This window comes from Aotus nancymaae, unplaced genomic scaffold (assembly GCF_030222135.1).
Source record: "Aotus nancymaae isolate 86718 unplaced genomic scaffold, 86718_ANA_hifiasm-v0.15.2.pri h1tg000007l, whole genome shotgun sequence".
Taxonomy (NCBI): Eukaryota; Metazoa; Chordata; class Mammalia; order Primates; family Aotidae; genus Aotus; species Aotus nancymaae.
The window spans coordinates 46,209,561-46,281,649 of NW_026988418.1; the positions used below are offsets into that span (position 1 = coordinate 46,209,561).

The 72,089-nt window shown below is 36.3% G+C and overlaps 1 long non-coding RNA gene across 1 annotated transcript; it reads left to right on the forward strand.

The window, feature by feature from the left end:
- Positions 1–33,092: 33,092 nt before the first annotated feature.
- Positions 33,093–41,463, forward strand: LOC105710262 (uncharacterized). Its single transcript, XR_001105719.2, has 2 exons — positions 33,093–33,714; positions 41,356–41,463. It is a non-coding gene; the product is annotated as an uncharacterized LOC105710262 (long non-coding RNA).
- Positions 41,464–72,089: the final 30,626 nt, after the last annotated feature.

A 72,089-nucleotide genomic window follows, 5' to 3' on the forward strand; every position in this document is an offset into this window, starting at 1 on the left:
CTGAGTTTCAATATTCCTTTTGAAATATTTGTCTGATGATACACCGTATGGACAGAGCCTCCTATAGTTCAGTTTCTGAGCAATTATCACTCCATGGCAATTTAACTTCATGTAGCAGTGGAGAACTAAAACACTTAAGGCTGCTGCCAGCCTGCCTAACAAAGCTTTTACATAAGTTAAGAATTCAGAAAGGGGTGAGAAACAGTAGTCAAACCTTTGCTTTATTTTTTAAGTTTGTAAAACACATAAAATCTGAGTTTGAAATCTTAGAGGTTGTGAGAGACTTTTCCATTAGCAGGTAAAATTAGCCCCCAAATTACTATCTTGATTGATTCAATAATGAGTTTTTGTTGTTGTTGTTGTTGTTGTTTTTGTTTTGTTTTGTTTTGAGATGGAGTTTCGGTCTGGTTGCTCGGGCTGGAGTGCAATGGTGTGATCTGGGCTCACTGCAACCTCTGCCTCTCTAATTCAAGCTATTCTCCTGCCTTAGCCTCCCGAGTAGCTGGGATTACAGGCATGTGCTACAATGCCTGGCTAATTTTTTGTATTTTTAGTAGAGATGGGTTTCTCCATGTTACTCAGGCTGGTCTCGAACTCCCGACCTCAGGTGATCCGCCTACCTCAGCCTCCAAAAGTGCTGAGATTACAGGTGTTAGCCACCACACTCAGCCGAGTTTTATTTTCAATAATTTCCTCACTGCTGTTTCTCTGCATCCTATTTCAGTTTGCAGTCTGTCCTTTAAATGGCATTTCCTTTTAGCCAAAGCACCAAGCTGTGAATTTGTTGAGAAATGGGTGTGTTCACAATAAGATGATGCCATTACTAATAAGTCCCATTCGTATCAGAAAAAAATGAAACATTATATTTCTAAATTGTAAACAAACAGTCCTAAATTCCAGAGATTATTATTCCCAGAAAGGCAAAGTGCAGGACCACGAGAATTTGTAAATATGTAAAACTTTACAAGATTGATATGGACACCGATGCACACTGTCTTCATCTCTACTTATTTCTTATTCATACACATCATTCTTATGTTTGACAATGAATATGGTATTGTGGCACTTGAAATCCTTTTTTTATTAAAAAAACAGAAAGAATGTCAGCCAGTTAAACATGATATTAGGATTTCGTCTTATTTTTTTGTTTTGTTTTGTTTTGCAGCAAGAGAATTTAAAAGAACCATCAATCCTCTCTAAAAGATACTTTTAATAAATTGTCATACCTAATTTTGCATGGATGCCAGGATGTCTGGCCTGCTTCTATTTGGAGTCTCTTGGGATCTATACAGATTTTTAATAGTCATGAGAACTTGTACTGTGGATTAGAGAATTGTCTTCTGTTGTCAGCTATACACTCTAAGACAGAAGTTACTTTTGCTGCTTTCTTGGAGTTGTTTGATAGTTTATTAGCACATCAAAATCTGTTGATAATCATACGTTAACACAATTAGCAAACATTTAAAACAAATAATATTTTTCTAGGAATAATTTTTGTCACTTTTTCATGATTGTTTAAATATTTCACCTTTAAACTCTGTAACAACTTTAAGCAGAAGCCTTGATCTTTAAATCATTTGATGAACCTTAACAGTCCATGATTTGTTTCAAAGCTAAGTCCACACGGAGACCTCACTATGCTGCCTGCCTCATCTAGTTATTAAATGTGTAATACATGTGCTTCTTAAGGTGCACATGTGTGCATATTAGTTATTTTTAAATTATAATTTCACCATGAAGAAATGAATAAAACTTCCAAAAATGTTTGTCTGGAATGTACATTACAGTAGGGAGATAGATATCTGTATAGCATATTGGTTGATGACAAGTGTTATGGAGAAAAATCAGGCAGAAAAGAGAATATTTAGGGAGAGCCTCTCTGAAAAGATGACATTTGCACAAAAGGCCCCAAAGGAAGAAAGGAAGCAAGTCATGCAGCTAGGGGCTGGAGAGAATGTTCTAGGCAGAGGGAAAAGCAATTGTAAAAGCATTCAGACAAGTGCCTCCCTGGAATGTGTGAAGAATATCAGGGAAGCCAATGTAGCTGAGGCAGTGGGAGTGAAAAAGGAAGTACAGTTGATAAGATCAGAAAAAATGGTGATGGTGGGGAGAATGTGTGTGTGTTGGAAGGGGCGTTCATTGAGTAGCCTCTACTCTGAGTCAGACGAGCAGCTGTCAAAGGATCCTTAGCAGATGAATGATGTGATTTGTCTTATGACGGAAAAAGAACACTGAGTTACCTTGAGAATAGACTCTTGAGAGAAAAAGGGAAGGAAATAGACTAGTTAAGAAGCTGCTGAAATAATGCAGATGAGAGATGAGGAAGGTTTGTATTATTGGTGAGATGGAATGGAGAAGTTAGATTCTGGATACACTTAGAAGTTGAGGTAGATAGGATTTGCCAATAAATTGGATAAAAAATGTGAAAGAATAAAAGTCAAGGATAATTCCAAGTATTTAACCTGAGCAAATGGAAGGTCAGAATTGCCATTTATTCAATGGAAAGAAGTTTGGGAAGAGCAGATTTGGTGGAGGCAAGTGGATCAGAGTTTGAACATTTAAGGAGGGGTTGAGTAAGCAATTGCATGTAAAAGTTTCCATATTAGGGAGACATCTTTGCTTTAAGATTTTGAGATCATGAGAAGAAGTCCAAAGGCTGAGTTCTTGGACACTCATTGCTTAGAGTTCAGGGAGATAAGAAGAACCAACAAGAAAGACTAAGAAGAAATGATCAGTGAGGAAGGACAGGATCTAGGAGAGTGCTAATTCCCAGAAGCCAAGTGAAGAATAAAAGAAATGAAGCATGACAGTAAAACTTACACATTTATTTGTAAATAGCAATAATTTTTCATCCCAAAATAGCACAGCATTTAATGTGTCAGTAAATATATTTAAACAAACAAATTCTACTTTGAAATCTAAACTGAGTAGTATAATTAATGATTAAAATGCTCAAGAGATTATAGTCAAATCCCAACTTTATTTTATAGTGATATGAACATTCAAAAGTTTGACCCAATTTTGTTGAGATTCCAAAAATTATTTTCAAATTCTTTCAGTCTTTTTAGTGTAATATGTATGAAATATCATGCTTGTTTGGGGTACAGTATTGTTGTTAACGCTTGAAACTGTAAAAATTCTCAAATTTTAGAAATCCTAAGTATCTGCTTTTTGTTTGTTCTTAGTTTACATTTTCTGATGCCAAAGGTCTTATATTTGGATGCCTATTCTAGGCATGGTTTGTGGGAGTCTGAGCTTTAAAATAGTCCACAAGAATCATTTTGTGATTTGGGCTTTAGCTACTGCCTGCAATTTTAGGCATCAATTTTGAAGTTGTATCAGTAGCCTTACCACTTGAAGTACCACCAATAAGAGGTCAATTTTATCTAAGAAAAGTGTTTCTACTTCATTTGGTTTTGGCTTTGGTAAAGACATAGAGGGGATAGGAGGATAAAGTAGAAGGAAGGGATTTGGCAACTATTTTATTAGTTTAAATCCTAGTTAGACCTAATTGCATAATTCAGAACCCAAGTTGAGTCTCTGAACGGCTCCTCTTTAAGGGGCTCTGGGTCTTGCATTACGGAACCCCTCTACTGAACTTCCACCCCAATTGCTCCCATGGGCATGTTGCCTTGTGAAAGTAATCAGAGTATGTCTTCTTCCAGCTTGAGTTTCTAGCTTCTAAATATTTATAGCAGACTTTAAGTGGCAGGATAAGTGAATGAATGAGAGACTCACAAAACTGCTCAGGCCCAGCTAGTGCCTATGTTATCGGCTCCTCCAATCTCTGTACTTTTCCTTTGCTAGAGACATTACACCATGGGGACCCACATCTTGTACATTATTATTTTCCTGGTATCTGGCACCATATCGGGCATAATCAGATTCTTGTAAAATAAAGAATGAGAGACCCAAACTACCTTGTTAAAAAGGGCAGAAAAAAATTGTAAAGATGGGTTAACAGGCATGGATATTTTTCAAGTCACACTCATTTTTATAACCCTATAAGATTAAATATAATCTGGCAAACAAATTAATGAATGGGTCTCATATAGTCTATTACAAGTAGAAATCATAGTACTGAGGAAAAGCAAAATCACCAGATACAAAATTAACAGATGTTCAAGTAGCCAAAATGTGGAATAGAAAGTATGTATTAGTCTGTTCTTGCACTGCTTTAAAGATATTACCTGATACTGGGTAACTTATGAAGGAAAAAGGTTTAATTGCTTCATAGTTCCACATGGTTGGGGAGGCCTCAGTTAACTTACAATCATGATGGAAGGTGAAGGGGAAACACACTTCAACCTTTTCATATGGCAGCAGGAGAGAGTGCTAGCAAGAGCAGAGAAAACTGCCTTATAACACCATCAGATCTTGTGGGAACTCACTATCATGAGAACAGCATGGGGGAAATCTCCCTCTTAATCCAACCACTTCCCACCAAGGCTTTCCCTAAACACCTGGGGATTACAATTCAAGATGAGATTTGGATGGGGACACAAAGTCTAACCATTTAAGACATCTTAGAATTCTGCCTACATCAGTAATCTTGTGGGTGGATCACCTGAGGTCAGGAGTTCAAGACCAGCCTGGCCATCATGGTGAAACCCCATCTTTCAAAAAAAAAAAAAAGAGAGATAAATACCTGTTATTTTCACCTTTGAGGAAACTAAGATTTCAAAGGTTTAGTTGACTTGCCCAAGGACATCTACCTGAGAAAGGTTTCTTACTAGGAATGTCCCCAGGAGATATTTGGCAATGTTTGGAGACATTTTTGGTTGTCACAAATGGGAAGAAGCTGGAAAACTTTTAGCTGGCCCAGGTTAAAATTTTATTAGTATGTAAGAAGAAAAGAACATATCAAAAGAGAAGGGAACATATCAAAGTTGCTTCATAATTAATATAAAATCAGATGCTCCAGGAGGTGTCAAATAATTTGCCCATGTTCTGATGATAGTCAACTTACTTACCATTACCTTGTTCTTTCCAATAATGATGACTCACACTTTTCTTTAGTCTAAATGAAAAAGAATAACATAAAGCAAGACTCAACAAACTAAGAGCCTTCTTGCTACCAATAATAGAATAGAAGGTCAAGATCCCTATGAGTTTTACAGGCTCCTTTAGAGAAAGTACATTATTAAACACATGCCCTTCTAAGTGATAGGAATGTAAGTTTTCTTGCAGCACAGTGCTTTTAGGCAAAGAGGTAACAGAGTCCGGAGACACAGGATGAGAAAGGGAAGCAAATGACGTGATGTGCCATACACAAAGATGTGAGAGTCTTAGCCCCTGAAGGCTGTCAGACCTCCAGTTTTTTTCGATTACTGCCCGTGTGGCCAAAGTCCATAGTAGACTTTGTATCAATGAGTGCTGTGCTACAGAAGGAGATGGAAGAGGATGAGAAAATTAAGAAGTACAATGTAGATAGCTTGGCTAGGAAGATGATGATGACATAGATGATAGATAAATCAGTAGATCACTAGATATAAAAATGGAAAACAGTCTCATACCTCTTAGGCACTACATTCTCTGGGACCTTTTTCAAGACCATGGAAGGTCAGCATTACTAGCCCAATTAACAAATGAGAGACCGGGAATTCTAAATATCCTGATGTAGACGTCAATACCCCTAATTCCATCTGGCCCAGTTGCCACTATAGACTTACTTTGTATCACTCTCTTTCTCATTCATTCAGTTCCAGCCACACTGGTCACCCTGATGCTCCTCAAATGTGGCAGGCACATTTCCATGGGGCCTTTACACTAATAGCTTCATCTGCCTGTGGTGCTCCTCCCCTGAAGATCTACAGGGTTCATTGTCTCTTTGAATGTCACCAGTTCCTCTCTTCCTCTTGATATTCCTCTACTCCATTCCCTGCTTTACTTCCCTTTAAAACATCTCTCACCACCATATTCTACATCACCCCTCTATTCCAATCCTGCCCCCAACAACAAAATAACCTGATGGAAGAGCTTGCATGCAGGCAATTTATTTTGCAAGTAATGCCAAGGAACAAAAATGGAAAAATGGGAAGAGTGAAAAGAGAAAAAAAGCAAAGCTAATCTAGCAGTGCATTATCATGTTGGTGACAAATGTGGGTAACTAGGGCTCACTAGTTATGATTAGGGATCCTCTGGAAGGCCTGCATAATACATGTCAGAATTGTCTACCTGAGTGCAGGTAGACACTAAAGGTAATCCCACGGCTGTGTTAGGAAAAATTCAGAATGGCTGAGCAGGTTCCCATGAGTGTTCCACACAGAGGAACACTAGGGCAAAAGTTGTAGTGAGGTGCTAGCTGGTCACACCTGCAATCAGCTAGTTGTAGTATCAATGTCTGGAATAAAATGGCCAACCAAGATGTTGTGAGGTAGGATATAAGAGGTTTACGATAGAGTCCACCTCTTGCATCATTGAGACTGCACTCAGAGCTTTCAAGGTAGTGTGGTTAGTAGTGATTTCTACAATATACTCAATAAAGAAAAGCTATTTGAAAAAGGGAGTCTCTGCTACTACCAGGCCGTCACTGATATTAACCAACTTTTTTCCTCCACCAATGCCATCTAAGTTTCCCCTATTCTTAGTTACCACTCCAGTTGGTCTCCACTGCCTTGTCTGGAGAGATGGCTCAAACCATCATCTCCATGGGGTTAGAAACCTTTATTACTATACTCCAGTCAGGTCATTGTCTTTACAATAGTCCATTTTCTGTTATCACCTGGACAACCCCAAGGAAATTCCTGGGTTCTACACCGGCTCTTCCATGGTAACACCAAGCAGCAGCACCATCAGTAGCAACCACAGCTCCTCAATAAAATCAGGTTCAGTTATCCCCACCAACACGGTGACTTTCTTCTCTGCCTTTGCGGACACTTGTATGAGAAGCCCAAAATGGCCAAAAAATTGTTCATAGTTCCAAGGCCATAAAACACTTATTCTGTCCTCCAGTGATGTATCCTCCTACTATGGTAGAAATCAGAACTCTTAATTCATCAGAGCCTAGATTGTAGGAATGAGGAGCACAGGCATCACTAGGAAGTATGAGTGACAACAGTGGGGCCAGTCTTTACATCATGGTTCCTAACCCATGTATTCCAGCTTTTTTTATTCTAGCAGCACTATATGTTGCCATTAATTTGGGGCATATACACGTTCCAAGGAAAGCATTTCAAGCGTACATAGTGTAGTCCCTAAACTGGCATCTCAGCCAAGCCTCCAATATCCCCTCCCATCATTCTTGTGGGTGCCAGGTACCCACACCACCGTAGGCAAGAACCAGCCCTTTTCACCATTGTATCCCAGCATGTAGATTAGTACCTGGCACATATTAGGCATAATGCATCACTCTGAATACATGAATGAATTAATCAATTAATCTCTAGATTATCCGAGACATTCAAAATCAAAAAACAAAGAGATTGAAATTCATTATAAACTCGTACCTCACATTATTAAAGCTTGAGGAATGATCTCTTAGATACAAATGTAATTAGTTTCTATGATGTTGAGAAATAAAATTAGGAAAATTGAACAATTCACACTTTCATAATGTATGTGGAATTAATCTATTAATATAAAAACCATACTTATTTAGTAAACCAACAAAACATACACTTGGCAACATACGGGTACAAATTCACTTATTTTTCTTTGTCCTGAACACTAATGAATTTTGTGCATGAAAAACCTCATTAAGAAACATTATGTTTAAAAATAAATTGCCAAAGCCCGACTCTACCCGATTAAATGTATGATAAAACATTTAAAATGACATTAATTGCCTCAATTTTTAAAACAATGCTAGAGAAAGCTGTTAATAAAACTTCAATAGCCCAAAAGCTTCTTCTCTTTCCTTTTGTACCATATATCTCTGATAAAATATTTTGCCTACTACTACCAAATACTAGAAAATAATGCCTATAAGAGCAAAATTAAGTTTTTCAGAATTAAAGAGAAAGTTGTGAATTTATAATGTTGTATACACATTTCAGTTTAGCTCTTGACAGATCATGTTGGGTTGGCTGCCAGAGGGATTTCGAGGGCTAGGAAAAATAAAGTCAGTATATGTGTAGTTTCATTTTTGAGAGGAGTCACTTTATTACTGATCATGGGACAGTTATTGAGCTCTGACAGGTCTAAGTGCTGAAAAAATTAGAGAAGGTTCATTTCTTTTTGCCCAATTATGAACTATAACTTGGTGAGAGAAGCAATAGAATCTATTTACTTAGCCTAATGGTAATGTTTCATTTTAACTAAATGTCAACACATAGTGGTCTCGGCACATATTTCACCAGCATCTAAATTCCACCATGGGGTTGAAATCTTTTTAATGAAATCTTAGATCCTTGGTAGAAAAAGAGCCAAGGATTTATACATAAATGTAAAAATGGCCTATCTTAAATATACTTATCACAAATATAAGAAATTCCTAAAATGTGGTTGTGTTATTTACGGCTTTCTCAAAGGTCAGAATGCAATGTTCCTATTCAAATGAACAATTCAACTAGATAAGTAATGTGAAGCCCCTTTTCTTGTCTTCTGATAACCTCTCACCTTTGAAATTAGTTATCTAACTTCATGTGTTACCCTCCCAATTAATGGAGTTATCAACCCAATTTTCAAAATGTGACTCCAGTTGGTTGTTAATATTACTGGAAAGACAATATAATGTGAAACAATAGCAACAAGCAAACATTTGAGGCACTAGCACCTTCTTCGTGAGACAGGAAAACTAACAAAACTTGGTGCTTTATATTAACTCAGGACCACAATAATCTCATAAAATGGCAAGATCTTTCTCGGATTTTGCAAGATGCTTTTATTATTTAGTGCACCAATCAAAAAGATAGCCAAGTTTTTAATCCAGGCCAACTGAAAACAAACAATAAATGCAAATAAGAAACTAGAGAAAGAGGAGAAATTCTGATGTCCAGCACGTACATTAAACTCAATTACATTGTTTCATAATAAAGTAAATTTGCTCAGTAGAGTCTCAAAATATGTTATTGTTATAAATTATTTTAAAGTTTCAAAGATAACTTTGATAAATAAAGTTATGAAAGATAACTCTTATTTTCTCATTTTTCCCCTTGATTTTTAATGAGCATAAATTTCTAACTTCATTCATTAAGAAATGGCTGTGGTTTAAAAAGTTCATATTGACTGCAAAAATGATGATAGAAGAAACTCTGAGGATATTACTATAAAGTTTATAACTCATCTTCACTCATCAGCTGTCTTCAACTCACACAAATTATAAAGGATTATTTTGTTAGCACCATAGGGTACACAATTTAAATTTGGAGAATCAGCCCTAGGAGAATAAGTTTGAATTCTGGAAGTTCCTAGGTCCCCTTGTCTTCAAGCATTATACGCTTCAGAGTTCTTACACTTTCAATTGACAGAGAAACAGAAAATCATTCTAACGTTTACCGTAGCTTTTCCCTCTAAGGGCTTCTTGCAAAGAATTTGCATGTTGCAATTATACCTCAAATTAGAGATTTGAGTTTCCCTGCCTGGTCAATTATAAGACCCTTGGCCTTACCAAAGAATGAATACATGCTCTCAACTTTGCAAAGGTCTGAGTCAACAGCTTGTTGGGCTTTGAAGAACCTCAGCCGTTTTTGCAGCTGGAGCTTTTTCTCCTTTTGCGTGTTTCAGGACCACTGCTGGTTTTCATTCATCTCCATTCAGTGGGTTTCATGTGACATTTTGGGGCTGGAAACATAATGTGTCAGAAGATAGCTGCAGCTCCCTACTGCGTTAGTTATTGTTTCCTTTGTCAGAAGGTGAGTGAGCACAAACATTTTCCAATTGCTCTGATTTTCAGACAGGTTTAGATCTACTGAGCCATCACTGATGCACACGCCTATACCATTTAGAAACACTTGATATAGATTTCAGAAGAGATTTCTAAGTTCAGTCCTATACAAATAAAGGTACTATCATTTATCGTTTTTCCAGAAGAGGCATAGATTTCATATCCTCTCCTTGGTTTACCCCTGATCAATGTAAAAGAATAGATATGATGCCTCGAAAATGCTTCTCATTTGGGTTCAAAAACAGCAGCTCTCCTTTCTGGTAGAAGCAAAACATTATCATGATCAACAGAATCTGTCTCTTGGGATTCAGTTCTGCAATCCTTTCGTGGGTCAAAGTCCCCTTAGAATCAGAATTAAGTCCTTAGTGAAAACTTAAATTACATTATAATATTCAGCTTCATAAGTTCCACCGAGGCTTTGCCAAAGGCATTGAATGATTTATGATAAACTTCAGAACCTCAGTACCCTCTTCCCAGGGTGTCTTCAATTAATTCTTTGAAGAACTCTACTCTTGATTCCTTGTTGAACTAAAGTAATAAGGGGTTTAAAGCCTTTATATTTTTTCTCAAACTTTTTCTTCTTAACTTAGAGTATCTGCAAGTGAAATATAATTGATTGGATCTTGCTAAATGTGTCTTTTATAAAATTATAGTTAAATATTATCTTATTCCTGCAGAATTTATATGACTTGTAAGTATAACTCTCTATATAATCTTAGTTATAAAAATTATATTATTAGAAATTGCTAAAATGCATTATACTTTAGCCTGAAGAGTAAGGCTCTTTCAGTTAAAAAATAGCTCCCAAGGAAATTCCATATTGGTCTCTATTTGATTCCCTGGCCACTTAGGACACAAATGCGTGCCATTGACTGTAATAAGAATTGGATGTATGGGTATAGGCAGACTGTACAATTTAAAAGTTTGATTTGTCCCCTCATATGGAGAAACTGAATCTTAGGAAAATTTAGAGACTTATCCTAGGTCACACATTTCATTCAGGTCGGTGTGAGTTTTCTTTCTATTATGGGGTGTGGCATCAGAAAAATGTGGTTTTAAACACTGGGTCAACTAGTAACATGCCTTATATAAGTTATAGCATATGCTATTTAGCTATGCTGTGAATAAGTCACTGAATTCATATTCTTAACTAGCAAAATGGAGAGATCTGTATTCTAAGATAGCTGAGAAGATGAAAAAAAAGAAATATATATATATATATAGCTAAATGTGTCTTTTATAAAATTATAGTTAAATATTATCTTATTTATATATATATACATATATAAATTCTGGCCCCAAATAGGCATTCAATTATAAAGATTATAATTATTGATCTTTTTATGTAACTAACCTCCTAAAATTATCTTTCTGCCCTTTTCTCCCTGATTCATTCTTTACATGGCATATGGATTATCTCTCTAAAGCACAGGTCTTAGTATGATTCTCTTTACTTTAAATATTTGCAATGGCTTCCTATCAATGAAATTATCTTAAAATTCCTTGCCCTAACTTGCAAAGCCCTGCATATCAGGCTTCAGCCCACCTTTCCAAAAATCATTTAAACTGTTTGCCACTATAATTAGGCTACTTTCAAGTCTAGCTAAATTGCTTCACATTCCACAGACATTTCCCCAAATTTTCCTAACCAAAATATCATCTTGCCTATAAGCGTTTTATTTTATTCTTCCAACAAGATGCAACATTTCACACAGAAGTGGGGAAGAGAAAGGAATCAGAATCTACTGAATATATTTTCTGTGCCTAGTTCTTTCTTCTGTGCTGGACACTTTAAATACATTGTTTCATTAGCACTTCTCTTATGACATGTTATCTTTTATCATAACAAAAGACACGTTTGTTGTTGTCTATTAAAATTGTCCATCAAGGGCAGAAACGATGTCTTAATCTCTAGCATAGAATATTTACAAGTGGAAGGACTTAGGGGATAAACGCAAATTGAACACCTTGAAATATTACCAATAAGAACATTAGCCAGAATGAGGAGTTGAGGGGCATTTGAAGCAACTTGGACACCCACGGCAGCTTATTTGGTGTAGAAAAGCCCTCTTGTATCCATCTTAAATCATCAGATGTATACTTTTTTAGCAAAAGGGGCCTGAAGTATAGCATGGCATGTGGCACGTTGCAATTGTAACAGGGCCTCACTCTCCTTTGTTCTTCCCAAGGCCTAACCAGTTACATAAAAAAAGAAAGAAGAGAGGAGAGAAGAGAAAGGAAAATAAAAGAAAACAAGAAAAACAAAACGACCATGAAACGAGTCCTGGAAAACATATAATGTTACTTGCATTATCACATGAAAAAGTTCAAAAGATGGAAAAATATTTTCTAAGTACATTTATTTGGATGTAACATAAGTGTCTTCCAAAGTATTTTATAGAATGGGAGGTGAAGTGAGTTGAAAAGATGAGTTTACTGTAGGAATTTAACTGGGTATCAGCTCTATTTGTGCTTTTATGGTCACAAGTTGCCACTTATAAAACATACATCTATTTATATACGATTATGCATATTATATAACTGAACATGAGTGTTAGAATATAAGTGTATTTATCTGATGAAAAAGTCAGAGTTATTAAATATTTTTCATGGTTTTTTAAAATCATGAGAATATCAAAATGCACCTTGATTTTAGGGAATAATTTTCCATCACTGGTCCTGAGAACCTCTAAAATTACTGAACAATCATTCTATCCTTTCAATACCATTAGAGTCGTTGGACTATAAACTCCAGAATACAAAAACTCCAAAGAATACAGCTTTTTTGATCAACAATGTATACTTATGTCCAAGCTTAATGACTGAAGAAAGTAAACTTCCCAGAACATAGGTTTTTGAATGAAGCAAAAGAAAAGGAAAAAGATACTTAGAAGGTACCCACAGTTTATCATGTGAATGCAGAAGTAGATGTTTAAAATGAACCCTATCTTTTCAAGAATATGAAATCTACTGACTCCTTTGAAGGGGTTCCCCCACCTTTCATTACCCTCCTCAGCAGTGGGGTTGCTGAATGTCATTACTCAAGGAAACAGTGAGTTTTGATTCCTTCCTGATCGCCTATTATCTCTCTTGTTTTATTGAACCAGGGTCTCCCTGCACCCTGGTAGAAGCTGGCAGTTCATCAGGATACCATTTAGGGAATCACTGTGGTGCTTAGTTCACAGTCCACAAGGCAGCTACTGGGAGAATCTGGATCAATGTGTTTTATGCTTCTGAAATTTGGGGAGCAAAGGAAGACTGCTTCAGTTATAAACATGTAATGTCCATAGTTATCATCTTTCTGAACAAACAGAAGGTCCCCTTTTCTGAACCCCAATGGAGCAATTCAATTACAAAGTCATTAGACCCCATTGTAAGGTGGTTCATAGGAGTTCCTGTTTTCATAAAAAGTCTTTTCTGTGTTCATCCAACATACATTCTGGCTTCTTGCACTCAGTTTACAAGGCTTCTAATTAAGCTCCAGAGAGGATGATATAGTTCATTGAACTGAGTCACTATGCTACAACTGGGAAAGAAGAGGCATTCCTATTTTATCAGAAAAATAAACACTTTAGTTTCATCTCCTCTGCCACACATGTTATCTCTTTGTCCTGTCACAACATTTTTTATAGGTTTTTATTTCAAAGGATTACCTAGAGATTACTGTCAACACAAGCCAGAGAGACGTCTCCATACAGAATATAGGGGTAATTTTTTTTCATCTAAAACATCTCACTACAGACAATATAATATCATATAATATCACTGAAATCATCTCCCCTATTAAGAGTAAAGAGACAGTTTTCAATAGTACTTTGGTCCAAAATTTGAGGAAAATAAATTGTTTATCAGGGGCAAAAATACAATTTACCAGTTCGATTTTTAAGTCAAAAATATAACCTTTTAAATGATTTCAGAAGCTCACGAATTTCTACTGTCCTTTGTAACATCTGTAGCCAAAATACAACATGCTGGGTCATAATTCATAGCTTGGCAAGAAAATGTTGCTTAAAAATATAAAGGTCCTTTTCTTTTTTATGCAAGGGGAAAACATTTTAGTTATTATTCAACTCAAGTAAATGCTCATAACCATGGAATTAAATATTTCTGAAGGGTTCATTCCTGAGCTTTCTGGGTTGAATTAGGCTTTTCTCAGAACTATACTTCATGTCACCCACATGTCTGAAGAACTGGTGCCTTCTGCTCAGCTGTGCATTTTATTGCAGACATGCCGGATATCTACACAATAAGCACTCTGAAACTTCAAAGAAACACAGGGCATTCTGTGCTTTCTCTTCCCACCATTCCGTGTAAACACCATTAATAACCAGACTGCTCTTATGCCAAAAGGCCCTGATGGCTTGACTTTGGTCTGTTAATTGTTCACACTCACTCCTTGCCTTTATTGTGCTTGGTGGGACCATCTTTCTGCAACCAAAATCCAGCCATTTACCGCATATACTTCCAACAGTAGAATATATACTGACCAAAGCCTGGTAGAAACCTGCCTGTCACCTTGTCTCTTAATACTTAATGTTACCATGCCCTCAGAGTATTCTTAATCAGAATCTAAACAAGCATGTATTCAGAGGCTACAGTGTATCAGGAATTCGTGTTGTTAGCAGGCATGGTTCAGTGAAGGAGAAGAAAGATAAAACTCCATGCCTCCCAGGGACTTAAATTCTGGTAGAAGATAAGTAAATAAACAAGATAATTTTAGATAGCAATAGGCTATGTAGGTGATAAACCTCAGGATACTGTGATAGAGAATGACTTGGGGATTGGTAATACCCAGATGGGGAGCTCAAACACCTTTCCGGGCAGATGGCATTTGAGCTGAAACCTGGAGGAAAAAAGAATCTGGACGGCCTCAACACCAGATGAAAAAGTTTTTGAAACAGAGAAAACAAGAACAAAGCCCCCAACGGGTGAGAAGAACTGAAGAAGTCTAGTCGGATTAAGTACAATAATACTCACAAACTGGAGAATATTGTCTAAGCTTGTGCAAGTTCCTTGTGATTATTCTGTATTTCTTTGAATCATAAGGATGAAAAAATTTTTGTAATAATTCCCCTCCAAATGTGACTTCTTGGGTGCAAACATAATGTTCACAACTTATTTAAAAGCTTATTTAACTTCACCTATAACATGCTTCACAGAAATAACAACATCCAACTTATAGGACTTTCATGAAGGCTACTATGTATGGCAGACCTCACTTTTTTCCTGCTCAGAACTCCTGTCTCCCTTTCTTTTTAAAGGAATACAGACTTTGTTTGTGACCATAACGCATTCTTCTTAAAACTACATGCATGCGTGCGTTTCTACACATACATACCCAATCTCCCCGTTGCCTGCAGCTAGTGAGTTGGCAAATATGGCACATGCAGCACAGTGAAACTAATGAGACGTGAACAGAAGATTAGATCTTTGAAAGAAAGATTTAAAAAATATCTTCAGAAGGGGACAGAACTAACTCACACATTGTATTTTCCTCTACTGTTCCCTTTACTGTTCCTTGCCTGGAAAATGAATGTGATGCTAAAAGAAGGGCAGCTGTCTGACTTGAGGTAGCTATGAGAATAAAGTCACATATTTAGAACAGTTGAGTGACAGCTTACAGGAGCTGTGTTCTACATAGCTACATAGTTGCATGTAGCCAAATGCAGAATTATATGTAAAGTGCCACAAAACAAATGTAAGGTAAATAGTAGCATAAGACTTTCATCATCATTTATATTACTAGTATGTTTTAATGAAGTATTGAATTGATTTACAGAAGAGGATGCTAAGTTGAGATATTTTAAAGTCAAACTATACAAGAATTTGAAGAGATATTTAACTTTCCAGCAGCCATCATTCTCAGCAAACTCACACAGTAACAGAAAACCAAACACTATGGTCTTACTCATAAGTGGGAATTTAACAATGAGAACACATGGACACAGGGAAGGGAACATCACACACTGGGGCCTATTGGGGGATTGGGGGCAAGGGGAAGGAAAGCACTAGGACAAATACCTAATGCATACGGGACTTAAAACCTAGATGACGGGTTGACAGGTGCAGCAAACCACCATGGCGCATGTGTACCTATGTAACAAACCTGCACAATCTGCATGTGTATCCCAGAACTTAAAGAAAAATTTTAAAATAATAAAAGTAAAATAAATTTTTAAAAACTCTTTTTAAAAAATAACACATCTAGTAGCTATTTACTTCCATAACTGTTGCATTTTCTTGCCATGCCAAAATATCTGGCATTGTAAGAATGCACAATTAAATATCATTTATTTGCTGACCTAGTGTATTGCCAGCCAAGAGCAGGAAGACAGATTCTGCTTTTGTTTTTCTTTCTACCAATGATGGTGGCACTAGGCATTTCTCCTGTATTCCAAATGAATAATAGAAAACACCTTTGCAACCATATAAGCATTGGAAATTATCCTAGCAATCTGTCAAGAGCAAGCAGGTTGACCTGGCCTGCAATGATAAGAAATTAGGAATTCCTTGTGGCCTAAACTTGGAACAGGACAATTCTGAGATCAAGGTTACTGCTGTCAATGAGACAGACGTCTTCTATACAAACAAATGTCTGCTGATCAAAGGCCTATGTCAATATACACTATCTCCCATAGATAACTTCTCACAGGAATCTTTAGTAAGCAACTAAACACCACTATCAATAATAAACAGTTGTTATTTATCAATGACCTGTTATTCACCAAACTTATAGTATTAAAATAATAATTAGTAGTTGCTATCCATTAAGTACCCATAGGCCTAGCACCATACAATACAGTATACATTGTCTTTAATCTTCATATTGCTTATTTAAATATGATTAATAATCCCCAATGTATGTAAAATTAATTAAATTAGCATACTTAGGAAAAATTCAAATGTATTTTAAAATTTCTTCATTACAATAAGCTAGATAACTATGTGGTCAAAATGCTCTCATTTATTACCTACATTGACTTATTGATGAATGTGTGCAGATGCTTTGTCACTGGGTCACTTGTGTCTTCAGGCTGCGTATCCATGTCTGCAGAATTTTGCAAAGTTCTTCCAGGAACTGCCAGGCTTCCTCAGGTAAGATATATCAGATTCAGGCCGGGTGCGGTGGCTCAAGCCTGTAATCCCAGCACTTTGGGAGGCCGAGGCGGGTGGATCACGAGGTCAAGAGATCGAGACCATCCTGGTCAACATGGTGAAACCCCGTCTCTACTAAAAATACAAAAAATTAGCTGGGCTTGGTGGCGCCTGCCTGTAATCCCAGCTACTCAGGAGGCTGAGGCAGGAGAATTGCCTGAACCCAGGAGGCGGAGGTTGCGGTGAGCCGAGATCGCGCCATTGCACTCCAGTCTGAGTAACAAGAGCAAAACTCCGTCTCAAAAAAAAAAAAAAAAAAAAAAAAAGATATATCAGATTCATTCAATATGATCAGACACATTAGAATACATTTCACCCAGAGGTATACCTGCTGTTTGTAATGCTGCTCTGGGTTTGTGCCTACACAGATGGGAATTCTGATCAATTCTACCTTACACAATTCCCATAAAAATATATATGGTGGGATTATGGTTACACTTATACACTTCCGGTATATTCTTAATAGGTGAGACCCACCATTTTGACTAGGCATCTACAAAAACTTATCTCCACCCTTGCCCTTTACAATTTTTCATGTTAATATTTAGAAGAGTTTTTCACAGACCAGCTTCTAGCTCCAGATATTTCACCCCTTCTCTGCCACTACCCAAGTATTTTTATATTTCTTTAAATATTTAAATTAAACTTTTTATTTTAAGAAGATCATAGATCTACATGCAATTGTAAGAAATAATACAGAGAGACCCATTTCTTCCATATGGCAACGTCTCACAAAAATATACTATCACATCACAACTAGGATATTGATGTTTATACAGTCAAGATTCAAGGTACTGCGCCATCACCACAAAGACCCCTTATGGTGTCCTTCTACATCCAGACCCACTTCCATTCTGCCCCCACCTCCTCTTTAAGCTGGCAACCACCAATATGTCCTCTATTTCTATGTTTTTATTTTTTCAAAGATTTTATATAAATGAAATCATATAATGTGCAACTTTTGGTGATTGCCTTTTTTCAGTCACCTTAGTTCTCTGGAGCTTCATCCAGGCTGTTGTATATATGAGTAATTTGTTCCTTTTTATTACTGAGTAGTATTCCATGGTATGAATATACCACCCAACTATGTTTATTGCCAAACTCTATAGTTCACATTCATATCACAACATGACCTCAACCCCAGCACTTTCATGACATAATGCCAAGAAAATCAACCTAGTGGGCAAAAGGAATATTTTTACAGGTATTTCAATTCAGTTTAGCAATGACTGAATTATATTTGCAAGTTTCTAAACATTCCAAACGTTGTCTCCACTCAACTTTCTCTTAACAAAATGCAAAAAGTTAAGTAATTGATTTTTAAAAGAAAGCAAAGCTTTCTTTTCTTTCTTTTCTTAAGCTGTTCTTGCACGAGCTCTTAAGCAACATGGAAATAAGGTTGATGGAAAATAAACATCAGTTCCTAAAAAATAGAAAGAAAACAAAAAGAAAAAAAATTCTGTTGCCACTCCAATCCTGCCTGATATGAAGGGAAGTATGGCAGAGGGGAATGCAGTGTGGAAGGAGACAGTGGTATCACGTAATTATGGTTAAAATATTTTACATTTATAAATTTTATAGCAGTCTGTGCTCAGATGGACAGATGCTAAGGCCTCTTTTAGGAATCTTGAAAGAGTTGAGAGGAAGCATGGGACCTAGAGCTTAGAGTTCTTTAGAGTAAATCAGCTTCCAACTTTCAAATTGCCTATGTGTTAACAATCTCTCTCTTGTTAACTGGAAAAGCTGTCATACTTATGATATCAGGGACAACAATGCTTCCAGTCAAGGATTCACAATTGCACTCACCAGGTAAAATGAAAGATTTTCACATTTGAGGTTGATGCCCCAGAATACAAATTATTAACAGGTACAAGACCTATTAATGACTTGAGTCTATAGAGAACACCCAGAAAAAGAAAGAGCTCACATGAAAAGACATTTTAATTCTTAAACATTTAGTGGCAGGAGTGAGGGAAAGGGAGTGTGGGAGGGCCCAAGTGGAAAGTAGAAATTTTCCTCTATAACTCTCTAACAATAACAACTGCCGATGACAATAGCAGCTATCCTTGCTCCATGCTCGTACCGTCCACTTCATTTAATTCATAAAGCAATTCTTTGAGGTAAGTACTTTATTATGTCCATGTTTAAAAGTCAGACTTCTTAAGATATAATTTATTCATCCTTTTTACTGTGAGCCTCGAAATCAGGTAATGTGATTTTACTAGGTTTGTACTTGTTTCTCAACATTATTGGCCAGTCTTGGCTTTTTGCTTTTCCATATAAAATGTTCTATCACCTTACGAGTTTTACTAAAGAGCCTTCTGAGATTTTGACTACGGTTGCATTGAATCTTAGATAAATTTGGGAATAACTGACATCCTAAAAATATTGAATCTTCTTAACCATGAATATAGTATATGTCTCCATTTATTTGGGTCTTTAATTTGTCTCAGCAACATTTTAACGTTTTTACCATAAAAATCTTACAAATATATTGTTAGATGCATACCTGAACCTCTCATGATTTTGGTAATATTTAAATGATATTTTTATAAATTCCAATTTTCAATTGCTTACTGCTAACAATTGATTTTTATATTGATTTATTGACTGTGACCTTGCTAAGCTTATTTTATTAGTCCTAGTAGATATTTTTGTAAATTCCTTGAGATTTTCTTTATAGTGAATTATCCTGTTTGTAAATGAGACACATCTATTTATTTTTGATCTTATGTCATTTATTTCTTTCTCTTGTTATAATGTACTTGGTATAACCTCCAGTACAACGTTGGAAAGCAGTAGTGAGAATAAACACTGTTACCTTGTGCCTGACCTTGGGGGAAGGCATTTTGTCTTTCACTATTAAATCTAATATTAGCCATGGGCTTTTTGTAGATATCCTACATCAGATTGAGGGAGTTTCCTTCTATTCCTAGTTTGCTGAGAGTTTTATAGTTGAAAACTATTTCCAATAGTTGCATAATTCATTGTTAACTAGAATATTGTCTATGTTGGCAAGTGTTCCAGGTGTACATGAGAATTAGAACAGATTAGACAAAGGAAACTCTTAGGTACAGTGCTTTTTAAATGTTAATTAGCTTCATATTATCAAGTAGGTTAGGGTTATTAGATACTATTAACCAGGTCTTCTATACTCTTAATAAAATTTTGCCTACTGATTCCATCAATTAATTAGATAGCAAAGTTAAAATATCCATTTTAACTTTGTGAATATACCCATTTCTCTTTTGTTTTAGCAGATTTTTGCTTTACATATTTTGAAGCACTGTTATTAAGTGCATACAAATTTACAAATCATTATTTTTTTCTTGGGGAATTCACTTCTTTATGTTATATATCTCTTTACTTCTTTTTTCTTTCAACCTGTCTGTGTTGTCATATTTTAAGGTTTTGTTTTATAGACAGCATATAGTTTATTTCTACTTTTTGTTTCAATCTTAATATCTATTGTTTTTAATTGGAGTATTTAAACCCTTTACTATATTGCTATTTGTTTTATTTTTCCTTTGTCTAATCTGTTCATTTTTGTTTTTCTCTCTTTTCTTCTGCTGTATTATTTTTTATGACTCTATCTTATTTACACTTAGGCTTGTTAGTTGGTCATCTGTTGGAAATAGATGCTCAGTGCCACAAAGAAAAATTAGCACTGAGACAATGGATCTCTGAGCAAAGCAATTTTTACTTTCTGCACTACAGGAAGGGTACCCTCGCTAGCCTTCTTGCTACCAGAGTACAATGAGCAAAAGAAAAGCAGACATATTTATCCCTTACACATTTGGGGTTGTTCTTACTGCTGTGTCTGATCTCCATTTGTTGGAGCCAGACCTCACAATTTAAACTAAAACCTGATTGGCTAATAACTTAAAACTTTCCTAAACAGGTAAAAGCAATGGAGAACAAAAAGGAAGTCCAAATAAGGAAGAGACATAGGCTGCAAGCTGTGACATGCCTGTGAGCATGTCCAGCAGACATATCTTGAAGTACAAGGACATAGAATGTACTACATGACTATAAGCATGGCATGTTTAACAGCTACATAGGATACGGCTTAACAAAGAGTTATTAGCACACCTACGATTTATTCTTTAACAAGAAAGGAAACTTTGAAGAGGAACTTTTTTACTTCCCACAATTTCTTTCTTTTTCAATTTTTTAGTGATTACTGTAGTGTATAAATTATATTTTTAAAATTTATCCAGTTTATCTTCAAATAATATTTAACCACTTTAGATACCATTACAAATCCTAAAACAGTATACTATTATTTCATCCAGTCCATCCTTTATGAAATTGCTGTAATGCAGTTCGTATCTGTGTGTTATAAACCCCAAATAAAACTGTTAATATTTTTTAAGTTTTTAATATTTTTTATTAATTCAAAATTAAACCAAATTTTTTTTGTATTTATTTTTATTTTTACCATTTCTAGAATTCTTTATGTCTTATGCAGATCAAAAGTTTCATCTACTATTATACTCTGGCCTGAAGAACTTACTTTGACAAAACTTATAATACAGATTTACAGGCAATAAGTCTCTCAGATTTGTTTTGTTTTGTTTTTTGTCTTTATTTTTGTAAAGGTATTTTTACTAAATAGAAACTTCTGAATTGGCAGGATTTTCCCCTCCAAGTACTTTAAAGTTGTAACTTCTGATAAAACATTTGCTATTGTTCATAGTTTTGTCCCCTTATGTATACTGTGTTTTGTTGTTTTTTCTTTTGACTGCCATAAAATTCCCTTTATTTTGGTTTGCAGTAGTTTAAGTAGAGTGTGACTTAATAGAAACTTACAACCTCAGTTTCTATTTTTTCTATCTATGTATCAATTGATCAATTGATTGATCTATACTTATACTGCTTGGGATCATCTAGCCTTCTTGAATTGAGAATTTGTTGACTTTCATTATTTTGATAAATTCTTACCTATTCTGTTCACGATTTGTTCTCCCAAGTTTCTCTCTCTCTTGTCTAGGACTCCAATTACACACATATTAGACCATTTGACATTGTTTCACAGCAACTGAGTGTATCATTATTTTTTTCTCTGTATGTTTCCATTAATTTATCTTCTACTTAACTCAGTCTGTTCTCTGCTCTGTCCAGTTTCCTCATACACCCACTGAAGGAATTCTTTTTTATGACATTGTATTTTTTTATTTTGACCCTTTGCACATGACACATATTTATATAGTTTTCATCTCTGCTGAAATTGCTCATTTGTTTATGCATGTAGAAGATCTATCCACTAAATCCTTTAAAATATTAAACATAGTTCATTTAAAGTTCCTATCTGATAATGATGTCTGGATCATCTATAAATCTAGTTTTACTGGCTACTTGATACTTTGACAGTGAGTTGCTTCTCTCTATCTCTCTCTCTCTCTCCCTCCATCCCTTTACCCCCATCCCCAACCTATGAGTATGTGTGTATCATGTAATTTTTGGTTTATTGTTGAACATTGTGTTGAAAATAATATAGACTGAGGTAAATAGTCTTTATCCTAGAAAATAGGCATGCCTTTTATTTTCTCACGTCGCTCATATGTGTGTCATGTTGGAATGGTTTAGTCAGTCTAATCAGTTTTTGAGCTTGGTTTGTGTTTTGTTATTGCCATGGTAACCTTCATCCCAACAATAATGTCACATTTCACTAGCATTTCACTGCCGATACCTTGCACTTAATTGGATTTTGTCATAGGAGGATTTTTCCCTGTGTTCTTGCTCTAGTCTCAATTTTTAACAGTCCTTATATGCTTATGCCATTGAAGGAGTATCTCTTTATACTATTGTTCTCCCTTAATTATTATTTTGCACATGGTTCATGGTGTGATGGGTAAAGTGGGTGGTTTTCTAGTCTCCTTACCCAGCCTCATACTTAGGTAATTCCTGTGTGTCTAGACCTTCAGAATGGAGCTCTCTCAGTGTTCCTGCCCATCCTCATGGTAGCCAAATTGTTCTCTTATTTCTGTAGGAGAGTAGGGGGACTTGGGTGGGAAAGACTACTGTATATTTCCCCTTGTGTGTTGTATCATCTCAAAATCCTGAGTCCTATCAGTCTTTTTTTCTTCTCTCCTGGAGAATATAGATTTTGTTTTAAGTCCTCTTTTGGTTCCAATGTACTCATGCCTATTTCTATTGACAGGAGTTTTCTTTGCACTTCTGCATAGTTTATTTAAAGTTTCTATCTGATAATGATATCTGAATCATCTATAAATCTGGTTTTCCTGGCTACTTTATACCTTGACAGTGGGTTGCTTCTCTCTCTGAGCAGTAAAAAGCACTGCTATTGCTTATTACTCAATACAAACTTTCTGGTTGGGATAGAAAGGTTTTGGTTCTATTCCTTCCTCCTTTCCTTTTCCTGGGACTGGAAGTAGGTGGGTTTCTAACCCCTCTTCCAGAAGCAAACTACTTTGCTTTTACTTTCTCACATGGGCAGTAGTTCTTTGCCTGGGTGCTAGGAGAAGAAGGAGTTACCCACCCTTTTCCTAGGAACATACGACTTTTACTTCATTTGAGAGAAATATGAAGATGCACCATTGAGGGTATTCACTAAGTTTTCCTCCCCGTCCCTGGATACTTTTTATGGGCACAAATGGGCCTGTAAATTTAAAAACTACTTAGAAAGTATGGACTTCACACATATCTGAACTCCTGGGGATTCTACTCTGTCATATTAACTTATACTTGGCCTTTTAAAATGTATTCAAATTTTGGCTATTTTCTTCTTACTGGCTGTAATTGACAGTCACCTCTCTTTCATAATCTTCCCAAGGTAAAATGGTTTATTTGTCTAATCTCTCTTGGAGGGAGTTTCTCAGCCTTTGAAAATAAGATTCTGTGATTAGAAGCCTCATCTCTTTAAAAAGAGTAATGTTTTCATAGATTTTGTTGTTATTTTTGTTGGTAGAGTAAAATGACATTCTCTGGCAGTTTTCCACATTTTAAGCAAAAAGGGAGCCAACCAGTATCATTTTATATGAGGAACCTGAGACTTGGAGAGGCCAAGTAACTTGTCTTATATCATAATCTAATAAATATTATAGTCAAAATTTAAGCTCTGGTTTCTCTGAAATAAAAGCCTATTGTCTTAAACATCATACTGCAATAGATCTTGTGCAATCTTTTCATCAAAAAAACATATTTGAGGTGTCTAATTAATTCTAGTCAGACCCAACTGTTTTCCTTTTTATTCCAAAGAAGCACTGGAAGCAATGTTGAAATTATTCAATGAGTCAACACATTTTCTATACTAAATGCATCTAGAGTACAAGATTTTTTTTTTTCAAGTGAGTATGCCTAGAAAATTTCAGCCCTTCTCAGAGACTTCAGCTATTTTGGAAAGTAAATGCTCAGCACTTTTGCCATTATTAAATGGGGCTGGATAATTCTAAAAATTTCGACTAGCTGCTGCCTTGTAAAACTGCACAGGCAAGCCCAATGAGAACATCATGTGATCACAGGAGCTTGGGCTTAAAAAGAGAGGACAGCTTCAGAGAAGAAGAATTCCACATCAAATTGGGAAAGGCAATAGAGGGGCAACACTGATGGGATGGCACAACAGAAAGTAGCTTAGTAGGAACTGATGTTGTTACCAAAGTATCAAAATCAAAGACAGAAGCAAAGATAGAAGCTAAAGCACAGAGAACCAGGTCAAGGAAGGAGGACAGAATTGGGCTTTTGAAAGAGGTGGAAAAGTGATTTGGAAGATAGCTATAAATGTAAAATATATCCTTGTAGTCACCTGCAGAAGCCATCCTGGTAGTTAGGAACCTGTGAGAGTCTGATATGCAGCCAGATGGCCCTCACACCTTAGCCAGACATGTATTTATACAGTAAATTCTACCTCGTAAACCACTTTCTCATATTATCTTATTTGAAATTCATGGCAATCCTATGTAGCAGGGACAGACGGTATTGTTAGTTCCATTTTGCAGATGAAAACCCTGAAACAGAATGTTCATAATTCATCATACTTTCCAACCATACCTGCACTCATAGATCATGACACAAACAACAATGCTATTTTTTCATCAGTCTGATCATGCATATTTATGCCTGTATATTTACTTCCAAGGTGTCTACAGAGTTGCACACACTCTCTGAATGTTGCTAAGATATATATAAATGTGATTACTTTTAAAAACCACAAGAAATCCATTAATGATTCATTCCATTTAACAAATTACAATATGATAAAAGGGAAGAAATTTAAAAGGGAAGAATTCTCTCCAAAGTTCAAGCAACAAATTTTCATGTGATGTTGGGAAAAGCAAAATGTTTTACAGCTTTTAGAGGCATAAATCAAAACCTTCCCACCAACACTAACAACCATTTTGAGGTTTTATTAAAGTAAAAAATTATCTGCAAATTCATTACTTGGATGATGAATAGGACTAGAAAGAAATGAAAGGCCTGCATGTGATAAGTGGAAGGCACTGATGAATATTTGGAACATTCTTTTCTTAAGCCCCTCTATAAAGTATTTTCCTACATCATCTTTAAACTGCACAGATGGGTTTATGAATCTGGCTTCCTCACTATAGTAGGATATTCTTAAAGGCAGGGACTGGATGGATTCACTTTCTGTATTCTAAGTGCCCAGCAGAGTTCCTCGGTGCAGTAAATGTTCAATAATATTTAGTGAATAAAAGCATGGTGCCATCACCAAAACAAACATATACACACATATGTACATATACTCACATAATAGTAGCACCCATACAATTCCATGTATGTATACAATTTCATATATACCTAATCCATATGTATGTATATCCACACATATTTTCATATATATGATGGGCTATATATCATTATATATAATACGGAATCATATAAGTGTTGTTACTATGTGAGTATGCGTGTGTACTCACACAAAATATGTTTTGTACACGTATGTGTATATATATACATATATGGTCATTTTATCTTTAAATTTTTCACATTATGTTTTAATCTCAAGCTTTAGTGAAAGTGAGTTATAACAGTGAGAATAACTGATTTTAGTCTTTACTCATGAGAATCTCAATTAAAAATGTAAGCCTGATGCATAGCATGTCAAATATATATATATGTTTATATAATACAAATTATTTTGGAAGTCCCTGATATTTTCCATTACCTGATCACAATTACAGGTAATTCAAAGTTATTATAAACTAATCACAAAGCTGTACATTCCTGACGCCACAAGACCTCCAACCCACTAGTCAGCTAAAACCACTTTCTGATATAATCTGCACTATGACCCTGGTGGCTATCAGCTCTTTCCCGCTTTCCAGCTTCCCTGGAGCTTGACAGGGCCCCAGTGATGGCCCCTATGCCATCTTATGTAGTCCAAAGCTTTACTGTGGTCTTGTTCTGATTCACAGGGGAGTGCTGAACAAAGTCTGTCTGGAATAAACTGGATGCATTCGGGAAAACTTTTTTCCTGTTCATTCATTTATTTCCTCATTCTCAAACATTGAGCATCTGCAATGTTACAGATACTGCATTAAACTTTGGGATCACAAAAGCAAATGAAGCACAATCCCTGTCTAACTGCTGCTGAGGTTTCCACCACGACATTTTCTTTTTTTTTTTTTTTTTGAGATGGAGTCTTGTTCTGCTGCGCAGGCTGGAGTGCAGTGGTGCCATCTCAGCTTACTGCAACCTCCGCCTCGCAGGTTCAAGAGATTATCCTGCCTCAGACTCCTGAGTAACTGGGACTACAGGCCCCCCCCACCACGCCCAGCTAATTTTTGTATTTTTAGTAGAGATGGGGTTTCACCATGTTGGCCAGGATGGTCTCAATTTCTTGACCTTGTAATCCGCCAGCCTTGACCTCCCAAAGTGCTGGGATTACAGGAGTGAGCCACTGTACCCGGCCGTGACATTTTCTTAAACCCCAATTTATATAGAGTGTTTTCAGAGTGGGATTGTACATGTTCCAAAAAAATGCATGATGACATGTAACCCAAGTGATTTTGTTTAATAATTTTGACCACCAAAAATCCACTTTGAAAAATGAACCAGGTACAAATATACAACATTTAATGAAAGAGAAAAAATAAATGCATACAATTTTTTAAAGAAATATTTCATCCTTTGAAGAATACTGAGAAATCTGAGTTCAAAGGTGATGTGAGCATGCTTCAATCGTGACTATATATAACAGAATCTGTACTCAGCTTAGTATTGGCTACAGAAGTTTTCTTCCCCTCATTTAAGCTACTACCAGAACTCCAAGGCTGAGGTTTGACACAGGTATACCATAAATGAAGTGTTAATGAGATGGAAATTCTCCAAGTTGCTTTTGAGTCTCACTGTATATCAATGTAGACCTGCCTAAAATATATAAGAGCTGAGAATCCTTTTGAAATGATTCCAACTCTTGAGTCTGAAAACTGAGCTGGGAATTCCTTTGTAACAGTCTTGCGGGTTATTTTGGCACTTTGGTTTATAATCCTAGCTGGACCCCATCTGAAGTTCTAAAGCCCATAAAATAAGAATGAATGGACAATGTAAATAAGCCAAATTTGAGAAACTTCAGACCCTATTTGGCTGAATAATTTCTGTTAATCTACCTTGTCTATGCTGGTAGAACTGTCATTTTCCCATAACTCCTTTGTAAATAAGAAACTTTTCATCAGGCAGGGGATCTTTCTTTTCAAAGGCTGTGATGCATTGTATTATATTGAAATTAAATTATTTGGATATGTTTTGCCAAATTCTGATAAAACTATGATATAAAGCATATTATCCTTAATCAAAGGTTACTTTTATTTGCAGATTTTAAAGGCAACAAAAATTTTTATTTGACTGGTTCCACAAGTCCTAGTTTAGCATACCTGTACATTTTTATTGTATCCTGGGATCAGGCATAAATCAACTGATTTCCCACAGACAAATAAAAGTGGTGGAGTAATATAGTTCCTGGAATTTAACACTTGACGGTCAGGAGGTCACATATGCTAAGTTGCTTATTTATGCGCCTCTTAAAGTTTAAGTCTGTGGGCAGGAGACATAAAGCAATGTGACTTACTGTATCAATGAAGAATGTATTATTCTTTTTCTTTGTGTTGATAAAATAACAGGGTTGGAACAGCAGCTCACACAAGAATGTCGTCAGAAACAGCCATTTCTTCAAATGTGCTTGCTTTATGATTCTTTTCATTATTACAATTATCAGTTTTAAACAATGAGATTTATTAAACATTTTTTAAGTGGGGAAGAGAGAATTAGTGTGTACTATTGACATATTAGCTGGCATCTCCCAGCCTAACTTTGCATTTTGACCAATGTAGCCGGAATGGAGGTGATGCGGGAGCCCAGGTGCCTCCTCCTGCCCAAACTGATCTTACAGCCCACATGTTCCAGATGACAAACTGGAGAGGTAGCCATTTGACCCACATTTAACTATGACATGAGTTAAGTGATAGTTATTTTCACAGCTTTACATATAAAGGATTATGATGAGAACAAAGTTACGTATAAACAAAGTTCATTTATGCAACACAATTGTATTGAGTTCCTAGCAAGTAACTAGTACTAAACACTTTCTTACACATTATCCCCTTTTCACATGTTCACCCATTTAAAATTTGACAGCATTCTTCAGGTTAGTATATTAAGGCTTAGAAAAGTTTTGACTTGCTGAAGACACATAGCTAGAAAAGAAATGAGTCAAGATTTGAATTCATACCTCCTGACTCAGCATCTAGACTTTTCTTATCTGGAGAGTGCGTTAGAAGCCTAAGCTGATCATATTTCATTAAACCTCTAGTCATTTTTAGCCCAAGGCTCCAGTTTCTTCCTTTAGAAATATATCTCTCTTCAAATGCACCTGGAATTTATAGGTGAAGCACTGGTAAATTAATAAAGGAGGTCACATCAGTGCTCTAAGAAGGGCAGGCCAAGAGTGGTGGTAGGAACCATAAAAGCAAGAAAACCCCTGCAGCTTTATCACAGTCCACACGCAGTTACTTAGCTCAGTATTTAAAGCCTTAAACCCTTGTTCCTTACCTGGTGGCCTCACTGACTCCACAACAAAGAAGGAGGCTGGGCGTGGTGGCTCACACCTGCAATCCCAGCACTTTGGGAGGCCGAGGCGGGCGGATCACCTGAGGTCAGGAGTACAAGACCAGCCTGGCCCACATGGTGAAACTCCATCCCTACTAAAAATACAAAAATTAGCCAGGCATGGTGGCACATGCCTATAATTCCAGCTATTCAGGAGGCTGAGGCAGGTCATTTGAACCTGGGAGGCAGAGGTTGCAGTGAGCTGAGATCGTGTCACAGCACTCCAGCCTGGGCACTAGAGTGAGACTCTGTCTTAAAAAAAAAAAACAAAACAAAACGGCAAGGCCAGGCACAGTGTAATCCCAGTACTTTGGAAGGCTGAGGCAGGGAGATGGCCTGAGGTCAGGAGTTTGTGACCAGCCTGGGAAACACGGTGAAACTCCATCTCTACTAATAATAGAAAAATTAGCCAAGCGTGGTGGCAGCCGCCTGTAATCCCAGCTACTCGGGAGGCTGAGGTAGAATAATCACTTGAACCCGGGAGGCGGAGGCTGCAGTGAGCCGAGGTCACACCTTTGCACTCCAGCCTGGGGCAACAAGAAAAAAACTACATTTAAAAAAATAAATTAATTAAAAAGGAGGAAGGGAGAAGGAGAGGTTTTCTTCCCTCCATATTAAGGAGGCTAGCTTCATTGCCAGGACTTTCCTGGAGGCAAACCAAAAAATGAAGCTCTTTCTGTTTTTCTATGCAAAGAGCAATGCTGAACTTTCCCAGACCTGGCATAATGCAGTCACATGTCTTGTTTTTGCATTCAGAATATTGTCTTTTCATAGTCCTTCAGAATATGTTAAAGGGGTTTCACTATATATCACAAACCATGGTTTAAATTTCAAAGCATTAGATAAAAATGACCTTACACTGCATTTGTAGATGTCACTCTCAAGCCATCCCAATGTAGTTTCCATGGGAACTAATATACATCAAAGGAGAAAGAGAGAGAAAGAGAGACTGTAAGATCAAATTTTTAGTTCCTGCCTCCTCTTTCTTTGGGAAAACCAAAATGAGCCCCATGTTAAATGCTGATGAAATTAGATACTGAATCTGATCTTCTATGTGAATGTAGCTTTTTTTTTTCCTCCTAAGAAAGAGTACTGCCTATATGGTCATGCAAAATTTTTCCAAAGAGTCCATCCATATAATTTATAAGTTGTATTTACATCCTCAGAAGGTACATGTGCTTATTTAGGAGGAGTGTCAACATCATCCATTATTACTGTTGATTTGAAGTTGCTTTCAGAATTATTATGATTACACAGATTAAAACTTGTTGAGAATCTACTCTATGGCAACCATGAGTGAAAGTGGTTCATGAATGAAAGTTTGTAGTCACATAAGAACACACTTCAATATTGTGTTCTGTTGGTATAGTGCCTTTCATAGTCATATACCAGACAGTATAACGTGAGTAGTTGTCATTAGCTTCTCACCCAAAAAGAACAGTTACTAAACAGCATTGTTAAAAAGAGCATGTTAAAGCTATTATTCTTAAATCCAACACCACATTTCAAGGCCACTTTATCTACCTCTGTCTCATAGGACTCACCTGGGTTATAAAATACATTCAATACTTTAATCAGGGGATGGTTGGAGAGAGGCAATGATATATTATATTCTCAATTATAATTGAGAATGGTGATATAAAATGTGTTTGTAGCCTGTAGACAATTAATTAGAAAAATAGTTGATCACGTGGCTTAAAATAACAATTAATTTAAAAACTCAAAATAAAAGTTTTAAAAAAGATAAACAATAGTATTATATGTCTTAATATATAATTATAAATATTTATTAGATATAATAAACATTGTAACTATTATATTTATAATAATATAGAGTATATAGTATTATATTTGTAATATAATATGTATATTAATTATATTCATATTATATATTTATGTATAAATTATATTATATTATATATTTATGTATATTAATACTTATGTATTTATTATATATTATATATTTATGTATAAATACATATATTTGTGTATAGTAATACTTATATATTTATTATATATTATAAATTTATGTATAAATATATAATATAATATAAATGTAATGACTATTATATTTATACTTATAATAGTAGTTATAAAGAAAATATGACAAATAATAACCATTTAATTTGTATTAGTTACTACCCCATGGATTGTTCTTTTATCTAATACATTTTATTCTAATAACTCTGTTAATTAGGAATTCATGTTCCCATCCAGCAGATTAAGACACTGAAGCACAGGAAGGTCAAATAAAAGATTGAAAAAAATCTTGTAACTTCTAAGTTAATCCGGCAGTTTCCAAAACCTGCCTTCTTAGCTATTATGCTACAAATATCTGAACAAATTATTTATATTGAGAAATAACTATCAAGTTTCTAGAACTTATGAAGATCATGATGAAGAAAAAACTATTTACAACATTAATTACCAAATTGTTTATTCCTTTCTGGAATCATTTATTCAGTATCATTTATTTGCAGATAGTAGGTACCAGGCATTGGGAAATTCAGAAAGAATAAGAAAATGGAATAAACAAAGAGTTATGAAAAAACCTGATATGGGTTATTCATTTTAAAAAAGAATGGCACTTAGGTGAAAAGAAGCAAAAACGATACACAAGGCCTCGAACGTTCTAACATAGTGAGCAAGTCACACCCAGCCAGGTCCATGAGAGTGAATGCCAGGAGATGCTGGAAAGGAACATGGGAAGTACCTGAAATGAAAAGGACCTGAAATGCAATTCTAAAGGTTTCATCTAAAAGAAATGGCGACTTGGCAGATGTTTTTTAAATTCAAGTGTAAATAATCTGATAAGTATTTTAGAAAGCTGAGTGGATGGTATAAAGAGGGTGGATTAGAGAAAGAAAATAATGAGTGGCAGGGAGATCTCTCGAGGGTTTTTGTGATGGTTTGAATGGTGTCCTCCCTGGAGATATGTTGAAGCCCTAACTTTTGGTACCTGTGAATGTGATTTCATTTGGAAATAGGATCTTTGTAATTTAGTTAAGATGGGTTCATTAAAGTGGGCCCTAATTAAATATGACTGTTTTCCTTATTTAAAAAAGGGAAAAACAGAGAAACAGGGAGAAGAATACCACATAACAATGAAGGTAGAAATTGGGGTTACATAGCTACAGGCCAGGGGATGAAAGGATTGCCACCAACACCACTGCTAAGAGAGAGGCACAAAACAGATTCTCCCACAGAGCCTTTAGAGGAGGAAGTATGGCCCTGTCAACACCTTTTCTGAGTTCTAACCTCCAGAACCGTGAAAGAATAAATTTCAACTTACAGTACTTTTTACATGACAGCCAAAGGAAACTAATACAAGTATTAGAGGGATACTTCTTCAACAAATAGCACTTGAATTAAGGCAGTGGCAGTAAAAATGGAGAGGAGGAGGTATGTGGTAGACCAGGGATATATTTTCTAAAGGACAAAGGAAGCAATGAGTCATAGAAACAGAATGATGTAGCCACAAGGAATGCCCTAAATGGTAACAGGATACATGCTTGAATGTGAATGGGCCCCATTTCCACAAGCCTCCAAATCTCCGTCTACTTCCCAATCAGGGATGGGAGGATTGGTTAAGAAGAAAGGTCCTTTGAGAGCACAGGTCTCTCCACCAGCCAGTCTAGTCCTAAGAGTTCTGAAGGCCAATCTTGGAGGTGGTTTGGAGGGAAAACGCAGGACCCAGGATTTCAGTTGCCAAGCCAGAGAGCAGGGGACCCAGGAATGAAGATTGGCATTCATTTGATTTTTCCATTTTCTGATGTAATCCTCACATTTTAGCAGCATGTCAAAGAATGTATTAGAAGTGAGAAACCAGAAACAATAAGTCTAACCTAGTCATTCTATAATTGGGAGGTAATAGAAAAGAGAGAAATGGGAAAGTTGCTCAAATGCAAGGCCAGCGAATCAGAGAGAAAAGACTCAAAGCAGCAGAACAAAGCTTCAATAAAGAGATATTGTGACTTGGAGAGATGGCCTTTTGTCCTTTGTTCTATTACTGGTCAGAGGATGGGGAGCACACCTGAGCCTGAGACAACAGCTCTGCTAAGTGCCCTTGAGAGGGCACGGTGGGGTCAGCACCAAAGCCAGACCACTAAAGAGAAAAAGAAAGAAAGAGAGGATTGCAGAGGAGAAATGAGAATGGCAGAAAAAATAATTTTTTAAACCAAAAGGAATCAGAGAAGAGCAGAAGTGCCTCCAGGATAAAGCGTAGCAGGCAGTTAGGGAAAAAGGGCTGTTAGCTACTTTGAAGTTCTGACTACATTAGAAGGCCTTGCAAGACAGTCGTTGCTTGCACGAGCAGGTAGAGAACTTTTCTTGCCTATTGTTCTTCTGAATTATAAATCGCTGACCTCTTTATGATTTCTAAAGGGAAAATGACTTCAAGCTTCTTAGAGTTCCCCTAAGGCATTCTCTATACTCAGTATAATATGGGAAGCCCTGGGTTTGTCTTTGTGCATTTCATCTGCAGTGACCTGAAGTCTTCGTAACCCTCTTCCTTTTTCTACTTATCAAGGGGTGGTTGGTAATAAGGATGGGTGGAAGAGAAAGAAACCCAGAATTTAGGAAGAGAGCATTTAAACCATTGGACTGTGTGTTCTGTGACACTGAAGACTGACAACATTCTAAAGGTAAATGTAACCATGCATCATTTTGGGATTCTCAGATATTTTGTACAATCTATTTTATTCCTCTAAACATGGAGACTATAAAGCTGTGTGGAAATTAATTCATTCAACAAACAGGTGATAAGTGCTCATCATGACGACCACATCATAACAGCTAACCTGTTGAATGATTATCACACATCAACTACTATACTGAGTGCTTTGCATGGTTTATGTCATTTAAATATCACAAATAATACTATGAAATAGGTGCTCTTGTTATGTCCATTGACAGATGAAGAAACTGAGGCCCAAGTTCCATACCTAAAATGTGGCTGAGCCAAGTTAGAACTCAGGTAATATTACTCAGAAGGCCATGCACTAAACCTCTTTATAACATATACCTGTATTATATCTGCATTAGGCATAGAAGATTCAAGGGTTACAGAGTTTCACAGAAAGGAAGGGTTGATGAGGGTTAGTTAGGACGAGTTTTAGGCAAAAGTGATACATGATCTTAGCCTTGAAGAACAGGCAGATTTGAGTCAGCAGAGATTGAAATCGCAGGCTCCCAGGTAAGGAATGGGAAAGTATGGGAGTGTAGTGCGAAGTCAACATAAGACAAAGGCATTGTAGCTAATGAGGAGACAATTTTGACCAGAATGGTAGCCCTATGAGCAGCAAAAGAAGCCTGAGAAATCTGAGTTAGTTACTGGGGAGAAGTGTCTGACATGTTGGAAAATAGAAAATCATGGTGGTTTTCTTAGTCTAACCAAAGTGTTGAAGGTAACAGCAGTGGTACACAGGATAAATTACACCTAACAGAAAGCCTGGCACCCAAAGATTTCACCTAGGGTTTGTAGAAAGATGGAACCATATGAAATGTGTTCTAAAGGAAAAGTGAAAGGATTTATTCTCTGTGACATATTGAAATAAAGTATATGAACTGATTATACCAACAATAACTAACCTTATTGAACACATATTATGTCCTATAGTGGTTTACATGTAATCATGGATTAATTCTCATAATAGCACCGTGATTCAGAATTAAACTAAAGCCTGTTCTAATCCTAGGATTTCTTTAGTTACTTATTGAAGATAACAAGAAAACTAATTATTTAAATAATGTTGTATTATGGGGGAATTACGATACCATTGACAGGAGTGAAATAGTTTGGAAGTTTAGGAGCAGAAAATGACAATTCTTACTGAAGGCAAGTAAATCATTCAGGGGCAGTGTAACTCATTAGGTAATAATAACTATTGTTATTATTATTTATTTTGCTTTGACTCTGAATCAAGATCTCCCGCAGATACCAAAATCTGTGGTTGCTCAAGTCCGTGATGTAAATTAGCCTACCTTGATTACCCTTCTCTTTATAATTATAATAATTATTATTACAGCTAATTACTGTATGCTTATTATGTATCAATGTTCTAAACATTTCACATGCCATAGCTCAGTTAAGATAGTAATAATTATAGTGTTCACTATTAACAATAGTAAGAGTTTATATTTACAGTGCTGATAGTGTTCCAGACACTGATATGTTTTTAAATAGATTAACTCATCTAATTACAAAAACTACATGAAGTAGATATTAATATTTTACCTTCACTTTACAGTCGAGGACACTCTGGTCCAGAAAATTTAAGTAACTTAACCAAGATCACAAAACTAATGATTGGCAGAGTCAAGAGTGAGCCCAGACTCTCTGGCTGTAGATTCTATTCTCTTAGCAACTGATCTAAAAGATCATGAGCTTTGGGGTCAGGCAGGTCTGGATTGCAATCCCAACCTTGTTAACTTACTATTAGTGAGAACTTGAGTATGCTCCTTTTGTGTGTTTAAGTCTCAGTTTTCCCATAAGCAAACTGAAAGATAACAATAGTACTTTTCATGCAATAATTCCTATGAAGATTAAGCTCTGCTACCCTTCTCTGTGCTTATTACAGTGCTTCAAAACAGAAAGTCTTCAATGTGTGTTTTACTAATGAATAAATGAATAAAGCACTTATCATCCATGATGTGCAATTAACATTTTATTGTATGCTACTTTGTATTATTTAACTTTTCTGTGCATGTACTTTTCTTGTCAACCCAGCTAGACTATATGCATCCTAGGAGTAAGCCACATGCTTTTTACTTTAATATGTACCCTAGTTCTCTGAACTATGTGCACGTAGAAAGCTTCTCAATAACAATGACCCCTATGAATGAAGCATTCACTATGGCACAGACATTGTGTTAAGTATTTAGTCTTCATAGCAATCCTAGATAGTAAGTACTAATGTTAATTCCAATTTACAGAATAGGAAAGTATGCCTTAGTGAGCTAGTGATTTTCCAATAGTCACACAATTAGTCCATACAGAGTCAGGGATTAGATTGAGCTCTACTTATCTATAGAAGTCCTGGGCTTAGCCGCCATGCAATACCAGATTGTTAAAGCCCTGACTGTGGGTAATTAAGATGTCAGGGCCCATTATCACCTGCCTTTGGAAGGAAATTTCCTGCATCTGAAATTCTTGTCTATTTGGCCCACTTGACTCAACCACCTAGTTCACAGCTTTTCAGTGGATTTCTCCTCTTCGTACTTCCTCAGCAGGCAAAACCCACATAACCAAGTCAGGGATGCCACAAACAGTGGCTGATGCTGTGGCTGGCCCATGGAGCACAGAGGCTGGGACACTCATTAGCCCCCTCTGTCATCTCAGTATATTATGGCTTCAGCATTCTCTTTGCTTAACACCCTTTGGCCGATCCACTGTGAAAATTGTGTGCAATAGTCTTCAACATTTCTAATTTCATACCTGTGGTGAAGTAACCTTGTGGCTGGTCGAAGAGAGCACCTTTAAAGCTCACAGTGGAAAAAGCATTGACTCTTAACCTTCTGCAGAACTGTTTTTAATACTTCCTGCAAGCTGTTACTGGAGTCTTTATTTAGGCTGTATTTCTTCATTTCCGCATCTATGTTTAGCAGTTATATAAAGGAGCGAAATGGGTTTAATGGCCTCAAGTGGCAAAGCAGTGACATGTGGGCCTCCTTGGAGCAACAAAAGGTCAAAAGACTATGGAGGAGACTTCCTGTTTCCCGGTGACTAGGAGTCAAATTTCTTTTATCTGTCTGAGTCAAGGGAAAATGATGTTCCTTTGAAAGTCTCATCTTGTAGGTAGGTATAACAGAGTAGGGAGGTGAACAAGGTTCCTTAAAGGGCCATGCAGATAATAGCATCTGTTGTTGTCTTATTGTGGGTTATACAGACTTACATTCCCTTTCTGGAGAAGGGAGGATTTTAATTAAAACTAAATTGATATCCACTGGGTCTGGGCATGTACATAACCTAGAAACTGTGGGCTTCTCAAGGCCTCTGCATTCAGCACCTCAAGAAATCCTACAGGTGCCAATTGATCCATCTTGGAATCACTCTCCTCTGCTCACATGGGACTTGCCTTTCTGCCCTCCTTCCTTAGCACATTCACCAGGCTAAGTATGAGCCCTAAGTAAGGAGCCCTGATCTGATTCCAGCTTATTTCTCTTATTGACTCTGTGATCTCAATAAGATATTTGACTTTACAGCTCTGTGTCTTCATCTGAAGAGGGAGGTGATAATGAAAATACCAACCTTATGAATTTATTGTGCAGAGTAGAAGGACTAAGTATATAAAATGCTTTGGATAGTCATTATCTAACCTCAAAATTTAGGTTCACATACCTGATGCAGAGTAAGCCAAACACTGACACATCAGCACTTAGGAGCAAAGAAAGGTTTATTCAATTTGGCCAAAGTGAGAGGGCAGGAAAGACAGTCTCTCAAGTCCACCCTTCCTTTACACCTAACCAGGGGCTCTTATGAGTCAGGTAGGTATGCAGGAGAGGAGATGGGATACATTGAATATCAAAGCTGTTTATCTCTCTTGGCCTGATCAAACTTCTGGATACCATCAAGGAGGTTTGTGTGACCTAAGGTTCATTCTTCTTTGTCTTCAAAAAAAAAATGTTTATTAATCTTGTAGGCCAGGGGTGTAAGGATATGAAGTTAATTAAACACTAGTGACTAGCTTCTACCGAAATGACTGCATGCAAGCAAGCATGCAGGGAGGCAGAAGAAGACAAGGAAAAAAGAAAATTAAGTAAAACAAACATCTTATGATTCTTACAATAAAGACTCAGTTACATAATAACATTGTGCACACTAAAATCGCAATGAATGGGTGCTGTTAGTACAGGCAGCTGGTGTATTTTTCCCTAGACCAATCAATCTTGCATTTCTGTTTCAAGGCAGCCTGCACAAATTCTCTGAAGAAATTCTCAGCTTATTCATAGCAGAATCAAATAATCAGGTAAGAGCAACATTTATTCATAAATTCTTAATCAAAGCTTCCTCTGTGCCCACCCTGAAGCAGTGTAAGCACTAAAACCATCTTATTTTTACCATCTATTAAATGGGACCGAAAATTCAATACTTCTACAGTTGTAGTATACAATTAAATCATCTTCTAAATCCAATTCTCTCTCCTTCTCTTCTCCTTTCATAAATCCACCTCTCTACATACAACAACAAAACTTCCTTTTGATTCTGGCCCACAACCTCCTATGTATACCTCATTTGTAAAGAAACTCATCTAAAGTCAACTAGCAAACGATGAGCCCTCCAACTCTGATAGCCTGTCACCAGCCCTAAGCTGCCAGGCTTCTTTTGAGTCTCTGTCATTGGTGAGGTATAAGGATTTGTGACCATTTTGCCATGGCTCTATGTTGCTGAACCAGGTGGATGTGGGTGACAGGGGAAGGGAGGGATGTGCGTCCTTTCCATCCTTACAGTTATTTTTGAGTATTGTCTTTAATTTGTAAAATTTCCCATCTTAGTCTCTGCCCTAGTCTCTGAGCAGATCCTAGGCCATTGAGGAGAGTTCAGGTAGGCCAGCATGTTTGAGTGTTTTTCTAATGCCAAAATAATACTTTGCCCTTTGAATTCACAGGCATTCTAATTATCATCCAGTTTTGGTACTGACCCCTCCTAAGGAGGTAACAGTTGTCCCTTGGTATCCATGAGGGCTTTGTTCCAGGACCTCCACTGGATACCAATATCCATGGTTCTCCAGTCCCTGACATTAAATGGTTTAGTAATTGCATATAACCTATGCACATTCTCCCCTTTCCTGTAAATCGTCTCTAGATTACTTTTAATACTTAATACAATGTAAATTCTATGTAAATATTTGTTACACTGCATTGTTTAGGGAATATTAAGAAACAAAAAATCTACACATGTTCTTATAGATGCAAAATTTTTGAATATTTTCAATCCATGGTTGTTTGAACATGCCATGTGGAACCAAGGGTTACAGAGGGCTGACTGTATTTAAAAATGAAAGAATATTCTTTGACCACAGCAGGAGGCTACTGGCATTTGGGGATAGGGACAAAAATGTTAAATATCTTGCAATGAGAACATTAATAAACAGTGAAAATCATCATGGCAATGCTTCCTTCACTGAGAAAATTGCAATTAATTATAGTTTTCCTCTTTCCTGTTGGAGAAATTAACCAATCCTGAGTGTCTCAGAATCAGCATCCTTCAAACTCAAATTTGAGTCTTGACTACTAAACATCTATAACTGTTAAGCACTTAGTTTCTCATTCAATACTTCATTTGATCTCCTAAAAGAATTACAAGCTTCTTATTGCCCTTACTAATGGAAAAAATAAAGTCAGAGAAAACAGAGTACATACCCATATTCCAATACTGAGACCAGCACAATTCTACCACCTTATGCTGCTTCTATGACATTGCTTTTATAGCATGATCTGGATTGCTAAAAACGTTCAAGTTTGGGTCTTATAACAATAGAAAGAGAACTATATAAAAAAATACAGTAAGAATAAATGTAACTAAAACATATTGTAAAAATAAAAACTGGAATACCTCGATCATATATATAAAAGAGCCTTTGAAAAATGTTTAGGTGAAATTTTGTCTATGTACCTATGTTGACATCCAAAAAAACAACTTTCAATTCAAAACTCATTCCTTCTATATATTGTTCTCATATCTATTTTAATTAAAAGCTTAACTTGAAGATTAAACTTTCATGTCCTCCTTATCTATTTGACCCTCTGGAATACTGCTGAGTAATGTGGCATTCACAAGAATACTATTGTGTCCACTTACATGATTTAAAATATATTCTCAATAGCCAAAGTGTCCTCCCGACTCTTTGAAATTCAGTCATCCTATGTTTCAGATGGCCTTTTTCTCAGGTTTTTAAACCACTTTATAGACATCGCTTTATTCGCCTTTATTTTATAAATTGGAAAATAGGTCAAATAGAAGTTAAGTGGCATATAGAGGTCAATGGCAGCTTACTGGAAGACCCAGGGAAAGGTATCACCCTGGACTCACCCAGAGTTATCCCTCAGATAATTTAACATTTCTTCAGAAGATTGAGGTAGCCTCTGAATGTAGGAGGTAGACTAAAAGATTATTTTTTTTTTCATGAGGCTGCCTCAAGCAGATTCACAACTAATTCTGATTCAACTGGCATCTCCTGTCTCACTGCCACAGAATATCTATATTGAAATCAGGTTGACTATTCATCTTTTCTTTCTGTTACATCTGCTAGGGATCAATAGAGATAAAAATATTTGGAGCTTTATGTTCAATCTAAGTTCTTGTATGCAGTTGCTTGATACAATGATTTTGTAAGGAAGCAAGTAACCAAAGCATATTTGCGTGTTTTTGATAAAGCACTGCTCTTTACTGGTGTCCTTCTCTCCACTACTAATTGACAAAACATCTTGAGGAAAATACCCATATATTTAAATTATTCTTAAAAGCTCTACTGGCACTAAAAAAAGACTAGTGTTTTGACAAAGATTCATATAACCACTTGGCTTTTGCAATTCCAGCTTTATGACAAGAACTTTCTAGATCAAGAGTCTGCAAATGATGGTCTAGAACCAAATCCAACTGCTGTCTGTTTTTGTAAGTAAGGTTTTGTTAGAATACAGTCTTGCTTGCTCATTTACATATTGTCCAGGCTGCTTTCATGCTACAATGGCACAGTTAAATAGCTGGGATAGAGACGATACAGCCTGCAAAGTCTAAAACATTTACAACTTAACTATTTACATAAAAATGTGTCTACAACTGTTCTACATTAAACAATATATCAGCCCTGGCAGATGTAAATAGTTACCTTGAGTATCTCATAGCATGTATGAAGTGTAATTTTCAAGGTCCCAAGCAAAATTTTCCAAAAGCCATTTCTTGAGATCACACACTATAGAGTCAGATCTATCAAGTTTTGAATTCTCTGAACAGAGCTTTCAAAATGTCAAACCAGTAAAGCAGATGATGACAATTTTGCTAAAAGATCACTCCACTTGCATCCAGGGAAATAAGCTAGTGGGAATATATTTCAGGACCTCAATTTTCCATACATTGCTCTAATTACTAGAGTACCATAGATACATATCTCTGATTTAGAGTCTGCCAAGTCAAGATTTCTGAATTTCTTGGCATAAGTTTGGTGGTACAGTATTACTTTGATTATGGCTTCTTATATCTGGCATAAATATATTCCCTTTGTGCATATTCTTTTTAGATACAGTACAAAAAAAAAGCATGACTCTTCCTTTTTTCTCTCCTTTTACTTTTGAAGCAGCTGTGAAGTCATAATTATGTTTACTTCCCACTGGTAACTGGCAAACCCTTTATTTTTGTGCATTTGGAACTCACCAAGAATAAATAAAGTCCATTCCCTCCTTGAGGAGCTATTCTGCCATTTCATCTAGGATTTAAAAGTTTGCCTATTCCTACAACATCTATTGTTATAAATAGTCTTATGTCTTTCACAAAGCAGACTTTACAAAATAAGGTAAGGGGAAAAATGGGGAAATGTCAAAAGTATATAAAAAATATCATCTTTAAGAAAGATGAACAAATTTGCTAGCTCTTAAAAACTTATAATTATCACTGTTGGTAAATTGATATTATAGATTACTCAGTTCTGACACATAATTTTCTAACACAAAGAGGTTTTTTTAATCATGTTACATTGTGCTGTGCATTTAGAGACTTTTTGTTTTATATTTACACATTAAAGAACTAAGGGCAGAAGTCTTGAAATATACAAGGATTTAGATAATGAATTACATTCTAAATTTAGAAACTATATCAAACAATACAGATGATTCATTGTAGAATTTGTAATTCCGGAAAGGCAAGCTTTGAGGACTTTTTTTTATAAATAAGCCGACTTTTCTTGGCTCAAATCTGGATAAGTACCAGAAACATTAATGCACATTTCTTCAGCTGCACACAGACCTTCAAAAAGTTCTGAAATGGGGTATGTTATTTATGTTTTATGGGAAGATGTGTTTAATGTTTGTAAATCAATTTGGATAATAACACTGATTTAAACGGAATGATAGATGTATTTGTCTTTTAATGTCTATTATAATAACAATTGCCAAGAGCCTATGAAAAATTCAACATTTACTTGTTGATTATAGTCTGTTTTTGATTCACATATGCAATTAATTCTTAAATGAAGTTTTTCGGAGGCACTAGCCTCTTCTTAAAAGACAACCCTGTTTGTTTGAAAATGAGAACAGACTATAGATTTGAGATTCTGGCTTCACACTTTGTCATGGGAAGCAACCTTGGATTTGGAATTTAATGGCTTCCTAGCTATCTGGCCTATGAAGAAACGCTTCTGAGGGGACACAGATGTTTGTCTGAAACTCTATTGTTTAAAGAGCCGGACTCTTTCTGTAACAGCAGGTATGAAGATCAGAAAGAAAGATTGGAAGCCCAAATGAAGGCATTAGTACTTTGTAAACATAGACCTCATGCCTCAGTCTGGGTGGATTGATGATAATGCTACAAAGAAAAATGTAGCAAAGGAAACTTGAGAAGGAACCTAAAAGTCACGGTGTCTTAGTAAACTAAAATGAAAGTAAAGGGAGACTTACAAAGCTCACTGCTTGCAAGATGGGCTTCTTTTTTGGATGTTATTCCTTAAAGGATACCACACACAGAGGTGAACTCATGGAATTTGCATTCCATAATTGATAACTTTTTGACATTCATTTGAAGTTTCCTTCCAGGAAAAATGGTTCAAGTAGCACTCTGGAATTATTTCATAATTAAGCAGCATTTTGCATGTGCCATATGCAGCCACCAAGTCTAAGGTCATATGTTTTGTAGCCTTTCCAACCTTTCTAAAATCTCACATTTTCAGTATATTTAATATTTTCTTTAGACAAAAAGACAGTGAAAGACAGGGAGTGTCTGTCTTTTTTTGAACATAGCAAATAGCCTCTGACCCAGAAGACAAGTCAACTGGCTCTCATAGTAGCTGCTGCAAGCAGCAACCTAGTGAGGGCAACACCATCAGCCATGCCACATGGGCTTTGCCCAAAGATGATACAGCCAAGAGGCAGACAAAGAAAACGTGTAAAAACCATGGTAAATAAATTAATTAAAGTAACAAATTAAATAAATGAATAAAAAATAAAGAACAAAAGCAAATGTCAACACGCATCAATTCTCCATCCAAATTACATACCTTATGCAATTTTTGTAAGAATTTTGTAAGATTTACCTTCTTTATCGGCAATTGTTCTGGTTTGCAATGAAATAGTACCTGTGAGTGGTTTAATTGTAACTGCTGCCACTGCTTAAGATTTATTAATTGGAATATTACATAATAATCCACAGGATCACCTTGCTTTCCTATCACTGAAGTTTCCCTCGATTCTTCCTTTCATTCATTCATTTATTCAACAAGCCTCCATTGAAAGTCTGCTATACTGGAGTGAGATCCAAGATGGCCAATTAGTAGCAGCTCAGGATTGCAGCTCCCAGTGAAAGCGCAGAGAGTGAGTAGACACCACACTCCCAGATGAATTTTTGTTGCCCACAGACCAGGAGACTCCCAGTGGAGGAGCCCCACGGGTCACCAGCACGACTCTTTTGGCCGGCGCAGCTGTTTGACTGGTGCTCCGGTGCAGCAGTTCTCAGTGCAGAGTATATGGGACTGGGTGCCCTTTTGGTTGGTGTTTGGAGCTCCAGGAAGGCAGAGTTGCCCATTCAGCTTATTGAAGTGGGGACTGAAGCAGGGAGCCAGACCGGGAGATTCCCAGGCAGAAAAGTGCCACGAATCTCAGTGCCACTGTTTCAGCCAGCGCAGTGGGTCGCCGCAAGGGAAATTACATGGTCCCACCCCCATAAAAAAAACGCAATTGGAAATGCTGAGGATTGAGAGTTTCACAGCAAGCACAGCTGAACCCGGGAAGGTCCAGCTCTGTAGGGGAGGGGCGTCCACCGAAGGAAAACTAAGAAACAGAAAAAACTTCATCACCAACAAGCTGGACGTCCACTCAGAGACCCAATCTGAAAGTCAGCAATTACAAGGATGACAGGTGGATAAATCCACAAAGATGGGAAGAAACCAGCACAAAAATGCTGAAAACACCCAAAATCAGAATGCCTCTCCTCTTACAGGGGAGTGCAGCTCCTCATCAGCAAGGGAACAAGGCCTGATGGAGAATGAGTGTGATGAATTGACAGAATCAGGCTTCAGAAGGTGGATAATGGGAAACTTCTGTGAGCTAAAAGAACATGTTCTAACCCAATGCAAAGAAACTAGGAACCTTGAAAAAAGGTTTGACGAAATGCTAATGAGAATAGACAATTTAGAGAGGAATATAAGTGAATTAATGGAGCTGAAAAACACAATACGAGAACTTCACAAAGTATGCACAAGTTTTAACAGTCGAATTGATCAAGCGGAGGAAAGGATATCAGAGGTCGAAGACCAATTCAATGAAATAAAATGAGAAGACAAGATTAGAGAAAAAAGGGTGAAAAGGAATGAGCAAGGTCTCCAAGAAATATGGGACTATGTGAAAAGACCAATCTACGTTTGATAGGTGTACCTGAATGTAACGAAGAGAATGAATCTAAGCTGGAAAATATTCTTAAGGATATTATCCTGGAAAACTTTCCCAACCTAGCAAGACAGGACAATACTCAACTCCAGGTAATACAGAGAACACCACAGAGATATTCCTCAAGAAGAGCAACCCCAAGGCACATAATCATTAGATTCACCAGGGTTGAAACGAAGGAGAAAATACTAAAGGCAGCCAGAGAGAAAGGTCAGGATACCCACAAAGGGAAGCCTATCAGACTCACAGCAGATCTCTCAGCAGAAACCCTACAAGTCAGAAGAGAGTGGGGGCCAATATTCGACATCCTTAAAGAAAAGAATTTTCAACCCAGAATTTCATATCCAGCCAAACTAAGCTTCATAAGTGAAGGAAAAATAAAATTTTTTATGAACAAGCAAGTACTCAGAGATTTCATCACCACCAGTCCTGCTTTACAAGAGCTTCTGAAAGAAGCACTATACATAGAAAGGAACAACCAGTATCGGCCATTCCAAAAACATACCAAAAGGTAAAGAGCATCACCATAATGAAGAATCTATATCAATTAATGGGCAAAACAGCCAGCTAGCATTAAATGGCAGTATTAAACTCACATATATTAATATTAATCCTAAATTTAAATGGACTAAATACCCCAATCAAAAGACATAGACAGGCAAATTGGATGGAAAGCCGAAACCCATCGGTATGCTGCATCCAGACACATCTCACATGCAAGGATACACAAAGAGTCAAAACAAAGGGATGGAGGAAGATTCACCAACCAAATGGAGGGGAAAAAAAAAAAAAGCAGGAGTTGCAATTCTTGTCTCTGATAAAATAGACTTTAAAGCAACAAAGACCAAAAGAGACAAAGAAGGACATTACATAATGGTAAAAGGATCAATGCAACAAGAAGAGCTAACGATCCTAAATATATATGCACCCAATACAGGAGCACCCAGATACATAGGGCAAGTTCTTAATGACTTACAAAGAGACTTAGACTCCCACACAATAATAGTGGGAGACTTTGGCACCACATTGTCAATATTAGACAGATCAACATGATAGAAAATTAACAAGGATACCCACGACTTGAACTCAGACCTGGAACAAGTAAACTTAATAAACATTTACAGAACTCTCCACCCCAAATCCACAAAACATACATTCTTCTCAGTATCACATCACACCTATTCTAAAAGTGACCATATAATTGGAAGTCAATCACTCCTCAGCAATTGCATAGTATTTCATAGGTTTAAATGAAATATTGGTTGGCTGCTTGTTTGTTATTTTCCTCCCTTATTCCTTCCTGTCTCCATTGTTAAGCACAATTATTGGCATAAAAGAGGTTTTTAATACCTATTTTTAGACTGCATTCTAGCCTGGGCAATAGAGCAAGATTCCCATTCTCTCTCCCTCTTTCTCTTCCTCTTTCTTTCTCTCTTTCATTCTTTTTTCTTTCTTTCCTCTTTTCTTTTTCTTTCTTTCTTTTTTCACATTTAAAAAAAAAGAAGTCTGTTATACTTCACATTTTGAGTCCCCCTCCCTTAAGAATTGCAATTTATATATGCATGAGAAAATATCATTGTTTTCACTTTTTAAAAATTATTTCATTTCTATTTTTAAAAAGATATCTTTTTTTCAGATAGATGGGATACACTGTACATTTTTAACTTTGACAGGTACATTCTTCAGTGTTTTGTGGGAGAACTGAATTTATCCTTTTGTTAACTTCAAAAGGTCAGGTATGTGCCTCAATCCTCATTTGTTTCTATTACAAACATCTTAGGAATCCATAAAGTTATATAAATTTTCAAATACTCTGATATTTGATGAGCAAATCTATGTCCATTCTGTTCATAACCTTTATGACATAACAAACACCAACCATTTTAATCTCTAAATTCCACAAATGCAGGGATCATTATCACCCACCAAAAAGCGGTTTACAAAGATTTTAACAATGTATAAACAATCTTGCTTGAAACCAATGAACTTTTATAATCTCTCTCTCTTTAATTTTTGCCATTATTTGTTAAAGAAAGTAACCCTATTTGATTGTGTCTTCATGTAATGAATTGTCTGTGAACTTTACTGTTTAGTCCTTGGAAGAATGTTACTAGACATCCAATTGCATTTTCTTCTGAAAGAAGGTTACAGTGTGTGACTTCATGAGTGGACGTATGTTATGGCTGAAGAGCCTATATTTCATTCATACTGCAATACAGCCAAGTTACATTGGTATATATATTTCTTGGCCATTGAAACAGGGTGTTAAACAATATTTTTCTTTTGTCTAAGATAACAATGAGTTAAGCTGTCATTAAAAAAAATAAATTGAGAATCAGAAAAGAAAAATCAGAGCCAAGCAAGCAGTCAAAGTCTAGCACAAGGCAAAATGTTGCTATTTTTAAAAGGGCAACTTCTTCCTAAGATAACTGGTTTGTTCTTTGCTTAAAATAGTCATTGAGGGATATTCGATTGGGATCAGAGAAAAGGGAAGCCAGAATTATTCATTAGGTATATACACACTGTGTCAGTTATAAACAGTGCCTTTCAAAATTAAGTATGAGAATCTCCAGGAGGAGATCAGACTTGAGGAAACAAGCTCAGAAAAGCTAAGAATCTGGCCTATAGGCCAGGCACAGTAGCTCACGCCTGTAATCCCAGCACTCTGGGAGGCTGGGGTGGGCGGATCACGAGGTCAGGAGTTTGAGACTAGCCTGACCAACATGGTGAAACCCCGTCTCTACTAAAAATACAAAAATTAGCCAGGCATGGTGGTGTGTGCCTATAATCCCAGCCACTCAGGAGGCTGAGGCAGGAGAATTGCTTGAACCCGGAAGGCGGAGGTGGCAGTGAGCCAAGATCTCACCATTGCACCCCAGCCTGGGCAAAAGAGCGAGACTCTGTCTCAAAAAGTAAAAATGAATCTTGCCTATAGTCATCTATGCAATAAGAATACACCATGACTATTACAGCTAACATATCTTTTTAAATGGCAAGTATTTTGTATTTTAATTCTTAGAACAAATTAGAGAACTGAGATTTACAGCAGCCCTCTCCTCTGCCTAAAATCACTCCAGATCTGGTTGGTCATTTAATCTCTTTGGCATTCCACTTGTTCACACAAAAGCAAACTAACAAGTTTTTCTTCTGATGTGTTCTTTTTTTTTTTTTTTTGGTGTTCCTTTCTTGCCTGAACTTCCAATTGATTTAATTTTCCACTTGTAGGTGGGTGTAGCTCAGAGAAGATCAAGAAATATTGCACTTCCTCCACCCAATATGTGGAAGAAATTAAAATCTGTTCAATAGCTGTTTGTGTACCTACAATAGGTAGGAGAGCTAAGAGCTGGGGATTCAAAGATGGCAAATACACAAGCTCAGCAATGGGATAGACAGGATCAAGTAAGCCTGAATGTGCTGTGCTATAATCTGGGCACAGATCACGTCCTCTTAATGCACAGAAAAAGAAATAACTCCAACAATGAGAGGAGAATGGATGGGAGGGACTGAGGCAAACTTCCTGAAGCCTATAGCATTTGAACTGATCAGGAAGGATGATTATAAAGGATTTTTATTGACAAAAAACAATGGTGGAAGAGACTGCATGAGACAGTGCAGGAACATTCTTACATTCTAATTATAGTCTTATATTCTCATAGGACATTATCTTTACCAATGTAAAATGATTAAACAAGGTAATAAACAAAGCACACAATGATCAAAAGAAAGGGGCTGTAGGGATGAACATTCTGCCTTTAATCACTAATGGTGTGGCCTAAACTTCGGGGATTAACACTGTTTTATAATACCCCTAATGATGCAATGGGGATAAGAAGAGCTTCTCCGTCATCTGGGCATTCTTTATTGTTATCTTCACAAAGACTTAGGTGTATGGAAGATTGGGCCCAGTGACTGACATATAACAAAGCACTTGATACATGATTTTATTTTTATCATTCTTAGTTCTACCAATAATAATTATATATAATTAACAGAAATAATTCCTTTCCCCAAAATCAAGATGACAGAATTTTAATATAAAATAAGGTTTTAAACTAAAGATATTTTTCTTCACTAGTAGAATTTTTGACTTACCTTATGGCAAAAGGGTTTAGGAAAATTAAGGAAATGTTCTAGCATATTTCAAATCACATAACGTAGTTGCCTACATATTCTTACATTCTTTGCTCATTGATCCATATTTCCACAGAAAAGGTTTGCAAGCTCAGGGCATTATGCCAATGTCTAAGACATTCCATCTCCATTATGGGACTTTAAAATTATTCCTAGTGACAACAATATCATTCTTTGGGTTATTAAGTAAAGCAAGGAGTAATAAGAACAGGAAGAACACTATCTTGTCCACTAAATAAATGATCACTATCCTTTAAGAGCTATTAAACCAAATTCTATCAGGTATTTTTTAAAGATGTTTTTATTCTTTCCAATCATTTGCTAAATAAGAAGGAAGAAAAGCTCAAGAGTCTTTAGCAGAAGTTCTGTTCTGCAGCTCACAGAATGGGTTAACCCCAGCTGGAAAAATCTGGGGAAAGCATGCTAATCCTTGCCACGTTGGTGGCCCTATCTAACTGCTACAGAAGCTGCAGCATCTAGGAGTGGCTTTCACTCCCGACTGGCTTCACCCTTCCTCTACAATTCTCATCCTAATGTTATTCAAAGAGAATTCCGTCATTTGCCCTGATGTAAGCATCAGGCACACAAAATCAACACACAGACATTCCTGTCTATCCCTAGAAATTTTGAAAGCTCCAATATTTCTTTAGCACTAGTAAATCATTACCTGCTATGTCAATCCATATTTTAGTTTGCATATACAGACTCTACTTTTATCTAGTGATATTTAATTAATATGATAGAAACAATTTCTGTCTTCTAACTATACCAAGGAAAATTTCTTCTTTACTACACCATTTTAGAAAATTTATTTACAACATACTGGAAATACAATTACATCTTTAAGTTACCAACTCGTAACTGAGATAAAAAGGCATTGCTTCTCTGAGTTTATTTTGTTAGAGCTGTGTTTGTCATTTTTTAAAAAAGGAAGCCTCTTCCCAGAAAATGTGAAAAAAAAAATAATATATCTCAAGACCTTGGTGTTCTTGACTGTTCAGAAATTCTTTAAATAAAATATAATATGGAAGCTGTGTTCTGCATGTCAAGACCATTTCACTGTAGAGCCTTCACAGCCAGAAAACAGGCTCAAAAAAATCAGACTTGAACAAAGTCACATTATTTACTTTTTGCTTTAATAAGGAGGTGATTATCATACGACAAACCATGAGTACCCAGATAGCAGGTATAGATTCTTTTTTGAAAATTTAATGTAGATTATAATCACTATCTTCTTAAGATACTTATGCGCCTAAATCATGTCTCTCTCTACATATTTTTGTATGAAACAGAGTATATAAAAGAAAATGAATGCAATGAATAGAAGTTTAATAATACTTTTACCTGAATTATTAGATTATTCATAAATAGCTTATTAGAGGCAGTAAAAGTTGACAGAGAATGATTAATGACTGCAATATGGGGATGTGATGTAAATCTCTGCTATTTGGGAAGAAATTTTCCTGTAAATCACACATGAAAGATGCAGCCACTCATGTTGGACAACTGCCTGGTGTTCCCAGGAAACACAGGGACACCCAAAGGGCACCTCAGTAAGTTTATACTGGACCAAAGACAGTAAGCTCATAAACAAAAAACAGATTTTTGTTCTGGAGAGAAAGATGAAAGCTTTTGAACAGTGGTAGTCATCACCAAGGAAACTGTGGTGGAATAAAAAATTTTAAGATATAAACACAAAAAACATTGCAATAAATCAGCCTAACCTGGAAATGTGTTTGGTGTCGCACTGAATTTTCCTAGGTGTGGGCAAACTACTTGTTTTAAGACCCCACTAGGGATGAAGTGATCTATTCCCCAGTTCTTCCATAGATGCACAAAAATACTAAATAATCTATTCATTGTATATTTTTAGAAATGCAGACATTTAGTGGGTTATGAAGCTTAACTGCTAGACACATTCATTAGATGTGAGGAGTTAACATGTGGTCATTTCTGTTGCCCTCTAAATTATCTTCATCACTCTTTTGAGACATAGCAGCTTATCCTAGGCCAATGATATCAACCATCACTGTACTGTGAACTGTAACCCAGTATCCTTCTTTCAACACCTCCTCTCTTTAAATATAATTATTAAATATAATTAAAAATTAAATATAATTTTAAAAAGTTTTATGCTCAAACATTTCTAGAGATATCCTGAATTACATTTCAAAAGTTTTATAAATATCTTAGCTATTTCTTTTTCTTCTCTGAGTATTTTATCATCATACATATTCAAAATAAAGAAAATACTGTGTTATTCAATTATTATGTTACCATACTATTGCTGTTTTAATTCATTCAGCTATAACAAGGCTTACAAAGAACAGAAGTTTGTTTTACAAAGTTCTGGAGGCTAGGAAGGTCAAGATCAAGGCACTGGTAGATTTGGTGTCTTGTGGGGGTCTACTTTCTGGATCATACCTGTTGCCTTCTCATTGTGTCCTCACATGGTCAAAGGGGTGAAGGGTCTTTCTTAGAGCAGGTTTTATAAGGGCACTGATCTCATTCATGAGGGCTCTGTCCCCCTGACCTAATAATTACCTCCCAAAGTAACCACCTTTTAATACCATTCCCTTGAGGGTTAGGATTTTAACATATGAATTTGGTGAAGACACAAACATTTAGACCATAGCAGTTGCCTTTTTCCTCATGACATATAAACTCTCAAACTATATTATATGTTAATTAGACTTTAGAAATTAGTTTCAAAAATCTAACCACAATGTTCAAACATGTAATTCCCTAGGAAAATTTTAGAAAATAACTGATTTCTAAGTTGGAGACATACTATATAACTGTATTAAATCACAAATCTCAAATACAGTTTTTCTATTTGATGTCAGTATCAAGATTCTTCATATTTTTGCTAGGCTACTATCCATGTTCAAGTTATCTCTAATGACTATATAAAAATAGAACACAGATGAAAGCAAAAATAGAAATTGCACCACAAACATAAAACAGGTAGCAAACAGAAAATGTCTCTGAAAAATGTCTTATAATTCTAAAATAAATTTGAAACTATATTTTTACAGAAATACTGCTTAAGAAATTAAATTGTAAAAAATAAGGGAATCATTTGAATAAATCATTAATAAGATTAATGGAAGATAATTTACTCCCATTTTATCTCTAGATGCCATGTCCAGCCAAATAAATGAGACTGAACTTCAAGGTTGTTGTTTTTCTTTCATTCTGGTCAAAAGAAATGAAATTAAATATAAAAAGCAGATGACCAAATAAAGTCCAAATGAATTAAGTATAGCTCCTAGTATAACTCACAGTTAATAAAATTGACTATTCTCTCTGTAGACATTTTTCAACACTTTTCACCATACAGCTAGACCTCAACTAACAGTCATTATGTGTCACAAAAACGAATCACTTTGGAACCCATTTTAATGATGAGACAATTGACTTCTGGTACCCAATTCAGTACATCTACAAAGGAGTGGTGAACAGATTTCAACTGTGATGCAAAATTTTATTCATTGGCATTGATAGCTGTGTGCTGTGTTAAGGATTCTGAAGTCCCTGTGTGGTAAATCACAAAGAATGCTGTCAGCACACTCAGTAAATAGTTAACACAGGCTAGCTCTCGTGTTCAAATGCATAATAGCAAATAAATGCCATTCCTATCATACCATCTCCTTCTTTGCTCATGGCAAGTACTGTAATCCCTGCCAGAACATGGAAGGAGATGATGCAACACATGTGCCACTCATGTATTCAGAGGTATACAGTATCTTTCCTTATGTGTTACCAGGTTTGTGCTGTCTGCACCCCTCTGTGTACTGTTTTGTGGAGACTGTTCCAATGTCACTAGGGAAGATGTTACCCCCTGTGATACAGCAAGACATACTTTGAGCCTGGAATCACAATGAAAATCTTTTTCCATAAAAACAAGACTAGACATGATGTAAATCCTTGTTGTTCAAGGGTCGATTATATGCCAAATTTGACCATAGGCTTTTTGATGATTTCAGGTTTAATATTGAAACTTTGGATAAAATTCACCCATGGGAAAAGGTAGAAAGTACAATGGATTTTTATATAAAAGGAGTCCTAGCTGTACTATTTACAAAGCATGCTAACATATCACTTTTCTTCTCTGAGTCTTCACGTTTTCTAAATATCAAAGGGTTTCAAACTTCTGAGAGCTGTATGGGACAAATCAAATAAGATATTAAAAATGTGTTCTGGAGAGTAAAAATGCTAGGAAACACAGGTGCCCCAACTTACATGTTACCTTCCCTTTCTTACCCCTACTCACTTTGCTTTCTTTTCTGCAACTATGTTTAAAGCTGTCCAAAGAGACTCTCCGAACGCTTGGCTTTCTTTCTGGAAGTTTCAAATGAGGCTTTTGGGTGAGAATCTTTTTCTCTGAGGGTATGGTCGGGGCAGGAAAGAAAGTGATTTAAGTGCACTCATTGCCTGGGTGACAGTCATACAGAGAAATAGAAAAGACCAGTAAAAAATGTCATCCTACTTTGAATGCTGGATGTAGGTGGAGGGGATTTTGATGAAGAAACTGTTGAAGAACAACTGAAATTAGAACCACTTGGAGAATTAACATTTTAATAAGGAGGCATTACTTTCAAGTGAGGGGAGGGATTTATCCTAATTGGTGCCTTGTTAAAAAGAATAACACAGAGTAAATAGTCCTAAGAACAACTGCAATCCCTTGTAGTCTGTAATTTGTAATCGGTGCCCATAGTTTCAGTTTACAGGCCATGAGAGGAACAGTCACAAATACCAGGGAAGGAACATACAGAGACAATTCCAATCAAAGTGATCACAGCCTACACATAGACAGGATGCAAATACTGCAAGTCACCAAAACCACACTCAGGAAAAAATGCTTGTTATTAATAGACAGTGGATTTGTTTCGATATCTACACCAGGGGTCATCAAATAGTCCCACAAGGTGGTCCTGGGTTTGCAAATAGAATTTCACTGGAACACAGCCACGTCTCCTCATTTGCTCTTGTCCAGCTGCTGCTTTCATGCTACTAGGACAGGACTGAGGAGTTGTGATAGAGATTGCATGGTGGGAAAAGCCTAAAATATTCATGTTTTGGTCCTTTGATGAAAGTTAGCTGAACCAATCTAGACTGTTATATTTAGAGTGGAAATAATTAAGGATTCCAAGTTGGAAGGATAATTCAGTAACTCCATTCAGTTGTGATGTGTATTGTCATTATTTCATTCAATCAGCAAATAACTGTGATAAAATATGCAAGGAAACATGGGAGATGCAAAAGTTTAGTAAAGCAGGTATCCTGCTCTAGGGGAGAGAGCTCGGGACTATGCAGACCTGAGCTTGAAACCCAACTTGAATGGATTAAGTGGCTTAGAAGGAGTTACTTGGACTCTCCTTAAACCTCACTTTTCATGATCATTTCACAATCATAATTTCATAATCACAATAATTTTCTATAGGCATATCTATCGAAAATCTCTCTGTCATTTCCCCAGTCAACATGGAGATTGTGGTAGCCACTAAGACAGGAAGCTGTGATTTAAGATCAACTGGATTTATAATTTTAGAAGAATTTATTTAAATGATTAATGTTTTGTCTGGTGGAACCTGATGTAAGTATTCAAAACATCTTTGTATTATTACTGCTTGTTTATATTATTTATATGGTTATATTATTTCCCAATTTCATGTTTCATATTTTTATCTTCAAAGTTTGATGCATTTACGATCTCAAGACACATTTTAGTCATTCACACATTAAAAATAAGTGACTTTTTCGGAGTTTTGCTATTGAAGCCGCGATACAAAACTGATTGACTTTTCTTCTGGGGCAGAGGAGAGAGTCACCACGTTAACTGAATTAATCATTTACCTCACCACTATATAGACCAGACACAGATAAGACAAACTGACTTTTGTAAAATCCCTGCAAACCCATCATTACAAACATTAACTGGGTCAATTTTGCCTGACGGCAGGATTACTCTTTCCTATACCAATTTCGTATTTCCCAGATTGACCCATTTTTTTTTACAAGTGTCGAATTAGCAGCATATTCAAATGTCTAAATGCTATTAGCTGCTTTGAAAAACGCATTCAAAAGTAGAAACAAGGTTTTAGGGAAGCAAAGATAGGAAAGATGAATGAGGGTTTAGTGAATGCAGCATAAGACATTTGCTATCGAGGCAAAAGGATTAATTGAACAGTAACGTCATCAGCTACGGTTGGACCAAGGAGTGGAGATAACAGAAGTGCTCCATCCCTGCACAAATGAGGAATCCATTTTCAGTTTAGACACCAAGCAGGAAGATACTACTGCTGCCTCTTGAAGCACTTTGCTCTTTTTCTCTGAAGTTTGAAAAGTCACTTTACTTAGGAGTGGGTGAATCTGGGGTGCCGTTTCCGTGTCTCTTCAGGCAATTTGATTGGCATATAAAGATATTGCTATAGGTCTCTGGGTACTTCAGTTTCTATTGCCTAAAATATGCTTCCAAAATTAGAAAATATGAGCTTAACTCTCATAACAGCTGAAGAATAGTTTACATCCTTAGAAGACATAGCTCTGTAATTCTGAAATAACTCAAAAACTATTTTAAAATTTCTTCTTCTCCAGTATTCCTTCTTCCAACACAACATTTTCCCAAGGGAAGACTTGTAAAAGCTTCTCAGCAGAGGAAATTCTTAGGAAATAAATGGAAAATTATAGCCATATCAATGAAACCTAAAAATCAGGCAAAATACATAAAAGGGAAAGAGATGATATTCCTCCAGATTAATACACTCATACCTTAACTGATAAAACTTCTCTCATAGAAGTCTGCCCTGACCTCCTGACATGATGTAACCTCTACAGTCATTCTTTTCACAGTCATTTCTTACAGTCACCTGCTTTATTGTCTTCATAGCACTCTATCACTACATGAAATAGTTGTTCTGCTTTACATGGCTACTGACTATTTCTCATCCCCCATTTGAATGTAGACACTGTGAAATCATAGTCTCTTCTCCATTTAGCTCAGTGTCTAGTACATACTAGACATTGAATAACATGTGGTGAATGAATGAGTGAATGGGATGTTCCATGGCAGAGTTCATCTCCCACCTCTGGTTGACAATCAGTCCCAGCAAGGATGTACAGCTATCAAGAACTAAACACACACTTCAATCTTACATCGTTGGGGCATTCTTCTTTGGACGCTGCAACAAATTTCATTGTAATGTATACAGAGAGCAATTTGAAAACTCTAATCCATTAGACAAATATAGATATTTTAATGAATAGTTTAATAACCAGAATAGCCCTTAGGTGTTGTCTAATCCACAGCCCTTTATATGGCAATGGAGGAACTAAAGTTAAATGACTTTTTCCAAGATCACAAGCTAGTCTTAGCCTGAGCCAATATGAAATGCCATGTCTCTCAACTCCTAGCCTCGTGCTCATTTTACTGGAGCCACCAGACACCTTCACTGCTGGGCAAAGAAATGAGCAATTATTGAGTACCTAACATGTTTCTAGGCACTTTGTTACCTGCTGTGGTAGACAATGTGTGTTGCCAACCCACACACCATTTCTTCTTCCTTTCATCCTTACACAATCCCAAATTTTTAAAGTAAGTATCCCATCATTAACTCCAGAGTAAGATTCTGTCTAGTCTAAATCAATTCATGCTTAGCAGGTCCCGTTACAAGAGTCATTGGTTCAGCGGTGGCCATGTAATATAATTTGGTCCAATCGAATTGAAGGAACAGACATGAGCCACGCCTGGAGGACATGATTCTCTTCCCTGCTTCCCCTTTCCTCTGCTAGTTATAAACAGGGAGATCTACAGCCCGATGGCTACTGGTAGGCTTCTGTGGCCATAAAGGGATTCATCTTTAGGAGGAATCACTGCTGAAGACAGTCATGTCTTTATTTATATTGAGTCAATAAACTCTTTCTGCAAAGAATCATATAGTAAATACTTTAGCATTGCCAATCTGATGGTCCCTGGTTCCTGGGGCAACTATTCAACTCAGACATTATAGTGCAAAAGTCACCAGAATGTCATGGTTGTGGTTCGGTAACATTTTGTTTTCAAAAAAGAAAAAAAAAAAGTCATTGGGCTGTTTAAATCATTGAACCCTTTTGACATCATTGAGCCACATATTTCATCATTCCTTGAGCTTATCCTGCACATGAACTCCCAATTATTTGAGATGATCAATTTCTTTGTGATTTAAACTGGTTTTAGTAAGAGGATTTTTAAATGCTATTATTAAAACCAAATCAATATAATTCATTCAGCATTTATGTACATTATTATTTATTATATTCATAACACTCCTTTAAAGCTGATATTAGTAGACTCATTCTTATGATAAGAAAATATAACCAAAGTTTCACAGAGTGTTTGAAAATACTGATTCAAAAACCAGTATTTGAGTCTAAATATGTCTAATCTTCTACTCTATAATGACTCAACTGACAATTACCTATTCCTCAGCACTTAAAAGTGGAAGAATAGTTGCTGCTTCAGTAAGGTTCTAAACCCACCACCAGCATATCAAACAGAAAGTGATTTCATGCAGGGAAGTGTGCACTTACAAAGTCTTTTGAAGGGCTGGAGGAATGGATGTCAGTGGACTGCCCTCGAGTTTTTAGTTTCTAGCTCATACCATTATATGTGAAATCCAAAGGTCAGACAGTGGCTGCTGCTATCAGTTCCTACCACTGAGGCCACCACAGCCACCTCACACCAATGGCACCCCAGAATGTCATGTTAAACCACTATGAACTTCACAACTGTCAAACCTTATCTGTAGCTATAGCTGCAAGAAAATGGCCTCTGCCTCACTTCTGATTTCTAAAGCTCATACAAGTGCATGTAAATGACTCTAACTGCAAAGGAGTTTGGGAAGTATACTTTTTAACCCCTCCAAATAGGAGGATCAAATGGAGAGACTGATAAGGCTTCTCTTCAGAAGATTGACTCAGTCTCCTCCCTAGAATGGCTGGCCTGTGTATCTCCCGTACCTGACAAAGAATGAGGGCTTCAAGACAGCTAGAAAATTTTGGAAAAGCTTCAAAGGACTATTTCCTCATCCTCAGCCCCATCAGCTGAGCCAGAATAATGACTTCCTAGTAATTTTTCACTGTATATTTGAGGGAAAGTAATGCATTCATTATTGGAATAAAAGTGGTTCATGCGTTTAAATCTTGCCCTTGGCAAAATAAATTATCAAGGCTCATGTCAATGGGAAAGATGGCAGGTCCATGATGCTAAGAGCCAAGTTCCATAAAGTGATAGTGAAGCAGCTTTCTTTTATTGAAAAGAATTTATGTTTTATGGCTCAGTATTGGTGAGGTATTGATCTTCCAAATGAGACACAGTGGCCACCGTAAATAAATTCAATAGATGTGTAGTTGGCCTAAGAACACAACCTCAGTTATTTAAAGCATGTGGTACTTGATGCAGATCAGCTTCCAGGGTCCTATGTGGAAGAATGGAGCTTCCACCTAGTACAAAGAGCACTCTGGGACTCCATGCCTAATCTCCTTACTTAACATAGTACATGTTTGGGGGTAAATAACTCCATCTCTCTCAATCTTAATTTTCACAGCCCTGAAATTTGGACATAATAGTATGGGAGGATTCATGAGAAAATGTGTGGGGAATGATTTGCACGTTTTGAAGAGCACATACTCAGGAATACTGCTGTTTGTGATGAGGTAGTGTCAGATGCATAAATTTGGGTTCTTTGTATTATTGCCATACAGGAAAACAGCAAATCTAGGTCAATAGAGATCTTTTTCTTAGGCTGCCTTCACTATGAATAAAACGCAAAGGGAACTTTTCTAACTTTCTCAGAAAAATGTCAACTTCTATAATTATTTCAATAAATAATCTTCCTCCAGGAGGACATAATTTTAAGGTGTGTTCAGTGGTCTTTTAAAGACAAGTTTGTAGGTCTCACTTTCTTCTATTTCCAAGGTATCCCCTGGTAACAAGGGCTGTTTATGTGGAGTACTAAACAAGCTTCAGGACTGTGCACAGAATTCACTTCTATTATATCTTTTAAAATCTGATATTACCAAACTTCCCGTGAACTAAAAAAGAAATACCCATAAATTTTAAGTCCAATAAGATTTCTACTTTCTCTGGAAATTAGAGAGCTGAACTGTGTTTTGGATGAGATCCTCCAACAGTTAAAAAAAAAAAAAAGCCCTACCTCAGAATCACATTGAAAGCATTATGCCTTCTGCAAGCCAGCTGATAGTCAAAAACATTTATTTAAATTTTTATAAAGTCGGTAGGTGGTATTTCAAAATAGTTATTAGTTTACTGTACATGAACTGTTGATCTAGCTGTTGAAACCATTATTTTAAAATGTATTTCCCCCCAAAATGCTACTTCTGTATATTTGTTTTTATCAAATATAAACTACCTGACTCTTAAGATATGTGTCTCACCCACTGAATTATGACTAACATGAATTTTGGAAATTGTCCTATTCTGATATGTCAGGAGAGAATGATTTACTATCAGGTTTCATTACCCAAGGTGGACTAGTGAGTATTTTCTCACATTGCAAAAGCAGCTTAAAAGTGTCACCTTCCTTTCCAGGATGGGTCAAATAAAACAACTTTACTCCATCCTGTAAGAGATTCATGCACAGAAAGAAGAAGATCCTGAGCTGTGGACACATTTTCTATTTATAAATGCTTGTGTTTATGGTAGAAAATATAACATTTACATGAGCTGACCAGCTATCCATTCTAACATTCATCAGCATAACTTAAAAACCATGTGGTAAGGTAGAAAGCAGAAGGGAACAGAGACTCACATGCCACTTGCAGCAAATGCATGTGCCATCCTGCCTACCCCTCTCTGAAAGCGGGACTATGCATCACCCTCCTTGATAACAAATACTACCCGCTAAGCAACTCTGGGGTAGGTTCTGTAGCTTCTAGGGGAAGGGATACAAAGCTATGTTGGACACTTGGAAATGCTTAGAATCCAGATGAGGAGCCAACACACAAAACAGTAAAATTTGAATGCAGAGCAAGCTACTGTTCTTCTGCATATGTAGCCAGCCAATAGCGGGTGTGTGTGTGTGCACACACACACACACATGACTAGAAGAGGCATTGTGCCTGGCAGTGAAATGACAGAGGAAAGGCATTTACTGTACAAGAAAAAAATGTAGGGAAATGGTATCTTAAGAGCAAAACATACAGTCTATTCCACTCCAAATAATAAGAAGGCTTCTGAATGTGAATTCCAAATTTTGAGATGAAATGAATAAGGCCAACATGCTGCTGATGGCCACAGTCAGAAAGGAGGGAAGAGACCACCCTTCCCAGGACAGGAAGTGGAGCAGACTCCATTCTGGGACTTGGGAATGCCTGCCTCCATGGAAGGAAGCATAAGCGAGATTTCTCCCTTTTGATCCATCTTCAACAATTTGATAAATTTTTACAAAATCAGCATTTTCCCAATGTAGTCATGATGGAGCAGGGTAGCTTCGTACTTGCAAGCCTTGGGATATGTTAAGTATCTATGTTTTAAAAGAATTAAACATGTTAATATAATACTATGCCAGTAGTGCTTACAAAACATGTGTGTGGGAGACATACCGCTTAATTTAATGAAATAAATATCCCTGAAAACAACACATTGTAATCAAAGAAGCATATTCACAAAATTTTAAAACCTTTTGCCAACTTCATGCCAGAAAGTCCAGACAGAGAGAACACATATGCTCTTTTTTGATGCAGTATTACATTATAGACCCATTCAATAAGGGCTGTACGAGTTCATTTATTTCCAGAGAAAGATTTCTGTGTTTGGGAAGATTGTTTTTAAAAAGGCTTTGTGGAGAAGGAACACATTAGTTGGTGTTTTAAAAGACAGTGTATAGATGTAGACAGTGAAAGAGGAAATGTGGTAGGAAGGGTACCAGTAAATCTTAAACTGAGGGAAGAGCTCAGGCAAAACCTCGTGTTCTTCACAATGCTCAGGAGAATGCTTATACATGATTTGCACATAAAATATTGAGTTTGAAAAAAATCTCATACTGAATTCCCAAGCCACTTGTAGAATGCAGTGTTGCACACTAATGTGGCAGAAGGGACGTAAAACAAACAAACTCCCTACACAAATACCCATGGGAGAGGAAGAACAACCTCACAGAACTTCAAAAAGAGAAAACAGAGAAAAAGGGAAAAAATTGCTATTTTCCAATGTACGCAAACATGTATTTTCTGAACAAAGACAGGATTACAAGTAGGCAGAATATAAGATTTGAAAAGCAGTAGGAAAGGTCCCCCCGACCACCTATCACCCCAAAACCAGCTCATCCACAGGTAAGCTGATTCTGAGACTCTACAACTACATATTTATACTTTTGACCTAAATGTTGCCTTCTCTTGAATAGCAAATAATCTCAAGATTTACAAATTAAGCCACATGAGGCATTCATACATTAAAGAAATGAATTTTTAAGTCTTTCTTAAGATATAGTTTTTTTGGGTTGGAAGACAGAGAAAATATGAGAGTACTTAGGGGAAGGTGGCATGGATTAGGGAGACATTTAGGAAGAATTGAAGAGACGAGTTACAATAGGTTAATTCATAGATTAAAAGGAAGATCTTTATAGGAATCTGACTATATAGCTAGAAGCCAAACAGCCCCTTCCTGATCAAAAATGTTTTCATCTAGTCTTTTACAATACAAAGTTATTTATCTTGTTTTAAAGCATTCTTTATGTCATGCATGTAAATACCAATAAAGTATTTAAATATTCCCATATTGACAAGCATTTAGTTTTCTTTACTTCTAATATTTATTTATTTATTTATTTATTTATTTATTTATTTATTTATTTATTTATTTATTTGAAACAGGATCTCACTATGTTGCCCAAGCTGGTCTGAAACTTCTGGACTCAAGCTGTCCTCCCACCCCACTTCAGCATCCTAAGTAACTTGGATTACAGACACAAGCCACCTCATCTGGATTTGCTTCCAATCATTTTCTATAAGCAAAATGTTACATGAAAATACTTGTATTTATATCTTTGTAATTTTGTGCAAGAATATCTAAAAGAAAAAAATCTTAGAAATCCTAGAAAAATCCTGAGTCAAAAGGTACTTCTATATATAATTTTGAAAAATCTTGTCACATTGCTCTCCATAGAAGAAATACCAGTGCATCTTCCCACTGCAATGTGTGGAACACCAGTGTCCCCATATTCTTGCCAATATACTGTGTTATCAAACTTCTTGATCTTTGCCAAGCTGAGAAGCAAAAGTGGTATTCCCTTACAGTTTTAACTGCTTTTTACTTAAACAACAGTTTATAGGGGTGGAGAATTTAGGGATCACATTCTTTACAGTTTGTGGTCATTGCTTCAGAAGACTCTAGCATTTTATGTTAGTGTAGAGCTAATAAGGATGACCTGATTTTTTTTATCGCTGGAAGGGTCTTCTACGTTTTGCCTGCTTGATGAGTCCTTTACCATCTTTCAAGTCCAGTAGTGTTAACAGAGTATGTTCTTTAAATATATAGACTTAGGTCTCCTTTTATTTAAATAGGTCCTCTTGAATTATATTTTCAAATACATTTGAATCATCAACCTCTTTTCGAAACTCTGCTGGCTCATATTTCTTTCTGTAGTCTTCTCTTATCTTTTCTGAACTCCTACATGAATTTTTTGTGCTTTTGTTTTATGAAAGCAGTTGCTTTAAGTCTTGTTTTAATTTCATTGATATATTTAGGAACAACCTTCACTGTTCTGTGAAAAAGAGGTTTGTTTTCCAGAGATTATTCTGTAACTGCCATTTGGTTTTTATTTTCTCTTTAAAAATAATAATAAATACTATGCTAGCTTTTATTGTTGTTTTTAAGAATCTACCTTTTTCATTTGACTAGAAATCACTGACCAACTCTTTTCAGAAAATATGGTGTAGGAACAGAGTCATGTTCAAGTTTAAAAAGACAGAATTATATATGTTATTTCAATTTTACTTAGCCCCAGTCTACCAAAATCAATTCTGCAGAGCTGGCTACAACATGAAGTTTCCTTATGTCCTCTACCTCACTGATACTCTCTACCTGCAAACGCAGCTCATCCGTGAACATGGCCCACGCAGATTTCCTTCTCTACTTCTCCTCAGAACCAGACCCAGGGAATTTCCCATTAATGGTCCCTAGACCCTGGTCCTGTTGTAAAGAAAAATGTGCTGTTTTTGCAATAGGTTGTGACACTTAAGTGAGAAAGAAATGCTTTGCCAACATTTTCTGAGCTCTGAAGTCATGACCATTTTTTTCCGGTGTCTTTATCCACTCACTCCTGTTTCACCTTAACTAATTTGGGCTGCTCTCTTCTTATTTTGCAGTTGAGATTTAGTAGTCTGCTTGTTTCAACCAAAAATTTAACTTTTTTGTTTCTTATTTTTCTGGTTAGTTTTTCATAATAATCGAGAAAAAAAGAAATGATTATTTTAATCAACCACAATAAAACTAAAATTTTTAATGTTTCTTTAAGGGAATATCTTTGACTATATTTCTTTTCTTGTAATTGGTCTATGTAGGTTATCTACTTTTCTTGAGTCAATGTTAGTAATTTACATTTTTCTAGAAACTATGCATTTCATCTTGAGTCTAGATTTTTTAAAAAATGTACATTCTATGTAAAAAAAGTACATGCTTTTTTACATGATTACATATATCATAAAAATTATATATGTTATTATTTTTATTTTAAAAATGTTTTATTTGTAACCACATCCCCTATCTTCTTTTCTTCAACTAACTTACAAAGTAGATAGGTATAGGTTACAAGATATTTTTCAATGTTGTTTAATTCATAAGTTTTTCTTTGCAAATTCTGTTTTCCTTGCATTTTGCTTATTCTTTTCCTCAATTTTGAGTACAATACTTTATTTTAAACTATTAAGTGTTTTGGGGATTGTGAAATTAACTCTGCGAATATTGCTTTTATTGTATCTCAGAGGAGTTGATGGTTAATATTCTCACTGTTTTAAAAAAGTTTTAACATAAATTTTGATTCTCTATTGTCATTGTTACGTATTTTTTTAAATCTATGGTAAATGGATTTAATTGGCTATTATTTCATTGTTCTTTTCTTTATTTATGCATGTTGTTTAATGATATAGTCTGAATTATATCCATTTAGTATTTTGGTTTTAATTTCTTGGGAGGATGATTAGTGAATACTGTGCGGTAAATTATTTTAGATATTTCATTAATGTTAAAAAATAATGTATATTTTTAGCTTAAGTCAATATATCTATGTTTAGTAAATAAGTTTTGTTCATGTTTTAAAAATGTTCTATATTCTTAATTTCCAAAAGAAAAAGCAAAAGTGCCATAGAATATTAAAGAGCAATTAAAAGAATAAAGACCTCTTTATATGCTGATAAGAAAAGTCTTCCATATGTTTAGTGTTAAACTAAGTTTGGAAAACCTCCTACCAGGTTTTGCCAAAATACTCTCTTAGCGGAGCTTGCTTGGCCATCCTATTTAAAACTGTGGCACTCCTCACTATACACACAAGCTTCTCACCCCTCTTACTTGGCTCTGCTATTTCACCTCATTGCCATCTTCTAAGATGGTACATGATTTGATGATATGTGATGCTTTTTGCTCATCACCTGCTTTTCTCCACTAGAATGGAAACTTCACAAGCCCAGTAGTTTTTGCTTGCTTTGGTGACTGATGTATCTTGGTGCCTGTACATGTGGGCGTTTGGTAGTTATAGGTTGAAAATATTAGTATGTATATTATGGTAATTCATGTAAAAACAAAACCCCAAGCTATTTTGAAAACAAGTATATGCAAATGTATAGGAAAAGATCTAGCAGTATGCTCACTAAATTGTTCACAGTGTTTGATTTAGGGTATGATTGAAAACTCATGGTAGCTTTTTACCTTTTATCAGATATATTTTCATTAGTGCTAAATTTAATGCTTACAATTTACTACTTAAAGAGTATTATCTGTGCCATTGCAATGTTAAAATTTTTATTTGGAATAATATACCATTCAGAAAACAATTAAATATTTTGATAAAGAAGAGTAATAGGTGAGGACTATCCTTGCCATACATGAAAATACGATATAAGACTCCAATCATTCAATTACAATGGTATTGATAAGAGAACAGTCCTACAAATCATGGAACTAGACAGATATCTGATATAGATTCCTAAGCATATGTAGGAAAGTACTACAAAACAAAAGAGACATTTCAAATCAGTGACAAATAGAAGGATGTAGGAATAATTAGTTTTTGGAAAGACAGGGTAAAACAATGTAAATTTCACTTTATATACAAAAATATGAGTAGATTTGTGGACATGAAACATACCACTGAGCACAGAAAACATCATAAATAAAATTTAAAGTCTAATACTCTCTTAGAAAAAATTTTGAACAAATGTAAAAACATTAGGTTGAGATCCTTATTAAATCAAGGTCACATGCAACCAAATGAAAAACACTAAAACTCTAGTAAATAGACCAACCTCTTAAGTATGTAGAACCAATTCAACTATAAACCACCAGTTTGTTTCTTTCATTTAACAGGACAAAAGGCACTTGCAGATTGTTACTTTATATAGAGTGACCCTATGAATAAAGTCTGTGGAATCCACAAAGAGCACACTTGCAGAATTTTGAAAAGGCTTTGCGATTGTGGGAGTACTGGCCTTTACATAAACTGAGACTTCCCACATTTACTTTTATTGTAGTTTAAACACAAATCAAGAATGCTAGTTCAATGACATATCTACACTAAGTAAACTGGGACGAGAGGTTATTCAATTGCCCAGAACAGGGAGAATCTGTCTCTCTATCATCCCTGTCAATAATAATTAGCCCTTTCTGAAAGGGTATCGTAGATACACAGTCAAAATGGTCCTTAAAGGGAGGATATAATTTGGCTTACAGAAATCCATTACCAACAAATAATTGCTTTTGGAGGAAAAATACAACAAAGCACCACACTTGGAAGTGATAATCACAGTAAATAGCATCCCTAGCCTAGATTGGGTCTTATATAAGAAACTATCATATTGCCAATTAACAAGTATTTTCTCAGTGTGATGACGCTTTGAAATGGCTAAATACAAAATTGGGAGGAGAAAAGAAATTGCTTAGTCTCCTCCCTGCTCCTCATCCCCCGCCTCCACAGATCCCCAAACTACACAAGAGAAAACTCAATAATTCTGTAAGAATGATTTTCCTGGCTCAGTTTTATAAGAGACTTGGAAATAATATAACATCAGTTTATAAACCAGACAGGGCTTGGCCTGCTATGTCAACATAGAAAATCAATCCAGGAGTCCCAACTCTGCTCTGTGGCCTTTAGGGCTGCTTCAGAAATCAATTCCCGAGAAGGATAAAAGGTCACTGCCATGGGGCTCAGGAACACATGCCTCAAATTGCCTGATGCAGAGCCCAATTGCCCCAGGGACTTGGCTCTAAATATGGATTCAGAAGGGTGAGCCATCCTGACCAAGTACATATGCTTTTTTGAGGTAGTGGCCATTTTCATGCTGACATTTTTGAGGACCTATCATGGGTCAGGACTGAGCTGAATTACTTCACTGAATCTCCACAATAGCTCCTGTATGAGTCCCTTTTTCCCACTGCTGTAAAGAAATGCCCACGACCAGGTAATTTATAAAGGAAAGAAGTTTAATTGACTCACAGTTTCGCCCAGCTGGAGAGGCTTCCGGAAACTTACAAAGGCGAAGGGGAAGCAGACTTTCTTCGCATGGCGGAAGGAAAGAGAACGTGTATGTCAGCACAGGAAAAACTACCATTTATAAAACTGTTAGATCTCGTGAGAATTTGCTCCCCATCACAAGAACAGCATGGGGAAACTGTCTCTATAATCCAATCACTTCCCAGCAGGTCTCTCTCTAAACACGCGGGAACTACAATTCAAGAGGAGATTTGGGTGTGGACACAAAACCAAATCATGATTCCCCTTCACAGAAGGGCACAAAGGGACTTAGAAAGAGCATGTGGCTGGCCAAGGTACTGATCTACCCAGAGAAGTCAGACCTTTTAAGCTTTTTCTGGTATGTTTGTATTCATTCACTGGGACTGCCTTAACAAAGTACCACAGATTGGGTGCTTAATCAACAGAAATTTATTTTCTCACACTTCTAGAGGCTAGAAGTCCAAGATCAAGGTGGCGTCTTCTGAGACTTCTCTACCTGGCTTGTTTTTTTGCTTTTGTCTTCATGTGATCTTCCCTCTGTACATGTCTGCTTCCTAATCTCTTCTTATAAAGACACCAGTCATATTAGATTAGGGCTCACCTTAATGACCTCATTTAACCTTAATTGCTTCCATAAAGGCCCTACATCCAAATGCAGTCACATTCTATAGTATTGAGGGTTTTCACTTTAACATATGAGTTGTGGGGAGCACAACTCAACCCATAGCAATCTCTGTTATTGTAATTGTTCAGATCCAAGTTATCTCTTATAAAACAATGATCATAACCTATACATCCAATTCTCTGCACATCCCATAAGAAATACCTGGTTGTGGCTGGAGAAAGAGCTACTGTAGACTGACTGGTCTCAATCAGCATATCCTTGACATTCAGGATAGGTGGGGTGATCCATCATATGGACACTATCCATTCCAGTGACGCTCAAACTTCAGTGTGCATCAGGATCCCTGCAAGACTTGCTAAGACACAGACCACTGGGCCCACCTTGGAATTCCTGATTCAAGAAGCTGGAAGTAAGGCCTCAGATTTTGCATTATTAACACTTCTTCAGGTGATACCAATGCTGCTGATCTGGAGACTGCCCTTTGAGAGCCACTATTCTCTCTCCCAGTCTACTCTCCTAGGTGACTCTTTCTCACCTCCCTTTTAAATCTCCAGCACCTGCTCCCTCATGTTCATTCTCAATGAATGATCTTTTTTAGTTCCTCATTGACAAAGGTGAAACAATTAAAAGAGAACTTCCCCAGTCTTTCACTGCTGCACCTGCTCACCCTCCCACAAGCACCTGTGCTCACTGTGCTTTTCTTGCTGTTTTGAAAGGTGAATTGTCTGTGGTCTTTTCAGATCCAATCTCTTCACATGTGCACCCGATTCCAAACCCTGCTGCCCACTTCATGGATTCTCCCATCTCTCACCTTGCCAACTCTTTCCACCTTTTGAATCATCCTCCTAAGCACAAAAGATTGTTATTAATTGATCATAAAAAGCAAAAACTAAACCAACAAAAACAAGAAATAAAACCTTTTACCAGACCCTCTCTCCCCAGCAGCCATGACTCCACTTCTCCCTGCCTTTGCAGGAAAACACCTGAAAAGGGGTCTGCAGTAATTCTGTCCAGTTCCTCTCCTCTCATTCTTTCACAGACCTGAAATCAGGCCTTAATGCCCACCAAAATTGCTTTTTCTGAGGTCTCAGATAATCTTCAGGTTGCTAAATCTCACGGCCCGCACTTGGTCCTCTCACATTTTACCCCACTTGACAGAGATGACACCACTCCTTGATACTTTTTTGTTGTTGTTTTTGGCTTCTAAGGCACCACGTTTGATTTTCCTCCTAATTCACTGGTTGCTACTCTCAGAACTTTGTGAATGACTTATCTTTGCTTATATCTCTGAGTCCTGGACTGACTTGCCTCAAATTGTAGTTTCTTTTTTTATCCACTCTCCTTCCTTTGGGGATCTCATCCAGTCTTCCTCTGCATGCCCTTTGTTGCCAAAATGACATCTCCAGCGCTGGATGCTCCTTTACCTCAGACTCCAAATGTATATTCAAAGTCTCCCGTTTAGATCATTCAAACTTTCCAAGAGTGACTCTTGATCTTCTCCCAAATATCTGAGCTGCTCAAAACTTTCCATCTCAGTAGATGAAAATTTCACCCCTCTAGTGCTTAGGTCAAAAATCTTTGAGTCACCCTTGATTCCTCCCTTTATTACTCCCATTGCCCATTGGATTCACCAGGAAGTCCTCCTGTGTTTACCCTAAACATATATTCAGAGACCAATTACTCCTCAGCACCTCCATCACTATCACTGTGGGTCAGACTTGCTAGATTTTAGCAATCATCTCATAACTGTTTTCCTATTCCCACCCTTGCCTCTTTCTATTCTTTTACCCACAAAGAAGTTTAAGTGATCCTTTTGAAACATAAGTCTGATCATGGCATTTCTTTCCCAAAATAAAACCCTGTAAACGCTCCTCGCCTATCTCCGGGTAAAAGTCCAAGTTCTTATATGTCAAGTCTGTGCATGAGACCTGCTCTGACCACTCAATTTAAAATGGCAACAAAACCCTTCCTGGAACCCCACTTTTGAAATGGCAACAAACCCCTTCCTGGAACCCCATCTTTAAAAAGGCAACAAAACCCTTCCTGGCACCCTTCCTTTCTAGCTTTGGACCTATTACATAATCTATGTATTTTTTCTGTTGATTATCATTTGCCTTCTCCGCTAGTATATACACTCCACAAAGGTTGAGATTTTTGTTTGGTTCACTGATGTATCCCAAAGACATAGGTCAGTATCTAACTTGCAGTAGAAACTCACCAAGTATTTATCAAATTATTTGATAAATGAATGTGATGATCAGATTAAAATGATACTTGATAGTCACTAGAGAAATCAGTCTCTGACATCCCCAGGAACAAAATCCATGTTCTTTGGAATAGTCACTGATGAAGGGTTCATAACTTTTTGTGCCATGGACTTCTTTGGCAGTCTTTTGAAACCTATGAACCCCTTCACAGATTAGTATTTTTAAATGTACAAAATAAAATTAATAAACTACAAATGGAATAAATTATATTATCAGAATATTTTTAAAATTATAAAACAAATTTGTAGTTAATAGTAATACACGTACTTTATTATCCATTAATTGACAACATCTGGTAGTGGTTCTTATAATAATGATAATTTTGGAGTACTGATGTGTATGACTGATATTTCAAGATGTCTATAATAACTCTAATGTGATACAAAAGTATCTGTAATTTCCATCATGAACAAAGTCACAGGTACTGCTAGTAGCACCATGGTTTCTTGCTTATATTTATAAATGAAGGAAAGTTAAATTTTAGTAGGTAAAACAAAAATCAAACTGAAAATGAGGTTGTATTTTCTACAGTGAATTTATTTCTTAGATGAATGCTTTGGAAAGACTTGTAAAGAGTAAAAATAAAAGCAGGAAGAATTCCCCCTTTCTTACTCCCCAAAAAAGTGCTACTAAATTGTTGTGGATAAAGAAATCGCAAGAGAATTGAAAAAATAACAAAAATCTAGAAGAATTCTGTGCAAAGACTGTTTTTGCTTTTGCAAGTATCTAAATTCTTGTTCTACTTTAAAGAATCAAATCTGCAAATTATCAAAGAGTGAGGATGTTTGTGGTTCATATAAAGAAGATAATGTGGAACTCCAAGTATCTGACCAATCAGATCAAAATACCCAGACAATATATCAAGAAAGCATGCAGAGTGTGATGGTCCAGGCCTGTTATTCCAGCACTTTGGGAGGCTGAGCAGGAGGATTGCTTAGGAGCTCGAGACCAGCCCAGGCAATATAGCAAGACCTGTCTCTACCAAAAAAAAAAAAAAAAAAAAAAAAAGAACTGGGCATGGCGTCACCTGCCTGTAGTCCTAGCTTGAGGCAGGAGGATCCCTTGAGTCCAGGAGCTTGAGGTTATAGTGAGCTATGATTGTTCCACTACACTCTAGTCCAGGTAATAGAGCAAGACCCTATCTCTTAAAAAAATAGAAAGCAGTGCCTCCATGTGCTTCAGTATGCATTTATGTGTTTAAGATAAAATAAAATTTTATGATGTATATTTATAGTTTTCCATCATTTTTCACTCATAGTTTTGTGGTTCTTTTCTTTCTTTTTTATTTTTATTCACCAACTACCTACCTTCCCTAATTCATAGGTCAGAAGGACTTCTACTACAATTCTCCCTCTTAATTTCTTCTGAATGTTTCCTCATCTAAAACTACATAGACATTGTGGAAATCAGCATCTTCATTTCAAGTCTAGCTGGGTCATATTTGATTCTTGTTTATTTTCACTCTTAAAATAGCATCTTAAAATTTCACCTATGATCCATCTATAAGGATCAAACGTAAATACTTCAAGAGGCATCTGCCCAATAATTTCTGTATATTCAGTATAGCAAACAGGTGGGTATTGTTGATGTGTTCTCAGTGCATACAATAATATAGTAGTGTTATACACACTTTGCAGAGAGTAACATTATTGTTGTACCAGTACATAGGACAGGACGGTTTTATTGCAATATAACCAAAACATAGGTTGAATGTTGTTGTATACTCAGTGCATAGAACAACATAAAATTGTTGTTATGTTCAATGCAAAGCACAGGGTAGAATGATTAATTTTTGTTGAATGACATAAATGAATTAAATGGACACAGCATCACCTACATGCCTCACCTACAAAGGCCTAACTTGTAATGGGATTACTATTGTTTTAATAAATTAATTAATGAATAAAACTTCACAAAGTGCTTAGTTTTATTTTCAACACACTAAACATGAATAAAACCTGTATCAGTAAAAGCTGTTTGGGGGTCTTCAATGATTTCTTAAGACTATAAAGAGTTCCTGACACCAAAAGTGGGAGAAGCACCGCAATCCTGCATGCTCCTGGTTTCTGAGAGGTCCAACAGCCTGCCATACTGCTGTATTTCCATTGCTTACACGGTATTTTGGCAAAACCTGGGCACGTGTCATTGTCAAGTGGCTGATGAGGATGTGATTCTGAGAAAGGCACCACCAAATAAAAGATATGAATTTCTTTTACGTGAGTGAGGTTTGGATTTTTATCCTTGCAGAAAAAACAGCAATGCAGAGAAGAGACCAATCTTCCAAGGTCTCAATTTCTACAAGTTCCCCCAGCTGCTGAGTGTGAAACCCCACGGGCTTCTTTGAAAAGTGTTCCTTTGCCAGTCTAAACTGTTCTGGGGCTTCATTATAGCAATGCCTGCTCACCACAGGCAAGGAACCAGCAACCTGATGAAGGATTTATTGAAAATGTGGGTAAATCAGAGTTTCTGCTCCCATGTGAATGATTCCCCTGCCAGACCTGAGCTTTAGAAACTCTATAAATACATACTAAGTAATTAATTGATTGACTAAAGAAATAAATGAGAAAAATTAACAAAAATTATAAATCAAGGAAATGTAAGATATATATTAAATTGTCACAATGGATGAAAATATCCCAAAAGAGATCATTGGGCTGTGAGTTAGGTTTTAAAGTATATGCAATATTAGAAAT